At 35.5% G+C, this 72,089-nt stretch overlaps 2 protein-coding genes across 4 annotated transcripts; both read left to right on the forward strand.

Annotated features, from left to right (window-relative positions):
- Positions 1-2,352: 2,352 nt before the first annotated feature.
- CD69 (CD69 molecule) lies at positions 2,353-10,663 on the forward strand. Its single transcript, XM_036019360.1, has 5 exons — positions 2,353-2,498; positions 6,394-6,516; positions 7,535-7,734; positions 8,088-8,191; positions 9,563-10,663. The coding sequence occupies exons 1-5, from the start codon at positions 2,441-2,443 to the stop codon at positions 9,669-9,671; spliced, it is 594 nt and encodes a 197-aa protein (XP_035875253.1). The 5' UTR covers positions 2,353-2,440; the 3' UTR covers positions 9,672-10,663.
- An 8,668-nt stretch (positions 10,664-19,331) lies between these two features.
- Positions 19,332-35,401, forward strand: LOC114512644 (killer cell lectin-like receptor subfamily F member 1). 3 transcript variants are annotated; one of them, XM_028531582.2, is made up of 6 exons: positions 19,337-19,845; positions 22,578-22,664; positions 26,997-27,095; positions 31,798-31,967; positions 34,078-34,193; positions 34,805-35,401. In XM_028531582.2, the coding sequence occupies exons 1-6, from the start codon at positions 19,764-19,766 to the stop codon at positions 34,920-34,922; spliced, it is 672 nt and encodes a 223-aa protein (XP_028387383.1). In that variant the 5' UTR covers positions 19,337-19,763; the 3' UTR covers positions 34,923-35,401. The 3 variants fall into 3 exon arrangements, with proteins under 3 accessions (XP_035875255.1, XP_028387383.1, XP_035875254.1); XM_036019362.1 differs by lacking the exon at positions 26,997-27,095 and having other exon boundaries at positions 19,332-19,845; XM_036019361.1 differs by lacking the exon at positions 22,578-22,664 and having other exon boundaries at positions 19,338-19,845.
- The last annotated feature ends 36,688 nt before the right edge of the window (positions 35,402-72,089 follow it).

The following is a 72,089-nucleotide window of genomic DNA, read 5'->3' on the forward strand; positions in this document are numbered from 1 at the left end:
AAGTAATTTATACAGGTGGTCAGGGAATGTCTGGTGAGGAGGTACATGTGAGGTAAATATTAATGAGAAGAGCTTTCCATGAAAAATCTGAGAACAGAAAGAGCAAATGCAAGAATTCATCCTATAAAGTAAAAATAAATTTAGCTTTTTCAAAGAATAGAGTGAAAGTCAACATAGCTGGCCTAGTGGGAGTTGAGGGAAAATTGTGGGAAATGATTTATCTACCTGGAGAGCACACACTATTTTCATTATGTTAATGTGTCTAACTGTTGGAATATTCAAAATTCAAAGACATAATGGTTTCCAGCTCAGAAAATTGTATTTTCATACTTATGCGGGACTTATCTAGAGGATAAGGTACGTTAGTAAATGGTATAACTGGACCAGATTTTTGTTAGCCTAATCAGCTGTTGAAAAGTCCTGCTTTTCATGAGGAAAAGACACATGGCAAGGATTATCAGTGTGTGTGAGGATATTTTCTTTCTCTTTATACTTCAGACTGAGAAGAGATCAAATAATGTTGTAGATTTCTAACAGTAATATTTTTACACATTTATCACAATATAGTGTGTATAGCTGGTGTCAGATATGGACATGAAACCAGATCTCCCAACTCTAGAAGGACAAATACACATTTAAAAGGTCTAAGCTGTTTGGCCCTGCCCAGGTAGCTCAGTTGATTAGAGCATTGTCCTGATATGCTTAGGTGGTGGGTTCAATCTCTAGTCAGGGCACATAATAGCATAATATCAGATGTCCACAAGTGATATAGAGAAAGAGAAGGTTTTACAGAATCTTAGAGTATGACATTTTATTTTACATGCAAAAGGCCAGTGAAGACCTCTCTGGGCTGATGAAAATTGAACAATGAGTGAACTGAATTAAAGAGAGAGCAAGGCATTCAAGCAGATAGAGGAAGAACATCCAGAGAAAAGCCAAAGACCAGAGAGTGGAAGTAGGCTTGACAGTTTTGTGGAAGAGTGAAGAGATTACTATTAGAGAGAACAGTGGCTAGTAGGAACAACAGGAGGACAGGTAGCCAGGTTCAGAACATGGACCTTCTAAACAATAAAAAGCTGATTCATTTTTACGTAAGCTTGATAAGAAGTCATTGAGGGTGGAAACAAGGAAAAACTTGATCACCTCACCAAAACGATATCATTTATTTACAAGACAAACTGTTCAACTGCTATCTGGAAAACATACTAGGATATTGGCGAAAAATTAGAATGGAAGCAAAGAGAGCCTTTAGGGCCAATGTGTACCTCTTCATGTCTTAGATAAACAGATAAATATCATGCCCTAACTCACCTAGAGTAGATGATAATTTCCAACCCACCTAAGCTTGACATTTTCACAAAGGCTTTATTGTAAAAACAGAATGTCTCTACTCTACAGAAGTGATATTAATGATCAGATTTTTGGCACCATTGTTAACCATGATGTATTTTGATCTCCTCCTTAAATCACCACACGTGGACATTCTGCATTCATTTTGTGCTGATCTTAATAAGTTATCTGTATGATATTCACACTATGGCCACATGTCTTTATAGTAATCATATTCCAAATGTCTTAATACTCAGGACATAAGAAAAATAATCCAGCAGATAGGGGAAAATATATTACTGAGGAAAAACAAGAGTGGTTTAAATGACAGTAAAATTTAACAAAAAAAAATTAAAAGAAGATAAATGAAACAGATAGCTCAAGATAAATAATTTTAGAACACAGAAAGGAAGTTCCAGACCACAGGTTTCTATTTCCTGCATTAAAGCAACTACTTACCAAATGATACAAAAACTCCTTCAGAAAGGAGTGAATGACAGACTTCTGACAGCCAATTTATAGCTCCCTAAGGAAATTTTTCCATGCTGACGCAAGATCCATGAGGATAGAGATCTTAAAATTCTTATTCAACAATAAGTTATCTAGCTTTAAATAGTGTCAAGTTCATAGTGAGTGTTCAATAAATATTAATGAAATAAATGAATGAATGGGATTCCAGAGAAATATTACTCTCCAAATTATTTCCATCTCAAAGTTGGAATCCCTAACTTTGAATTCTTTACTTAGGTATGCTGTCTCCTAAGTTATTGTTTATTTTCTACAAATTTAAGGGGATGTCACAAATTCTGGGAAAACCCCAACTGCCTCTTGATGCTACACCTACAGTTGTGAGAAAGCACATTTCAGACAGCAGGGAAAACCCATAACTCACAACAACACATTATACACTGTCTGGGCCACTGGAGCATAAATTAAAGTGAACTGGAGTAGTTAAGTGATTAGAAGGCAAGAGGAAGGGGGTGGAGCCGCATATGCGACTATAAATGCAACTATAAAAGCTCAGAGACTCAGACTGAACTAGAGCTCCAGCGAAGACTCACTGTAGACTGTCTTGAGCTGAGATTAACCAGAGAATCAGACCAGAGTAAAGATGATTGCTGAAGATTCTTCCCTAACAGAACACAACATCTTGGAGAGAGGACAACAAAGTAAGTCAGATCTTATTTTTATATACTGGTAATAACTATATATGTAGATGACATGTACTGGGTGTGGCAAAAGTAGATTTATAACTGTGAGTGCATGAAACACAAAGTATATTCATGTATCATTATTGATTCTTGTATTATTTTTCATACAAACAACTCTAATCCTACTTTTCCCCCATCCTGTAACAGTACTTAGGGAAGAAAATGAGACTTTGTTTTTTGAAGAACTTGGTTAGATACTATTTCAGTCAGGATAAAGGAGAAAATGGGAAGAAGTAAACATGTCTTTATCTATGAGAAGATAGGATTCCTGAGGCGAGAGGAAACACAAAGGTGAATGGCAGAAGATCTTCGAGGATCTGTTTCTCTATTTCAGTTTATATTATCTCAATTTTTAGATGCAACTAGAAAAACCTCTGTACTAGGCAGGAGCACTCTCCCCTTTTCCATATCCACCTGACCATATTCCAGGAAACTCTGACTTTCTATACAAAACTTCTGTTTTCCACATAAACCATTACATTCTTGATTGCCTTCACTTTGCATCTTTCTGTGCTCCCTGTGTGCCTCATTTTGTGTTCTTATGATAGCATTTCCCAGGTGTTGAAAGTGACGGTTTCTAATCTCTGAAAGGGCAACCATGTAAGCATCTGTACTTCAAGCTGTCCAACAGTAACTTATGAAGAGAATGTCATAAAAGAATTCTTGAAAATGCCATCTTCTGCTTCTATATTCTTTTTTAAGATTTTATTTATTTATTTTTAGACAGAGGAGAAGAGAGGGAGAGAAACATCAATGTGTGATTGCCTCTCACACGTCCCTGACTGGGGACCTCGCCTGGAACCCAGGCATGTGCCTTGTCTGGAAATCGAACCGGCCACCCTGTGGTTCACAGGGTGGTGTTCAATCCACTGAGCCACACTAGCCAGAGCTGCTTCCATATTCTTTATGGGACTCTTTTCATAGATTTCATCCTTCAATTTTACCATCTAATTATTGACTTCAAATTCTGCATGAATCAGGCATTTTTTTCTTTTTTCTTTTCATCAAAATATGATAATCATAACTATATACTATTTCCCCTCTTCCATTGGTTTATTCTGTCCGTGGATCCATTCTATTTATTATTACTAAAATTTTACATTGTTTCCCTACAATTTGTTTCTATGAGACTTTCTTGATTTTTTTTCATTTCTCTCTCTTCCTTCTTTAATCATTGAGGTACCCCAAAACCTAGCGTGTAGGAAGTAGAGTTTATTCGTAAGCAGCAATAGAGGGATGTGTTATGAACAGCAGAACTCAAACAATCTAGAGGAAGGGATTGTTTTCTGAGAATGTGTCTACTCAACTGTTTTGTGTTAGAAAAAGTTTTATCTACCACAAACCCATCTTTCACTTAAGAACACAAAATGCAGCGTGGATAACAAGTGCAAGCTATCCCAAATTCTTGGTAACCACATAACCATAAGGCTATGGCCCAGTTGAGGTGCCAAAAAGTAAAACTAGTACAATAATAAAACTACTCAATAAACAGAGGTCATAGTTCAAAAAGGTCCTAATTGAGAAACTCTTAACTTTTCCTGAGATCATCCCAATTTTCCATTGAACATTTAGTTTCTGCTCACCTTAAAGTTGCTTTATTAGTATGAACAACCAAACCATCAAGCATCAGCTCTCTGTGGGTCACTATGTAATGGTGGATTTGTTTTCAATTTCTCCTTTAATAAGAAGAGCCTATCATCAGAGTGGAAGTATTGGGGGAGTGTTTGGTCATCTAGGTGATAAATCAAACTGAGTAACAATAGTCCTCACTAATGAACAGAAAGTGCAATCTGAAAAGCATCTGTACAGTTTACCCGCTGGATAAGCCAACAGACTGAGGTGGCCTTTGCGGTCCCTGAGCTATTTGGATGTGTTAGTACTGCCCCAGGAACAAGGGCTGTTGCTGCACTGAGTCCAGGCAGCATGATGAGAAGTGAAACTAGTCAGAGAGCTCTGAACTTGCTACCCTGCCTGCCCTGGGCTTCTGGTAACAACTGGATGCCGGTAAAAAGAGAAAGAGTTACTTTGAGAAGCTGAAGGCAACAGAATTAGGCAGGGGAGAAGCAAAGGCATCCCTTGAAAAATCCAAATCCAGATCTATGGTGGAAAAAACAACCCCAGAAGCAGAAGCTGATGTTGACATTCATGTGGTACATGACTGTTAGAGAAAGCAGCATCTCTTTGCCCAGTTTAACCTTAGATAAATGTTTGAAGACAAAAATACATGCATTTCAAGATATGTGCTTTTAATTGTAAAAGTCTTCTTATTGAAAAACAAGACATTTTCATATTTTGAGACTTTTTATCATAGATTTTAATATTAATCAAGTAGCAATTTTATGTTTTACTTTCTCAGGATGTAGAAGGGAACTATGTGTTACTTGTGAAGCCAAATTTTAAAAAAAGAAACTGATAGCTTTTTCTAGCAAAAATCCAATTCAAACTTTGAGTCGCAAAATCCCCTTTTCTCTTTTCTCAGTTATTTTTTTATATCTTAGAACAGATGTTCCTCTGGGTTTGTGTGTGCATGTTTGTGTAACTAAGAATCATCATTCACATTATATTTACATTCTAAATCTTTCAACAAGTAATTTTATTGATGAAATCAAATTTTTACTTTGTTCCATCATTATACAAAGGGTAAATGAAAAAACTTCTGCCAAATATTCTGTCTTTAACACTGTTTTGTTTCCTCTATTACTGTTTATTCACATATCATTTTAGTCGAGGTATTATTAGCATACACTGGATGCACAGATTATAAGCATACAATTTAATCAATTATAACTCCAACTCCAACAAACATTTGAAATTTTCATCAACCCAGAAAATTGCCCTGTATTTCTTTTCATTCAAATTACCTTTCCTACATAGATAGAAGCAATCACTTTTCTGAATTCTGTCACTGTAGTTTAATTCAGCTATTCTTGAATGATATATTAATTGAAATAAACAGAATATAACTATATATGGATTTTTCACTCCAATTATTTTTAAATTCATCCATTTTGTTACATATATCAGTTTTTCTTTTTCAATTGCTGGGCAGAATTTCTTTGTATGGATAATAGCATAATTTGTTTATCCATTTTCCTGTTGATGTGTGTTTGGGTTATTGTTAGGATTTGGATCTTAAGAATAAAATTTCTATGAACATTCTTGCACAAAGCATTTTAAAAACATATTTTCATTTCTTTTGAGAAAATACATAGGAATAGAATGTCTGGATTATAGTGCAGGTATACAATTAATTATGTAAGAAAGTTTTCCAAAGTATTTTTCATTTTACTCTCTTATCAGTAACATGTGAAAATTTTAATTGCTTCACATCTGCACAAACTTCACCAAAAACTACTATCATTCTTTTTCATTTTCAGTCATGCTAGTTGTATATATTTATATATGTATATCAATTCCAGAGTTTTATTATACTATCTCCCTTTTACCCTCACTTACATCATCTCTCTTAAGCAGTAAAGGCAGAGAGGTTAGAGATTATGCTTAGGACTTTCTGATATGTCATCTAGACTAATCAGATATTTAGTAAATGTTTTTATAGTGACTAAAGTAATAAAACTATGCTAGACAGAATTTTCATAGCTATTAAGTATATATATATATTCGAGAGATATTGTATGATCTCATTATTATGCCTAGATTGTTTCATTTTTATCCAAAGTGAAACTAGCCAAATTCACTCAAAAATTGGGGAAAGTCAAGTTATAAATTTTATACGCTTACAGGATAGGGAGACACATACCTCCTTTTTAAATTAAACGTATCAAGAAAATATCTAATGTTGCTCTTGTACTTCTGCAGTCTGCCTGAATTCATCAACTCTCTCTCTCTTCAGGAAGTACCTCCAGCCCTGTCTTTGTATCAAATAATGAAGGGTCCCTTTCAGTTCCTGTTCCATGCGCTGTACTGAATGTGGTCTTCATCACCGTTCTGGTCATAACTCTCATTGCTCTATCAGGTGGGTCTGGACTGTATGAATTCATAGAATTCCTTTTCTGTGAGCATTTGTTGTCATCCCAGCTGAAATCAACAGGGATTACTTAGTCCAATTAATCAGAAATTTTGAGTAATTTAAGATTATCCCATACATCATACATGGTGGATTTCCTAAAAAATACTAGATATCATCCCATGTTTCTTCAATGATTAATATAATACCATTCTGAGTTTTCTGTATGAAAATTGCCTATGATTTATACATTATTATGGAAAAAATTACTTTAATATAGGTTTAAATATGGAATGAAAGGAGCAGATTCACATTCTAAATAAATCAACATTTACTTAGAAAAAATGTGGGCTGCACACTTATTGTTGACAGAAAAAATAAGCCATAGATGAATCAGGACTTGGTTAGGCATTTGCCTTTCACCTCGAACACCACTGCCCAGTGGTTATGAATAATTAAGAATAGATAGATCTAGACACTCTCAGAGTCAATGTCACACAGTATTCAAAACACACTGTTATACCAGGATACATTTGTGTCTTTCACATGCATGAGTTGTTATAATTTTGTAAAACAACTCATGTCATAGACCCTTTTGTATCCTGAATGACTGACTCCCCTGCGAGTTTTCTTCCATCTCCCTACACAGTGTTCTACTGTCTACTGCAAGTTTGCTCCTCCACCCCTGCATTCAGACCCAGAATCTTACTTGAAATGTTTCATGCACTTTGCCCTTTCTAGTCCAAGGCTATTTACAAGATTTTTCTGTTTTTTCTACCGCTTTTGGACATTATAGCCAAAGAGCCACCCTCTTTTTTTTTTTTCTTATACCCTCTACGATGATCATTAGGCACAATGGGAGATATGGTAAAGTGGGAACCTGCTTTCTTAAGCTTTTTAAAATTTGCCTCTCTTGCCTTTCATTCTTTATTTTATCACCTAGTACAGCACCGCATTCCCTGAACTAGGTTTGTGTGCTGTGGGTATTCAGTTCCTTTTGTAACTAAAACAATTTTCCTGTCTACAGTGGGCAAGTACAATTGTCCAGCCCAGTATGTGCCTTCAGAACCCTCGAGCGGCCCTATTTCTTCATGCTCAGATGACTGGATTGGATATCAGGGGAAATGCTACTTCATTTCCAACACAACAAGGAATTGGACCTTGGCCCAAAACTCTTGCTTGAAGCATGGTGCTACTCTTGCTCTCATTGATTCTGAAAAGGACATGGTAAGATAGTATTCGAAAACAATTTCATAAAATATTGCAATTTCCTTTTATATGGCTCATCTGTGATTTCATTCTGTTTCCTGATTTATGAAGAAGACATTATACCTGTCTCCCATGTAGGAAAATTTTGTCTGAGGTCAAAATCAGGGCTCCATTTAACCCTGTAAATTTGATTTGAATGCTTAGCTTCAAAGACCAGAAATCCAAATAAGTCAATTCTATACAGAGCTAACAAATGACCAGCTTAAGTACTGTACCTCAGAATCAGCTTTTGAGAAATTGCTTTCAAGAATTATAGACCTACCTACCCAGGGGGGTTGCTTAATATGCACCCTCTTTGTGCTTTCTTCCAGATCTTTTTAAAGCGATATGTGGGTCGAGCTGAACACTGGATCGGGCTGAAAAATGAAGCTGGTCAGACTTGGAAATGGTCAAATGGCAAAGAATTTAACAACTGGTAAGTTTCAAGATGTTTCTTTATCCTTTTCAGGCTTGTAGCTCAGGAAAACCATTTTCCTTTTTTCCACTGTTCTATATGAAGGTTGTGCTCTTTCTAAACAGAGCTTTAACTATCTCTTTTGTATGCTTATACTGTTTGGAATTCTTTAAAGGAAGGCTTTGATGTTATCATTTTGTTCTTTTCATCTACCTGGAATTCATACAACAAATGCTTCTAGTAATTTGATCTCAGAAAAAAATGTGGAGTGAATAAGAGTACGTTAGAAATATGCCACGAATAGTTACGATGATGCAAACATGATCTAACATTTTCAATCTCATATTAATATTTTAGTGATAAACCAGTCTTTGGACAATAACTCCCTTTTACTACTTCCCAGTTCTCATCTCCACAGGGGTAAAGAACAATATTTTTGTACCTAATTAGAAGCTTCTGTGGACCTGAAATAAAACTTACTCCAGAATTAAAGAAGCTGACTTTATTTTCTTTACATGTAATTAAACTACATTTTAAAGTTTGAAGGACACTTTATAAGTTTAGTGTTAATATTTCTTATCTGAAAACTCAGAGTTGAATGAATTTCTAGTTATCTATATAGTTTTATTATACCCTTATTTTGCAACGTATGATGTGCATCCACATTTTTGGCCCAAATTTTCAGGGAAAAGACCTTTCATTTTAATTTTCTAATTCAATTATTTATTTATTTATATTTAGATACTTGGGGTTTTTTGTATTATAAGGGGATTTTAGCATTTGTTTTCAACATATTATGGTACAAGAAATTTTATGTAAGAAATAATTACAAAACACAAGAGCAGATACGAGATATTTCAGGTATTACCCATGTATAATGCACATCCTTATTTTTCCATCAAAAATTTGGGCAAAAAAGTGCACATTGTATGTGGCAAAATACAGTAATTACTGGTACAGAGAATAAATTCAAATCTCTAGAAAAAGAATTCCTAATAGGAGTCTAATGGTACCATATCCACAGATGAGCTTCAAGGGCCATAACCCCCTACAATTGTATGCACTGACATGTAGCCTTGTTGAATGTATATACTTTCAGGGAATTGTTTCTTGAAGGGTTTGTGAATTCAGAAATGGTCAAGAGTCACTCCTCTGGTGGCACGCCAGCCAAATAAAGGGAACTCTTAACTCTTCTCAGCTTTGTACCTTCTTTCCACATGCTCTTCCTTTGAATAACTGTCTGCCATCTCTCTAGATTAGTCTATGATCATTTGACTGGCAGACTTGCCTCATGCATTCCTACTCAGCAAAAACAAAAAAGTTTTTATTTTCATGTAACTGAACAGAAATGACGATCTGAAAATAACTCTTAGTTTCTTTATTGTTCAACAGGTTCAATCTTACAGGATCAGGGAACTGTGCCTTTCTGAGTAGCACAGAGGTCAGCAGCACAGAATGTGGACAGAATTTGCACTGGATATGTAGCAAAGCCTTCAAATAATGAGAAAGCATATTCGTTGATAGACTCTTATTTCATGGAACCCAGGAAATTTGTGTCAATGGATGCTGCTCTCTGGTCAGACTTTTTCCATAAAAACTTTGTGAAAAACATTGTATTATTTTGGAATCCTCCTTCCAAACAAGACTGCATAGAAAAGGAAGAGAAATTCCAAGAATATCTGTGTTATCTGCACTGTGGAATAAATACCCTGGTCATAAGCTGAAAACATCACAGATTGACGGATATTTACATCCAAAGAATGAAAAGAATGACTTTAAACCTTTTGACTGCACTTTACACTTTATCAACTCAGGAATAATGAAATAGCTAGGTTTAGAGCCATTATTTATTGTTGGATGACTACCAACGATGAGCATCCTTCATGCCTTTGCACTATTTGAAGGAGTTAGATGGCAGTATTAAAAACCGAATGTAAACAAAGGAAATTTCAACTGGTAGCACAGACATTGTCTAAACGCATTTGTTAAACTCAGAGAGCATTTGTAAGTGGACAAATGCTTATGAAACTAAGCTTTGTAATATTTCTCTCTTTTTGGAGAAGTTTGCCAGGTTACTTTGTCACTTTTCCCCCCAAAAGAATGAGATGACCTTATACTTAAGTCATTGTTCTTTACCTTACTTCTTCAACGTCTTTTTCAATGGTATGTAGTTCTTTGCCTTTAAAACCGTCTACACCCTGTTTTACAAAGATAAAAACAAAACCAAAGAACATTGGAATATTTGTAAACAGATAAGTGCTGGAAAGTGTGCAATATACAGTGTCGCAGATTCCTATCAGAAAAAAATCTGTACTGTTCAAACCCACAATATCTGATTATAGACTTATGCCTCTCCTAATCAATTCTATCATGTGCAGTACTTCATGTGAAGTATTTTTAGTGCAATAAAGTGTTTGTTTGTTTGTCTTTTGTATTCGGTGCAGTTATAAGCTGATTTTGTGTATGTGAAAATAAAAACAATCAACAAAATGATTTATAAGAAGTGTTTGTTCCTTTAAAATGTACTGAAAATTGTCATACTATATATATAGGTAAAGAAAAAATGCTACAACATTAAAAAACACTTTTCTATTGTAAAACTTTAGCTTTACAACATGGTTTCTACTTTTTTGTTTTCATATGTGTGTTTCTGAAAGGACTGTATTCATTTTTTTACAATAGCAGACAGTAAATATTTTAATTGACTTGAAGAGAATTTATGTCATTTAAAATCTTTTTCCTCTCTTATTTTCTTCTGCTTTATTGTTTATCACACTTATACTAAAGAAGCACAGAGAAAGTAAGAGACACAAAAATTCATTTTGTGAGCACCTGCTTATAAGCTTATTCTGTCTCCAATAAGACAGTAATTGGTCTTCATAAGCAATGTACTGAAAGCATCTTATTCCAAAATGCTATAGATATTTTAGTTATTTACATAAAATAATTCATTAGATAGAAATGAGGTACTACATAATCTTGGTATATTTCAGTCAGGAGAAAATCTATTACTTTCAAAATTGTTTTATGAATATATTTTGTAATATACTTCTCTGAAAGTTGGAATGTGTGCTATATGTGGTATCTTTATTTTTTAAGATTTTATTTATTTATTTTTATTTTTTATTATTGCTCAAGTACAATTGTCTCCACTGCCCCCCACCATTCCCCCAGACCTCGGGCTCCACCGCCTCCCACCCCTGACCCCACCCCACCTTGGTTTCACCCATGTGTCCTTTATAGATGTTCCTGAAAACCCTCCACCTTTCCCCCCATTATCCCCTCCCACTCCCTCATCTTTATATGTGGCATCTTTAAACTGTTGTCATTAGTATGGCGTATTGAAAAGAAAGGTGGATTCCTGGAGCTGCTCAGTGATAAATAATATAGAAATTTTTTAATCTCAGTGTCCTTTAGTTCTCACAGCAGTAAAATAAAACAAATGGCCTCCAAGCTCTAATATACTATCATTAATAATATCAATGTACTCCCCCTGAGTAATGTTAGAAAAAAAACTGTTATGATTCGTGTACTATTAAAATATCTAAGTAAAAAGCATTGCTGTTTGGAGCCAAAGCACAGAAGAAATATTGCCAGAGTTTCATCTCTACCACTCACTAATTGACTAGCTGTTTAAATTAGAATTAGTTAAAACTTTAGTTAAAAGTAGCTGGAAACTTAATTAGTTAATATATGAAAAAGGACTTAGAACAGTACCTGGATGATGATAACTATTGTTACCTGTGTTTTATTTTGCTTTTTCAACGTAATTTCAACTTCTTCCTCTGGGAAGGGAAATAATTGCTCACCTGCTTATTTCACATAATTTTAAGAACTGAATACATTTAAAAGTGTTTTTAAAACAATAAGATGCCATTAAAATGTTATACACCATAGTCAGTCTTCAATAGACTCAAAATTTTTATAATATGAATACAGAAATTACTTTTCTAAGTTTGTTCTCAATTTTTATAAATTTGACTAAGTTTTTACACATGGAAATGTAGCATAACTAAAATTAAATTGCTAAGCATATTTTGGACAAAATGTTAAAAAGTATATGACCATAGTGATTGTTGGTGATAATATAAATTGATTTAGTTTAACCTTTGAAAAACAGTTTGAAAATATTTATCAAAAACCTTAAAAAGATTTATCCTCTTTTTTATGTGATAGTTTTTTAGGGGAGTATTTTTTTAAAGGAATAATTTTAGATGTGCAAGACATAATTATAAATATGTTTTTCCAAAGGACTCCTAATAATAGTAAGTCAGAAGCTACTTAATTGCTCCAAACTAAAGATTTAGTTAAATACGATTCTACTACATGATGAAATAATATGCCAACGTTAAAAATAACATTCAAGATGAATGTTTGTGTAAATGGGAGAGTATCCAAACCTATTATTGCTAAGTCAAAGTAATATATACATTAAGATTTTATGCCATTAAGAAGCATTATGTTGAGCTAAAAGATCCAGGCACAATATAGTATCTGCTATATGATGGCAATTATATTCCATTTATATGAAATTCAAGAACAGGCAACACCAAACAATAGTGACAGAAATCAGTGGACGCCCCTGTAAGTGGGCTACAAGGAAGAAGTGTGAGGGGCGTGAGGAGCCTTCTGGTGTATATCTTATCAGAAGGGGTGCTTATAAGCATAAACATCTGTCAAAACTTACTGAAAAGAATACTTTAACTCTAAATTTTATTTGATGTAAATATACCTAAATAAAAAGTGGCAATATATCAAAAAATATTAATTATGTATTTTGTGTTTCTATATGCTAAAAGAGAGAAAGACTACAAAGGCAAACAAAATGGGTTTCCCAGAGTAGCAGGAGTATAGATAATATTTATTTACTTCTCTATGTTTCTGTATAGTTTCACAGTATTCTATAATAAATAGTTGTACTACTCTTCATAAGAAAATCATTTATTTTAAACCCCAATATAGGATTGTTAAAGGAAATAATTTCATGATTTAGAATACAGCTTTACATTCTATTAACTAATTATGAATAATTACTTTCTGGTACCTAATTACAAATAATTGTTTTCTAGCAATTAACTACAATTTTGCTTCAAGAATCTCCCCTGTAAGTTATTTTTTGGCTGCATCCCCAACCCATGTGGTCACTGACAAGCTACAGTGTCACCTAGTGGCTATATAAATTATTGCACCTTTTGTTTCGCCCTTTCTTGGAACAATTGTGATTTTTTTTTCTTGTAAACAGTGTTATAGATAATGTAATGTTGGTTCTCTTTTTGCCCCACGGTAGAGATAAAATAAAAACAACCTGAATTTCAAATAGTAACAAATGTATTTTGGTTTCTTTTGTTTTCCAGCTTTATTACGATATAATTGTTACCAAAAAAACTACATATAATTGGTGTATACAATTTGGTGAGTTTGAACATATGTGTTACCATCACCACAATCTCGGCAATAGACATACCCAACACTTCCAAAAGTTCACTTTGTTCCTGTGTGTGCTTGTATATGTGTTGTGGTTAGAACACAACACGAAAACTAAACTTCAATTAATTCAGTAAAGTTGCAGTAGACAAAATCAATATACGAAAATCAGGTGCATTTCTATACACCAACAATGAACTATCCAAAAAAAATTAAGGAAACAGCCCTGGCTGTTGTAGCTCAGCAAATTGAGCTTGGGCCTGTGAACCAAAAGGTCACTGGTTCTATCCCCAGTCAGGGGACATGCCTGGTTGTGGGTCAGGTCTCCAGTAGGTAGTGAATGAGAGGCCACCACACATTGATGTTTCTCTCCTTCTCTTTCTCTCTCCCTTCCCTTCTCTTTAAAAATAAATAAATAAAATATTAAAGAAAAAAGAAATTAAGAAAACAATCTCATTGACAATAGGACAGGAAAAGAATAATACATTTAGAAATAAACCTATTAAATGTGTGAATACCTACTAGTACATTGAAAACTTTAAAACACTGATGAGAAAAATTAAAGCAGACATAAATCAATGGAAACGTATTTTGTGTTTGTGGGTTGAAAAAATTAATATTTTTAAAATGTTCATATTGCCCAAAGTCATCTTCAAAGTTAGTGCAATACTTAACAAAATTCCTAAGAGATTTTTAAAGATACTAAAATTCATATGGGTGACAAAGACCCCAAATAGGCAAAGTTATCTTCAGAAGAGCAAAGATGGAAGGTTCACACTTCCTTATTTCAAAATATATTATAGGGGTACAATAATCAAAACAATATGGTACTGAAATAAAAATAAAAATAGTTCCATGTAGACTAATGGAACTGAATAAAGAGTCAAGTAATAAACCTACACATATATGGTCAACTGATTTTTGATAAGGGTGTCAAGAATACACGATGCAAAAAGGATGATAGTCTTTTAAATGTTGGGAAAACTGGATATAAACATCCAAAACAATGAAACTGGATCCTTATCAATTTCTGCTTTTTCTTAAACAGATACTTAGTTACCAACATCATTTGGCAAATTACCCTTTCTCCACTATGCTACAGTCACTATAGTCATAAATCTCATGGTTTTTTGTTTATATAGTCACTTTCTAGACTCTTCATTGTGCTTTACTGATATATTTGTCTATTATTCTGCCTAACTACATTATCTTAATTAGCATTCCTTTATAGTAAGTTTTTATTTTTAGTAGAGCAAGTTTCTCTACTTTATTGTTCTTTATGTGTATCTTGATTATTCTTGACTGTTTGTATTTCCATTTAAACTTTAGAATTGTCTTCATAATTTTGACAAGAAACCTGCTCAAATTGAGATTCAATAAATTGATAAACCAAGCTGGCAAAAGTGACATCTTTATTAAGCCTTTTAATCCCTGCTTATGATTTAATCTCAGTTTATTTCAGTCTTCTTTACTTGCTCTCTTTAATTTCTTTTAGACTTTTATAAATTTTTATGTGAAAGTCTTGTATATCTCTTTAAATTTATTCCTAGACATATTACAGCTGTGATGTCATTATAAATGAAATTTGTGCTAGGTCAAATGACCTTCTGCAAGATATCCACAGCATTGAAAATGTAAATATGTGATATTACCTGGCAAAAAAAAAAGTTTGCAGATGTAATTAATATTATAGACATTCAGATAGATTATCCTGGATTGAATGTGTAGTCCTGAACTAATTACATGAGGCCTTAAAACAATAAAATTTTTCTGACTACAGTTTGAGAGATATAATTGACATATTTTTCAAGTGTACAACATGATTTGTGATATATATATGAGAATATATGTATACACATATATATGAAAATGAACACTACAATGGCTAGTGACATCCATCACTATAATAGTGTTTATTCACATGATGAGAACTTTTAAGAAACTTTCAAATGTACAATAGAGTATTACTAACTATAGTCACCATGATGTATATTACATTCCAGTGACTTAGTTATTTGATAACTGGAAGTTTGTACATTTTGGTTATCTTCACCCACTCTGTCCACTCCCACACCACTTTGGGCAACCATCAATTTGTTTTATTGTATCCATGAATTTGTTTTTATTTGGGGGGGGTGGAGGGGGGTGGTAGAGGGGGGTGGTAAAAAAGATTCCACCTGTAAGTGAAGTCATACAGTATTTGACTTTCTCTGTCTGACTCATTTCACTTAGAATAATAGTTTTTTCTTGGAGAAAACTAGCCCGTATAAAAGACCTACAAATATTGAGAATAAGAAAATATGAGCAGTCTTTGCCTGAATGTCCATAGGAATATCCACTGGTTCCTGACATAGAGCTTCCCACTGCTTAGTTAGTACCTTACTCTCATGCATCAGTAGACATTCAAGGATCACTAGATAGTTAGGTAGGTCTCTTAACATGTGGAGACCAAAACAAGCACAAATAACATGAAGTTCAGACTGAAATTGATGGTAAAGGACAGAAAACAATTTAAATATTTTTAAAATTAATAACCATGGGAGTGAGAAATATAGAAAAACTGAATCACTTAAACAAAAAGAGTAAAATAAAAAACATTAAAGAACAAGAACAAACCCTGGGAAATTAAAGTTTTAATGAAATAAATTAAGGTAAACTAATTTTATACAATGAGTGGAGGAAAAACTTGAGGCAGTCTCCTAGCTAGTAGAATCTATACATTTAAAAATAGGAAAAGATGTAATGATAGTAGAATATAAATTAAAGAGCACCAATATCTCACAACAGAAAGGCTAGAAAAAGACATTAGAATAAAAATAGGGAGAAAATTATAAAATAAATATGAAAGTTTTTTCAGATGTTAATATGTTTTCTGTTTAAAATGTCCCACTGAATGCCAACAGAAAGGGTAAGAATAGATCCAAAAGACACCTCACTATGGAATTTCAGAATTCAAGAAATAAATAAAAGATTCTTAAAGTTTCCAGATAGAAAAGTTAGGCCCCAGACATAGGATCAGAAATTGGAATATTGTATGTTGAAATAAGTATTATATCATCTGACAGAAAGTGTCACTAAAATTAAGAGAAAATGTGATTACCAATTTTAACTTTTACATTCAGTCAAACTATACTTTAATTTCACAAGTATAATAAAAGCCCATTTCAGACAAAATAATCAAAACTATAGACCCTTTCTCTCTCCTTCCCTCTCCCTCTCTCATATCATGTCATGTAGACAAAAATATCTTAAGCTTAATATGAATAAATGTCTATGCTTATAATTAAGTAAATGTCTCTCATCACTAGTTAGAGAATATTGGTCCTTCCAGTTCTGCTTAAACCTCAGTTTTTATGTGAATTTGAAGTTAATGATCCCATGGTTTCTTGTAAACTAAAATATTACTCCCTATTTTAGACCATATTTCCTCTTTTTGTAACCGTATGGCACTAGTGAATTGCAGAACTTCCCTTTTCTCAGACTTCCCTCTCCATGTGGTTCATTACTTAACACACTCTATTGTCTGTTTTGTGTTTTTAACATTTTAACACCATTGACTTGAATATGTTATTGTGCTGTTGTTGTCTTATTTTCCTGTTTTGTGCTTTCACGATGTTGGTGAAAAAGGGGACCTTTCCAAATTCTTTTTTTATTTTAATTTTTATTTTTTATTGTTGTTCAAGTACAGTTGCCTCCATTTTGCCCCCACCAATCCCCCACCCCAGCCATCCCCACCTCTCATCCCTGATCCTACCCCCCTTTTGTTTTGTGCATGTGTCCTTTAGAGATGTTTCCGAAAACCCTCTTTTCCCCCCATTATCCCCTACCACCTCCCCTCTGATTACTATCAGTTTGTTCTTAAGAACATATGCAATTTATTATTAAATAACCATTCATCCTTAAGCATTACTATTTGTAGCCCCGTTTCCTAACACAAAATGCCTCTTTGTAAGAGAAGGTAATCAAGAGGATATGAGCACAGGTTAACAACCCTCGAGCTGGACCTGAGCATTTCAAGGCTCCTTACCCAGCTCCCTGGGAATGTACACTCTGCCTACTGTCCCACAGTTGGAGCTGTCCCAAGGACATAGTCTTGAAAGAGTAAGCTGTTCTTGAGATCTGGACTGAATATGTGACTGAACACAGTTAACATCTCTACATAAATTTGTAAGGCTTTGGTAAGCATCTACTTGTGAAAATCTACTCATCTTGCAGTCTCCTGAGAAAAGCCTCATTAAGTATGCTCTTTTGCTTATTAAAATTGCCACCTAGCAATCTGGAGTGGAAGACCTCTTCTTTCAATCTCTCCTTGCCCTCTGTGTACAGGGACCAGTTTGCCCACTGACAGTTGAGGAGCCAGCTAGGAGACCAAAGAAACGAGCCTTGGGAAAGAGGCATCCTCAGGGGAAGACCTCAGTTGGCCACCTAACTCTATGAGAGAAGGCATAGCCCATATGTTAGATGCTTGTGGACTGCCACTCATGTACAGGGACACCCCCAAACACCAGGTGCTTTAATGCACTTATTTGAGGAACTGTGCAGAACATGCTGTGGCTAAGAAAGAAAAAGAATGACTGCGCAGTGGGCTGGCCTGCACTGTGGGCACCAAAGCTCAGCCACAAGCTGAAGCTCTAATTAGAAAGTTGGAAGAACAGCTGAGGTTAGAAAAGGATGTGCAGTTGTCCACTGCTCTGTTACCTTCAAGGCTGGCAAACAAGTGGTAGAGCAGGGTAAGTTGGAGACCTTAGTGTGCCGCTGTGCACAGCCAGGAAGGTGCAGACTGCCATGGTTGAAGGTCCAAGAGCTTGTGACCAAGACTGGCTGAGATGCTAAGAGGTGAAATCCCTGGAAAGTGAGGAAAGAGAAGAGGAAGGTGTGGTGATTGATGGATGAAACACCCAATGCTCTTCAACCCCTAATACAATGGAAAGCAAAAGGATAACAACAGCAACAACACTACCAGACACTGGGGCAGCCCCCAATTTAGGAAATATTTGTGATAAGAAAATATACTTCCTCTTGGCTCATTGTTATAGTGGCTAAGTTCCAGCAAAAGGCCAGGGAAAGTATATGGGGGTTGGATGTGTAATAGCATTTCTCTGCCCTGTCAGGAAGGAGAGAAAATGGGCTACATCACCACACATCCTGCATGGTGCTGTGAGGTGAGAGATTTAAGGCACTCACCCCCTTATGGATTAAATTATTCTAGCCTGCATAAAGGTCCGGTCCACTGAGAGGATTCCCCATGGGCACATGGAACCCTGGCACTCTATAGAGGAGGTACAACAAATCTTTAGGCAGCCGGGGATGAGAAAAGCCATTTATGCCCCTGTCTCTTAAGGCCCTCATGGGGCCACATTTACTGTAAGAAGGAAAGCCAAAATACTCCAGTCCACCCCCAGCACCTGGTATAGGACAAGGATGTCCTTGTTGAGCCCAGTTATGGGAAAAGACATTTATGTTGTTGGGCAATCCATTGCTGAACTGAGAGAAATGGAAAAATCCTGGGAAAGGGTATGGGCTGTGGGAAAGGCCCAAGATAGAGAGGGAGCTCAGAAAGCCAAAAGACTATTCCTGTGAAAGTAAACCAGAAGTAAGTGTGGTTCTTGCTGAGGAGACGCCACCTGAGCAGATAGATTGACAACCCAACTCTGTGTTGGTCTGTGGAAAGTCCTAAAATCTGAACAACAGTGCAGACCTGCTGCGCCTGCCCTACCACCCCCGTTGTCTTGTCTGCTCCTGCAGAAGCCTCAGGGATACAGTCTCTAATAAAATCCCTCTTTCTCCTTGTCCCTCCCAAATTGCTATTCCCCTGGAAGGTCACAGAGTTTCTTCCAGGGCGTATATCTAAACTAAAAGAGGAAGCATTTATAGAAGAAAGTTATGTAATATCATCAAAGTATTCCAAATTTAGGCAGAAAAGTAACAGAAGAGCAAGGAACTACTGCAGGGATAATATTTTTCTTTGATATCATGCAAGTGTTCAAAAATCTATTACCTTGATTGATAAGACTGAACACATTGCTTATGTCTTTTATTCATAGAGGAAACCCACCACGCCTGGGGGAGTAGGAAGAACTCCTCCATCCTGATCTACTTAACAGAAGTTGGTTTGCAGGAATATGAGGCTGCCTTCAGCAGAGCAGTCTCCCCCTTTTTAACATAAGCCATGTCTGGAGACATAGTCTATGCTGATCTCCAGACTGTTAGGACTTCACCTTTAAAACGTTCATCTCCAGTTCCAAGACCTGGTAAGTTGAATTTAGGACTATTTTTAAAATTAATATTTTACTTATAATCTCCTTTATTCCTGTCCTGTGTCTATGTTTGTCTTCCTGGAAATAGGAGATTGGGTTAAAAGTAAAACCTACTGAGTGTAAGATTTAATGAAACAAAATGTTCGTAATATAAATTGTAATTTTAATACATAGAACTTTGCTTTTGGTTTTCATGGTCTCTCTCTTTATGTTTCTCGCGGTGAACATTTATGCTCAGACAGTGACAGCTGTGCTCATAACCCCTTTTCTCTACAATTTCACTCACCCCTGCTCAAATCTGACTTTTGAACGCACTAATTCATTTACCCTGAGGAAAATGTCTCCTGCAATTGTTCAGATTTTTATTTACCTTTTTAGAATTTGCATCTTGATAGGATAAAATAGGAAATTAAAGACACATAAAGTGTTAGTATTTTATTTCATAGAGTTTAGAATTAATGAGTATTTGAGTATTGGAATATTTTTGAAATATGTAAAGATAAGCTTATAGCTAAAAATAGTGATTTTCAACATTTTTCATCTCACGGCACACATAAACTAATTACTCACCTTCTGCAGCACACCAAAAATATATATTTTTGCCAACATGACAAAAAAACAGGTATAATTTTGATTAATTGACACCAGGTGGCTGTTGCTGGGTCAGCTGCTGTCATTTATTTTGATTTGACAATTTAAGGGAAAAGAGGTCAGTGCCCCTGACTAAACAGTCAGTTGATGTATGTTTTAAAAATTCTTACAGCACACTGGTTGGAAATTTCTGGCTAAAGATCATATTATAGCTTAATCACAAACTACCTCAAAAATGATAGATTTTCAAATTCAGTGTATATTTATTCTCTGAAGCATTAGGGAAATTTCCATGTTGGATTTATATTCTCTCCTAGAGTAAGAATTTTTTATATTATAAGGTTTACATAAAATGTTTAAATATTTTAAGTTCTTGTCATTGTGCTTCCCCTTGTGAAATGAATTTGTTTTGCTTTTTTTAATATTTCCAAAGAGTGCATCTTTTATTTTACATTCTTAAGCCTGCAGTTGCCAAGTGAGTTTGATGCACGTGTTTCTTTGGTACCAGAAGCACGTTGTTTCCTATCATTAAACATTACCTCTCTAACCTGCCCAATAGAAGCTTATTTGCTTTCCTTTCTCCCTAGACTAGGTATTTTCATTTTCTGTGAGATGATGGAATTTAATTTGAAAAATGACATGAGCTAGAATTGCATTCTTATTCTTGCAACCCTAAAATAATCTCATATAGTTAGTCCACCTTTCTAGAGGTTATTTCACTCAATTCAATCAACAAAACCAGCATTTTTGATTCTGCATTCTAAGGTGTGAAGTCCTTTCTGTTTAGGGGTAGGACTTTACTTCATTTCTCATTTAGAAACTTGGGGACAATGTCTTTAGTGTTATTTAGTCCAATCGTCTAACATTAAACATGAGAAAATATGAAAATTAAACTACTTACCAATGATCATGCTTATGACCAGAAGGCAAATACCTTTCACTGTGTATCTCTGTTGGATACGTGCCACTTTTGCTCTCATTGTCATATCATTAGAAAGGGAAAGAATTATTTGAAATATCATATTTTCATGGCCTACAAAGCCCTGTATAATTGTCCATGGTGTTCCTCTTCTAACTTCTTACATTTCACTTATTTGCTCTCGTTGTTTTGCCCCTTAAAATGATCATATTTGATTAGGGAAATGTTCAAACTGTCTCCCTAATCTCTTAACCTTCATATTCCCAACACCTCACACAGCACTAGATACATAGAAAGCAATCAAAGGATGCTTGAAGTGAATGAATGTATAAATGGATACATAAATCAATGAAACTTGTTGGATACTCAATCAGTATTATAGGTTCATTGGTTCTCCAAGATAGAAAACCAAAAGGGATGTCACCATGAAAATTAGCAGAATATCAGTGAGAAAGAAAGAAAATATCAGGGGAACATCAGGGAATATTGTAATGAGAGTTTTCTAGGATAAGATTCAGACATCCATGTTTTTCTTAAATTTTACCTCAGAGGCCTAAAAATGACCTAATATCTCTCATGTCAGTCTTTTCATAAGATCCAAAGTTTTATTTTGTAAGTGTTTAGGTCTATAACCTCAGTTCTGCATATGAGAAATATGTGTAGAAATAACACCTCGCTTTTCTTGTGTTCTCTGTGACTGGCACAATTTGCATTGTTTTGCCTGGTAAGTGAACATACATGGGCTTTTTTATGTTCTAAGAATTAATGTATTCTTACTGAAGATGTTTTACTCAACAATAATGGTATATTGAACACAGAACTGAGCACTCTATAATAATATTCCACCATATAAGCATTCAGGTTAGTCAGCCTTGAGACTTGATTTTGTAATTGGCTATATTTTAAAATCATTTATTTCAGTACTATCTCAGAGTATTGTATGTATATGTGTATTAATATCACATATCTAGTGGGATTGATATATTGTAATTATTATGGATTAGAGATTTGGATGTATTGGCCCCTCTTTTCACAAACTAAAAAAGCAGTTATGGGGTGTGTGTGTGTGTGTGTGTGTAGGAGGAAGCTGGGCCTTTCTATTTCAAAGTAACTCAGGAGAAAGATAACTGACAAAGTTTATTCAGCCCTTTCCTACCCATTAGTACCTAAGGAATTATCTACAGAGCTTACTAGTGAAGTCTGTCCAATTTTATAGATTCTCGCCATCATGGAATTCTTCTGAAAATTGGATGTACAATGATCATTGTCCTCCTTGCAATAATAATTATACTCAGCATTTTTGGTAAGTCATTGATAATACTATTCATTTATCCCCAAGGTATTATTCTCTAGTGACCTGTTGCAGTTGTGTTTGTTGTTCAAGAGATTCATAAACAGTAAAGTAAACTTCACAAAATGTGTCAATTTGAAACACAATTACATTTAGGACTTCAGCATGTGGTATAATATATATATTTATTTCATTGATAAAGAAACAAGATGTCAAGATTACATTTATATGTATTTAATAAACATGATCACACAATTAATTTCCCAATGCACTTTGATAGTGGGCTATACACAACCTTTTTTTAAACCACATGCAGATAAAAGGAAATTAAATTAGAAAGTATATTTATGTGTAGGTTTATTCATATTAACTACTCTTGATCATTATCAATCTTATATCTATAAGTGAGAAACTGGTTTCTAATTAATTAATTCAAAAAGCTTTTAAAAATATTGAATTTGTTGGGGTGGCATTGGGTAATACAATTATGGAGATTTCAATTGTGCAATTCTATAACGCAACTTCTGTTTATTGTGTTGTGCGTTCACCACCCAAAGTCAAGTCTCCTTTCATCACCATTTATGCCCCCTTACCCTCTCTTACTTCCCCTCATCCCCTTGTATCCTGGTAATCACCACATTGTTGTCTGTGTTTTTGAGGTTTTTTCTTAATCCCCTCACTTTTTCCCTTAGCTCCCCAAACCCCTCTTTTCTAACAGCTGTCACTCTGTTTTCTATGAGTCTGTTTCTACGTTGTAAGTTTATTTTGTTCATTAGATCCCACATATAAGTGAAACCACATAGTATTTATTTTTTTTCTGACTGGGTTATTTCACTTAGTATAATATTCTCCAGGTCCACCCATGCTGTCATGAAGGTAAGATTTCCTTCTTCTTTATGGCTGAGTAGTCTTCTATTGCGTAAATGCACAGCTTTTCTATCCACTCCTCTAATGATAGGTACTTGGGGTGCTTCCAAATCTTGGTTGTTATAAGTAATACTGCAATGAATATAGGTATACATATATTCTTTCGAATTAGTGATTCAAGTTTCTTCAGATATATTCCCAGAAGCAGAGCCTCTGGGTCATAAGGCAGTTTCATTATTAAATTTTTTAGTAAATTCCATACTTCTTTCCACAGTGGCCACACCAATCTGCATTCCTACAAATAGTGCACAAGGGTTCCCTTTTCTCCACACCATCACTAACACTTGTCTGTTGATTTCTTGATGATAGCCATTCTGACAAGTGTGAGATGATAAGTTATTGTGGTTTTAATTTGTATTTCTCTGATAATCAGTGACGTTTAGCATCTTTTTATGTCTTTGACTATCTGTATGAACTCTATGGAGAAGTGTCTATTCATATCTTTTGCTCCCTTTTTAACTGGATTGCTTGTGTTTTGTGTGTGTGTCAAGTTGTATTAAGTTCTTTATAAATTTTGGATTTTAACCCCTTATCAGATGTATCATTAGAGAATATGTTCTCCCATTCAGTAAGTTGTCTTTTCATTTTGTTGATGGCTTCTTTTGCTGTGCAAAGAACTTGCAGTTTGATGTAGTATTATTTATTTCTTCTTTTGTTTCCCTTACCCAAGGAGGCATATAAGAAAAAAATATTGTTACAAGAAATATCTGAAATTTTATTGCCTATGTTTTATTCTAGATTTGGGGGGGAGTTTGTTTTCTCTTCTTTTTTTTTGCTTTTGTTTGGTTTGGTTTGGAGTCTAACTTTTAAGTCTTTAGTTCATTTTAAGTTTGTTCTTATGGATGGTGTAAGAAGGTGATCTAGTGCCATTTTTTTTTTTTGCATGCATGCATAGGTTCGATTTTCCCTTTCAGAGTAGGACTTTCATTTGTTGGGAGGTTTAGGGTTTTTTTGTTACTAATTCAATTATTTATACTGTGTGTATTCAGATTTTCTGATTTTTCCTGATTTAGTTTTAGAGGATTGCATGTTTCTAGGAATTTACCCATTGATCAGATTGTCCAGTTTGTTGGCATATAGTTATTTGTAATATTCTCTTACAATTTTTTGTTTTTCTTTGGTGTCAGTTGTTACTTCTCTTTCATCTCTGATTTTTTTTTTAATTTGAGTCCTCTCTCTTTTTCTTCTTGCTGAGTTTGTCTAAAGGTTTATCAATCTTGTTTATCTTTTCAAAGAACTACCTCTTGGTTTCATTAATCTTTTGTGTTTTTAAACTCTATTTTCATTACTTTTGCTTTGGCTTTTTTTTATTATTTCCTTTCTTCTGCTCACATGGGGCTTTGTTTGTTGTTCTTTTTCTACTTTCTTTAAGTATAATATTAGATATTTATTTGAAATTGTTCTCATTTTTTGAGATAGGCCTGTGATGCTATGAATTGCCCTTTCAAAACAGTTTTTGCAGTGTTGCATAGATTTTGGGTTGTTTTGTTCTCATTTTCATTTGTTCCAAGGTATCTTTTTATTTCTTTCTTGATTTTATTGTTAACCCATTCATTGTTCAGTAACAGGTGATTTAGACTACATATCTTTGTGTGTTTTTTAGCTTTTTTTCTTTTTATTTCTTGTAGTTTCATAATATTATTGTGAGAGAAGATGTCTGATATGATTCCAGTTATACATGGCTGCCCTTGCTGGGTTTAGGTGTGTGTAGGAAGTACCAAGCTGGTAAAAAGGCCAGTTTTTACCATCCTTAGGGCTGGGAGGCAGGTCAGCAAAAGTCCCAAAGCACCCCAAGATCTGCTTCTGCCTGCCTCCACCTGCTGGCTCCCTTTTAGACCCAGTCACTGAAAGGGCCTCTGGCAGTACTCAAATTGCATAAGGTATGTTCTCAGTGAGTCACCACATAGAGGCAATTGGCGTTCATCAGACTGACTTCAAGCTCAGTGCTGGTGCTGGGCCTAAGGGCACTCAGCAAATGCCACAGAATATAACAAATCTAACAAATCTAGCTACCATGCACTGGGTGCCCGCAGACCTTGGCACCCAGTGCATGGGGCAGGGGTTCAGGGATTCTCCAGGGTGAGGCCAGCAGAGTTTATCAGGCCCCAAAAGACCAAGATTTGGCCGCATGAAGTGATAGCTCTGCACCAGTTTGGTGTGCAAGGGAAAAGCAGTCCCTGTCCTAGAGCCACACAACTCAGTCTGTCCAAGATTCTGCTGTGAGGCCTAGCTCACCAGGTGTTGTCACTGGGACTTGGAAGGGTTGTGCTAGTAGATCTCCTGAGAGGAGGCAGTGCTGGTCAAGCTGCTGGAAGGTGGGTAAATTTTTCCCCGACCCAGAGCCACAAAACTCAGATCATCCTGGATTCTGCCCAGACTTAGGTGGGGGTGGGACCAGGAGTTGTGAGGGCAAAGCCACCAGGAGCCAGGAAGGCGAGGCTAGTGGATTCTTTGTGAGGGAAGAGGCACCAGTTAGGTTAATGTGAAAGTGGGGGGTAATGGCCCCTGCCCCAAAGCCACACCAACCAATCACTGACACCTCTTATGTTTGCCCAGACCTCTATACCCCAGCCCAAGCAGCTAACTCCCCAGCAGAGTGTAAGCTCTGCAAGGTGAGGCAACAGGGAGTCCAAAATTGTGGTTATTGCATCCCTTCTGGCTGATGCCGTAAAGAGGGGAATGCTCCACCCAAGAAAGTTGGCTTCTGTGGAATGGGAGAGGCAATCAGCACAGCATTCCTGGTGGGTGTTCCTTCAGCAATCTCCCCAGAACCACGAACCCCAGTCTCTCTTCACACAACTCTAGTCCACTCCACACCCCCTCCACCAGAGCCCAGGGTGAGTGGTTGTGAATGAGATTTTGTGCATAGGCCCCTTAAGAGTGTAACTGTGCCTCTAGCAGACTCCTATCTTTTCCTGGCAAACAAAATTCCCACTGATTTTTACAACCAGATGTTATGTGGGTGCCTCTTCTTGGCTGTAGTGCTCTGAGCTGTGTAGCTTTGAATGGGGTTGAGACCTCAACTTCTCAGAGGAGACTTTGCAGCTGAGATATCATATCCCTCCTGAACCTCAGCCGGTGCTTACAAAACGGAGCCATCCTTTTCATGTCTCCACCATTCCTACCAGCGTAGATGTGGCTTCTTCTGTAAATCTTTGGTTATAAGACTTCTGACCAGCAAGTTTTCAGTTGGTTATTCAGCTTGATTGTTATACATTTTAGTTGTAATTCCAGTCTGGCCCTGAGAGGGAGTGTAACATCCACATACTCCACTGCAAGCTTGGATCCTCTCCCGCTTCACTTCTAATCATTTAGCTTACTATGGGATTCCCCCATGAATGAAAATTTCATTGCCACTACAACTCCGTGGTTTTGTGCTTTGTATTTAATTAGGAAAATTTGTTTTTCTTTCATTAGTTATCCAGTACAAATGTGCAAGACATACTGAAGTGGATAATGAATCAAAAGAGGCATACTGTGATGGGAAAAATAAATCTGGAACAATCACCTCCATAGGTAACATTAATTTATATGGCTTAATTCCTGAGTAACCAAGCATGAACACTAGTATCAGTTTTACTCAAGTATATGTGCAGGGAAATTCTACCCCTACAAAGGGATGGTTTAGATCATTGTTTTTCATAGGCCCATTGTAGTCCGTGACAAAAACATTCCAAGATCCAAGGCAAATGAAGAAATGAGTTTAAATAATGAGTTTTAAATGAATGCAAAGGTATTTCATTGAAATAATTACATTTTATTCTTTCTTAATATCTGTTGGAACATACATAGGTATAAATGTGTTCAAAATATTTTCATTCTTAAAATTTATGATCATACCAGGCAGTTTTTTGTCAACTTCCTAATGTTACTACATGAAAAACAAATTGTAAATGATGATCTTATATTGGTCTTTCTCTTGCTCTCTTATATGAATGTATTTTCATACTTTTTATGAAAATAATTGTTTGGCCTTTCCATTTCCTTTTTCCAGTCATTTCCTTTATACTTTTTTAAAGTCCTTCAATTTAAGTTTTAATTATTTATTAAAACACATGTATCTTTCTTCTTTTGAGCATCCATAGATAGTTTTATTAGAAAGACTTACCAGTCTTTGTAATAGAGTCCATCCAGATTCTGGGAATTCATTAAAATTTCCAAATGGATTCTGAGATTTCCAGGCCCCCTCAAACAAATCCTAAACACTATCTGATACAACAGCCATACTAGTTAAGAGTGTTTTAACTAGTATAACTATGAAGACAAATATTTGGGACATTATCTCCAAAGCAAGGCACTTAATTGAACTCTTAGTGCCTATAATACAAACGGTATTAGTGGCCATCAAAAGACTCTAGCTTTAAATTCTGTGAAACCCATTTTCTAATCCTCATTCTGTTGTTATAGATGTATGTCACCTCTCCTAGATTTCTGGTTTCAATTCAGCAGGAAAGGATACCAACTTTAAATTTGTTTGATTGTAATTAAATAATAAAATCAACTTAAAGTAAAACAATGGATCTGTTCAGCCATGACTCCTAATTCTTTGTCTACCTTCTCTCTGTGTTTCTCCTAGGACATACACTAGATTTGCAATAATAGACCTTTGTTTTCTACCTTCCATCTCTCTTTACCCTGTATTTTGTCCTCATCATTGTGAATTCTTGGCGATGTTTTCAGATACATTGGTAGTTCACAAATTCTCTCTTCCTGTTTCTAAGCTGCTGACTCTTTCATTAAGTCTAGTTTCAATGACTAGTTTTTTAAACCTAAAGATTTACTTTCAAATGTTTGTTAACTTCCCCCCCTCTCCTACCAACTATTCTATGGTTTTTAATCAAAGGTTCTTAAAGGCAGAGATTGAGGATTAGGATTTAGGGATCAAGGATAAAGCTGACTGGTTAGTTCTTGTGCAAGCTTCCATTGCTTTCCTTAATATGATTAATTTAGTTCCTGATGTCATCTTGTCTGATGGCTTCCTCACTGTGGTCAGATGATCTAACTGGCTTGGAAGAACCAAGTACTACAAGATATCTCACGATTGTGTTGCCAGTTCATAGTCCATGTGCCTGACACTTTGAAAGGTCAAAACAAATGTAACCATTATTACTTATGAAACATATGATTATTAAATATCTAAAGTCCTTAGTGACCAAATGTGCTGTTTGTACTTCCTGCTAATATGTTCCCTGTTTCTAAAGTATTCGATTTTTTGAAAACTTTTACTAATCCCAGTTGTTGGATTTCTAAGAGAAAAATTAAAGATACATTTTTGCAAAGATTATTTGCAATTTCCTCTGCAAGAAGACAATGGGGAGCTAATGATTTGGATGACTTGTGACCCATCTGAAGACCCTAGGCTAATGAAACCTAGGAGTGAGTCTCCTAAACTCACTTCATCACCTTCCAGTAAGTTCAAGGCTCGTCTTACAATCCTAGCACTGATATAAGGCATGGACGTTGAGGGAACCTTGCCTTTTGAATTCATTTATACAGTCATTGTTCCCCATTTCACTTCTAGATAAATGGTTCTTTTTAGCAATTTTTCTTATTTCTCCCAAGCTAAGCAACATTTTTTAGCTAATTTGTTTAGGTTCTAATTATCTTGCAGTAAAAGTATCTTCAAAGAAGAGTTTTTCTGATACTGTGCCCTAACACATTTGTATGCCTTAAGGTTCTTTAGCTACTAAGATCCCAGTAGTTAATTGGTAGACTATAAACAGATTATTATTTATTAATCTGGTTATACTTTAGAAATATATTTTTATATTCCATTAAACAAAAATGGTTGAAAAGCACAGCTTCAAATTACCTAGTCAAAGTATCTAATATCAGAAATATAGAAGCCATTATCTTTTTTGCCTTATTTTCACTCTCTTCTGGTTCTAAGACTTTAGTTTTATCTATGTTAGATATTTTTATATTGTCCTGTGAATCTTTGAGATTCTGTATGTTTTTACAACTATTTTTGTCTGTTCCTTATATTAGACAGCTTTAAGTTTACTAACCAGATTTTCTTGGTTGATTCTTTGCTTTTAACCCTACTCAATGAAGCTTTTATTCCAAAATAGTCAATTGCAACTTTAATTGATTTCAAGCAAAATATGTTTACCTTTATTTATGTGGTATATTACACAGTTGAAAGTTATATTTGCATCAAACATTAGGGCTTACTAGGGAAATGCAGGCTTCTGTACAAATGTTGCTTCCCCGGCTCTTCTTGTTGCTACTGCTAGTTCATTCATACTCCTCAAAGTGTACCCAAAACAATTTTCCAAAAATGTAATTATGTCCACACATCCCAGCCAACAGAAATATCTGTCCTTGAAACTAATCAATGGGCCACCGTCTCCTATGGGAAAAAGACTAGGGTCCCCAGACCTGGCCCCCACTCTCCTCCTTTAGCTTCTTTTGCCATTCCTCTCATCCCAAGTGCCCATTCGTGCCTTGCCTGAACATGTCAGGTTGCTTCTAGACCTTCCTCTTTGCTGGTGCTCTTCATTTGTCCTTTCTTCTCTTGGCTCAGTTTTTATATCACATATTATATTTCTCTTTCTTATTGCTGTTCAATTCTGATTGTCCCCATTTCCACCCCCATTACTCTCTCCCCTGTCCTACCCACTCCCACCTGTCACATGTAATCCTCTCTCCCATTGTCTTTGTCCATGGGCCCCTCAATTCTAAATTTTATTTATTTTTTTATACTCTATATTTCTTAGCTGAAGTATCCTATCTTTTGATTCATTGAAAACACATTTTTTTCACATCCTTAGGCATTGAGCATGGTTATCACAGCTGCTTTAAAATACTTGTCTGATAATTGTAACTTCTGCATCATTGTCCCACTAGACTGCATTAATTCCCTTTCTTTTTAGAATTGGCCATATTTTCCTGTTTTTTCCTTATGGCAAATATTTTGAGAGAGTACTATCACATTGTAAAATTTGTGCTAAAAATCTATGGATTCTGAAATATTTCTCCAAGAAAGAGTTGACTTTTCTTTGTTAGCAGGTACTCTGTATAATTGGACTCAAAATTAAATTTCTATCTTTTAGGCAGCAGCTCAAATCTCAATTTAGTTCTTTTATCCTTAGCGGTAACCTAGTTTTCACATGCAGGGACTTAGAAAAAGTTTACATACAGAAGTTGGTGCACGCCTGCTGTTTTCTCTTTTATGAGATCCATTTATCATTTTCAGTATCTGTGGTTGCCCCAGACTCTGTTCTTTGATTATTCAGGTTAGAAACAATGCAGATTAACTGTTGAAATTTTACTCATTCTGCATGGTATCAGTGTTAGTATCTCTAGGCTAAAAGTTGTAAAAATGAGAAACTTTTGCCATTCCATACCTTTCTCTTTTTTTATTGTTGTCCAGTTAGAGTTGTCCTCATTTTTCCCCATTACTCTCCCCTGCCCTCCCCCGACATTCAATCCTCCATCCCATTGTCTTCACCCATGGGTCCTTGCCATACCTTTGAAGTGTCAGCTCCCCTCCAAAACCTGCCTACTTTTCTCACTCTTCAGTGGCTACAGATCATTGTGTGTTTGTATGTGTGAGTTTTCAAAGAATGCTTATTTGACAGGACAACAAATTATTGGTATATTTAGGTTGCTTGTGTATTGTCATCTAAACTTACTGGCAAATGTTATAAATTCAAAATATCTGTTAACTATCAGCCTGTTTTTGGATGTCAAGACCCTTTTGTGTACAAAAGGATCAATCTAAGTTTTAGGGATGACCTATTTTTCTCAAGAAAAGTTATTTCAGTGTGATACATAGCACCCAAAATATCTGGTCCATGGGTGGACCACTAATTAAAATCCTTAATTTCTAATTTTTCTGTAAAATTTTATTACCTTGTGACTTGGAGGTGATGTTTATTGTCCTATCTTAGTGTCTGGTATATTGTGTAGCTGGTAGAAAACACAATATATTTCTAAGAGAATAAATTAAATGAGTAAATAAATAACAAATGAATGAACATACACATGGTTGCAAGCCTATTAATCTTTATTTTTTCCAAATCCACCCTGAGAAAAGCACATGTTTTGTCAAATAAAAAAGCTTCAACCATTATTTAACAAATTGTATAGGCTTTAATCATGTAATATTGTAATCAATATTAAATTACCGATAAAATTGTAAGTTAGTATGATCATACAATGTTAGGGATATAGTCCCAAGTTTCTTCTAATCACTCACCCTTTTTTCTCCCAGTTTCTTCCAACTCTTCTACTGCTCATAAACCATGCCCCAACAAAGACTGGAAGCTACATGGGGGAAAATGTTACTGGTTTGCTACCAGTAAGAAATCTTGGGTTGAAAGTGGAAAGGACTGTGCCATGAAGAATTCACAGCTCATGGTGATTCGAGACTTCACTGATATGGTGAGATACAGAACTTAGAGATTATGGCATCCCTCAAAATCACAATGTATTCCTTGTACTACAAATTTGAAAGTTTCTATAATTTCTTTACTCCTCATTACTAGTCACTACAAAATATTGGTTGAATGAATTGTTGACCTCTATGATTATTTTAGGCCTCTTTTTGGAAAGAACAGAAAGAATTCATTTAGTATTATGCAACTAAACCACCCCATGCTTGTCAGATCCCACCTTAAAATGTAAGATAAAATATCCCACCTCCCATGTTTGTTGCAGTGCTCACAAATGTTGTTAGAATTAAGGACAATATCGGGAGTAAGGAAATACAGCACAGTCCTTCACATTAAGACTTTGGTCTTCCTTGAGGAGAACTAATATTTTGCTAACCCTGGCTTAATTTAAATTGAAATTTTGCTACATGAGATTGGACACTAAATCTTCTACTTAAAACCAATATAGGTGTTCATTGGCAAACATCAAATAAGGATTCTCAGCATGAGTATTAGTATGCTGGAATCGCAACTACAACAAAGACTGTTTCTGAACACCCAATGCACACTTTACAATCCTGGTAGAGCAACAGCCCTCTGTGTGATTTACAAGAGGGCAGCTGTGGAAACGTCTGATAGTGGAAATCTACAATGAGAACAACAAAAATAGAAATAAGCTCTCTTCGTGGTAACCAGTATAACCCCAGATACCAACTTGTAAGACTCTTTGTCAGATGCGGCTCCAGCTGGTTCACGTATGAACCAAATAAGGATGGATAAAGAACTGAAAGAAACTTTTTTCTTCTCCCAGAGGTCAACTTTAAGACAAGAAAGGAGAAGCAGGCTCTGTAATGAACTAACAGTAAATCATTGCATGGAGAAACTGTGCGATTTATTAAGACTTCACTAAGAACCTCATCTGTTCACTGCTCACAATCAAAAGAAAGAATGTTGAAATGCAGAAAAGACATGTCTCCTGGTCAATCAGTGAACCAGATTTTGGAGAACAGTAGGCTGAAACAGCATGTTTTAATGGAAACTTTTTTTTCCAGTGCAGATTACATCTCTTCACAATATTCATTAGCAAATGAATGAGTTAGATGTAATTGTTCCCTTTTGAGGATAAGTGGAAGTCTAATAGGAATCAGCGTAGGGCTTATGCATAGATATTTCCATCCCAAATCTCTCCAAAAACAGACAAGTAAAAGTCAAATAAAATATATATTACAGAAGAACAATTACTCCAAGAAACAAAATAATTTTCAGGCAAATACTTCTCCAGCTTTCAAATAAGTTGAAGATACAATGACCCCCCAAAATAATTATTAGTCCATCTAGAATGCCCATGTGTCATTAAGGAAAGAAGGAAATGATGAATGAAAGAATACGGCCGTGCCCTTTAATGTCTTAGTTAGAATTTCAATGATATTTCTTTCCATTAGTCAGAAATAAGGTTAGTCATGTTGTCACACTGAGCAGAAAAGGAAGCTAGGAAATACAGCCTTTGTTATGTATGGTCATGCACTTTGGCTCTGGGTTTATATTACTCTAGAAATAAGAGCTATTTAAAAAACTATAAACAATATGTACCACATTAGGTCAGATGCTGCTTTCTTTAATTTTTTCTGTGTATTCTCTTGCTTCTACACATATTTCATCCCTGTTTTTAATCATGAATACTAGCATTTATTTAATGAGTATTTATTATATGCCAGGCAGTGTTTAATAATATTATTCAATAAAACATAATAGTTCTTTGAGATAGTAGCTATTATACTCTGAGTTTTTGAGACTGGGAAAAAGAGAAGTAAAAAGATTTAATAACTGTGCTAAGATGCACCACAGTAGATAGGAGAGCTAGGCCGCAAACTAAGCAGTCTGACTCCACAGCCTTGGGATCTGCTACTACTGTGTGTAATTTTGCTTTCACAGTCATCTCATTGCCTTGCAGTAGTTTGTCTTCCTATGATGATCCTAAGAAAATGCAAAGCGTCTTACTCATCTGCTCATTCCCAGCTTCTAGTACAACTCCAAGCACGTATAAAGTACACTTGAGATGTCTTTCTTATATCAATAAGAATTAGTCAGTTGTTTCATAAAACATTTCCCGTTCCCTTTAGAGTTTCCTATGGCTATACCTAAATCGTTCAGGCTATTATTGGATTGGCTTGAGTATTATTCCAACCACAGATAAACCATGGACCTGGGTAGACAACAGCTCGTTTGACCCCCATCTGTAAGTTTATTGTATTTTTAGCTTTTCTGTGATTGTCTATGTGATAAGAAAGGATTGCCTGAGATTGTTGGACTTGAACTGAGTGAACAAGTGTAAATTTCCCAGCTTTTATAACTTGATAAATATTCACATAAAATGCTCCACATAGAAAATTGAGTAACAAAACGAATTTCACTTCATTCGCTTTAAAGGTTTATGTGTGAAATTGGATTTGCGAACTTTTATTTTATCTTACTCATCTAAGAAAGAAATTGGCTATTGTAAAATCTCATATGAGGGTACAAATTTAGTTCACAAAATATAAATTTCTGTTTATTTCTTACAGTATTCAATAATTTTTAATAAAAAATCAAAGGTAATATTTTAACATTATCCATATGCATTTTAAACTAATATTCATTAACCATTAACTTCTCTGGAGAGAGGTTTTGAGAAATAAAACTGAAGGTGGAAGAATTACTTTACCTTTCATATTGTTGTGTCTTGTTTAAATTGTTTTAGTGATCATAGTTTTATTCAATAATTAGAAAATATTTTCTGAGATCCTCTTAGTCTCTGGACATATGCATGTTTTCCAGGCTGATGTACAGGTAACTGCTTTCTTTATACAGGTTCTCAATAAAAGAAAGCACACCACAGACTCGGAGTATGAAATGTGCCCAGGTATCTCGTACTAACGTAATCGGAAAAAGATGTGAAGACCGTGAGCAATGGATTTGTCAGTTGTAATCCATCCACTCAGCAGTAAGTCAGTCTCCATTTCTCCGGCTGAGAAACACATGAAGTTTGAACTCACACTAGAGGGTAGTCCAGAGTATTACTTGTGTCCTGGAGGGCTCTGTATGTGCAAGTATGTGTTCATGTATGACTCTTGTCCCTATAGTGTTATTTCTCACAGGTGTGGGAAGGGTGCTGAAGAAAAATGTTATATAAAATGAGTACATATGCCAAATACATGTTTTTCATCTGAATTATCAATGCGGTTTATTCAATCATTAGTCTCATTTAGCCTGTATTTTGGAACTTTAGCCTTTATGTTCTCTCTACCTTCCCTCTACCATATCCCCAGCTAATCTCTTACGCTCTCAGTTTCAATGACCATGTGTGAAGTAATGTGTATCAAATTTACATATCAGCCCAGGGTACCATGCCCATATACCATACCACCTATTTGACACATCAAAAGTAAAATCTCAAAGGCAATTCAACCTCAACATATAAATAATAATTCATTAACTTTCTTCACAAAAGGAATCATCTTCCAGTTGACCATATTTTAACAGGTGGCACGCCATGCAAGAAAATGATGCCATCCGTAAACCCACTGTCATCTTGTCACCACCCTCTCTCTCACACAGTGCTCCAGGCTGCCCTCCACTCTCCCTCTCACATCACCAAGTGTTATCTTTGTTCTAAATTGCCCTCAATCTGTCCTCTTCTCTCCATCACCACTTTTATGATCTCAGTACAAGGGTACTGAAATATTAAATAATGGCAATAACAAATTCTTCTTGTTTAGTCTTACCCTATTTCCACCATCCTCTGCCATAAAACCTAAGTAGCATTTTTTAAATAAAATTATATATATAATTTTGTGTATATTATTAGTAGTAGTAGTAATATTATTAATATGTGTATATATATGTTTATATACACACAATAAAACCTTCCTTTTTAAGAAATACTTCAATATCTTTCTTAGGATAACACCAAACTCTATAATGTGGCTTAGAAATCCCTGCCAGGTCTAGTCCTGCCTACTTACTTCTTTTCCTATTCCAAACTTACCCCAACTCTCAGCACCACTGTCACCTGAGACTAGTTTTAGGAACTTATACCTTATTTCACCACATTGCTTGAGCACAAGTTCCCTAGACTGCCCTTCTTTTTCCTCTCTTCTCCATCAAGTTAAATTCCAAACTTTATACCCTGGCTCACATTTTAAGAATGCTTCCTTGAGCTCCATGGCAAGGTCATATATCCCAGCAATATATTCCCTTGCCCAGCACTTGCTACATTGTTGGTCTTATATCAGTCTCTGAGCAAATATTTGATTAATGTTCTCCACCCTCACTTGCCTGTAACATAGGGCTTCATTATATAAGGCCTCACTACCTTTTCTATTTTAGGTTTTTTTTTATATTTTCAGTACCTTTAAAGTACCTGCCACATAATAAATCATTAAATTATTTGTTGTATTACGTTTTATGTAAGAGATCACGGGGGTAAAATGCTGATAGGTGGCTTGGGAGATAGGGCTCAAAAGAAGCAGAGACTCAGACAAAGGAGAACTAATTGGTAGGACATTTAGTGACAAAGGAAAAGCAAAGTATTTATCTGCTTCTGTGACTTATATCAAGTGAGAATCTTACAAATACCAAAGGAGTTAATCTGAATAAATAAGTGATTCAGAAACAAACATTTTTGTGACATGTATGCTAATCTTTTTATGGTGATTATGTTCCTACAAGTTTTCTTGAATTTCATAGCATAGCATGACATACCACCTTTTACATGTTGACTTGGACATTATACATACACTGATGGGTAAAGCATTTATTTTATGGTATATTGGCACTGCATCTCAGCAAAAAAATATTTTTTCATTTTGGGGGACACAGGCATGTTTACAAATCTGTATGAATATTTATTAGACTAGTTTCCAAACTAAACTACTTGAAAACACAGAAATACTTTCAGAGACAATAATCACCAAGGACTTGCACTGCAGAGCAGGTAGGTATAAGAATACCTTTCATGCTGCAAGTGGTCTGCAAAGGTCTTGGGGTTCAGACACAGCTGATGGCTGCACAGGTGCTCTGGTGTGCATTTAGTTCACAAAAGTGTATGGGGGTACTGTTTCCCGATCATGTGATTCTAGGGTGGTTTTGAAAGAATATGCTTCATAGTCTTGCCAGAGATATTTTGAAAGTGATCTTTCTTTTTTTTATTTCTCCTCTCAAATTCAGAAATCCATTTTTGACATGTACATTCAGAAGGGCTTGGATTATAGTCCTGAGGAGATAGAAGTTACTAGCATCCACACGCTTACTTGTAGAGACCTCTTCCTGGGGGGAGGTCTCTGAAGTATGAAGAGAACAGTTTGAGCAGGAGAAATAGGAAAAGTCTTTGCCAGACACCAGACACCAGAAAATGGTTGAAATAGGCAATCACAAAATTATTGGGAAGTTAGAGAGCAATCAATAGGAGATATCTGGAGAGAAACTCTCTGGAACACTGTCCATCAAGTTGTGATGCCCTCTTAGAGCCAGAATCAGAGATAAGTGAAGTCTGAGAATGGTGGAATGGAAGGATTGGTGCTATTAGATAAAAGGCAAATGAATCAGTGAGATCAACAGAGAGGGCTAAGGTTGATGAGAAGATAATATCCTGAGAACAGGTGTGGAAGGTAGGGAGGTAAGAGTCCAGAGACAAAGTGAGGTCTCTTTCAGGAATAGTAGCTTATGTCTATATGTGTGCTTAGGAAGGAGAGGAAATGGAAAAAATGGTGACAAAAGCCATTTTGACAAATGGCAAATACAGACAAATGTCCTATAAGAACACGAAATCTTGTCACAGAAAGGACTCTGGTGACAGAGAGAAACAATGATGAGGGTAAGCCAGAGGGAAGGTGAGGGAAGCTAAGATGAGTGGCAGAGAAGAACCTGGTTGCAAAGATGAGAAAGTAAATCACAAATATGAACAAAGAATACATGAGGAATTAGTAGAACCCAGTGGTCAAGAAGACTCTGAAGGCAGAGGATATAAGACCATTGGTGGGACATGACAAAACTGATCCATGAGAATGTTGCTGGCTAATAACTAGTTGGCCAGTACCTGGGGGCAGAGAGAAAGCCAATGATGAGAATAAAGGAAGCTTTGAGGAAGCAGAACTCAATGTGAAGTTATGACAGAGAGAGAAGGAGGAAGTTAGTGAAGGAGAAGACAGGAGAGCTGAGACAAAGACCGTTGAGGACAAAAGGGCCTCTATAGGGCGTTCAGGGCATGAAGGTGACAAAAAAGACCAGAACTAGAGAGGGCTAAGTGTGGTTAGTAATTGGACCCACTGAGTGTTTGCTGACAGAGGGAATGCCAGTTGTGGGGCCAAAGAGGACAAAAAAGAAGAAAGCCCCTGTTCTGACACTAGCTTAGCTTCCACCTTTGCTATAGCAGTGATTTGCTGCAAGGGTTACTTGCCTTTAAGGGTTACTTGCCTTAAAGAGAAAGCTTGCTCAGGCGGCTGTGGGAGACAAAGGATGCACACTCCAGCCAAGAGCAGAACAGGGGCAGGAGGGCCTGGCAGGCCTGGCAGGCCTGGCAGGATTCATCTTTTCCCATATCCTTGGCTTTACCAAATCCCTTTTATCCTCTGTACCGGGGCTCTGGAAATTCTTAAGTCATGCTAGGTAGAAAGACACAGGAAAGAAAGGGAATAAATTCATCAATTTTTTCAAAAGAGGAAGCCAGTCTTGGACCATCTTTTTTTTAATGACGAGCTCTCCAAACTTGGAAAGCAAGAGACTCTATTACAAGTACTCAAGATCAGAGGCTTTTTGTATGAGGCTAAGAGGAACTGCTGTTGAGGGAACACTGTTGGGAGGTTAGACTTTGATAGCCCCAACCATGAATATACAAGGTCAAATGGTCAATGGCAATAATAGTAAGGGGTGTGTGTGTGTGTTGCTTTATCATTTACACAGTGATTTTACATACATTATGTGAAATTCACAACAATTCTGTAGTGAGAAATTTAATTTTTGTTTGTTTTTCTCAATAAAGCATCAAAGACATGAGAAAATTAAACCACTTCTTCAAAATCTGAGTCAAGTTTTGCTTCTAATAATAATTGAGATGGAAGCATGAGGGATTAACCTTGGTAAGGGACTTTTATTACGCAGATATCCTAAGCTGTTGTAATTAATCCTGGCCATTAAATCACTGTGTTTCGAATTTTACTCTGGAGCCATCCACCATATTTGGAGGGTCTAGGAACTTCCATTCATACTAGCCCCTGCCTTGCCTAATCTGTCTCCCAAGAGGGATAATATTCTGTTATTCTCTCAGAGTTTCCATTTTGACTGTCTCTCTGCATTTACATAATTAATGTAGGAAAGTGGGAAGAGTACAGAAACAAAAGAATCCATTTCTGATAGTGTCTGGACCTAGAATTCTTTCACCAAATTGATATATTTCACAAATATTAGCAAAACCTGATAATGTTTGCAGGTGACATATTGGGAAAGAAATGCACATTACACTCCAGTGCAAACAAATTAAAAATCAACTCTTACTAATTTTTCCCAGATCTCTTTTGGACTGTCTGCTCTTGAGGGCCTGAACTCCCCACTCTTCATCCATGCAGTTCCCCTCAACTCTGATCCCTCTCTTTCTCAGGTCCCCACATCTTCCCCTAATACATTACACTCTTCTCATTTATCTCATAGAAAAATTCACCTCTCCTTAGTCCTTATCCCAACATGAGCTCACAAATTCATCATGTGCTGGGAGTAAGTGGGAACCTTCGCTAACGTAATCAAATATCTTAAAAGAGCAGCTGATGTTACAGAGAACAATGTGCTTTGGTTACTTCCACTAAGAAGGTTCTCTTATTTTTCCCATGTACTTTCCATCTTTTCATAAAAATCCCCTTTTGCCTCTTAACAGCTATTTTTTTTTAGAAAGCAGCTACTAAGAGATTTCAACCCCAATACAGCAGTACTTAGTTGAATGTAACTAGACAAATGCTGAAAATAAAACAAGATTAGCAGGATATGTTTAAAAACACGATTATAATAGCACAATCAACAAAATATAATTTAAAAAAAGGAAAAATGATCTCTCTCAACAATGAACTGAACAAACAGAAAAAAATTAGTAAGCGTGTAAAAGCTTTGAAGAACAAAGCTAACAAAACTGACCTGAGACAGATGTCCAGTGATCTGTCAGAAGCAGTACAAGAAACAACTGCATTTTTTTAGCTATACAAGGAACATTTATAAATCTCCACAAATTAAAATGAACTGAAACTATACAATATAGCTCTTAGAATTTAGTGATATCAAGAAAGGGAAAAAGGTAAAAAATAGAAGAAAAATTCATTTGTTTGACAATAGTTTGACTACATAAAAAGATCACAATGATAATTGCAAAATATAAGATCTGGCACAAATAATGCCCCTTTTTATTACAAAATCTTTTATTACAAAATCATAAGCATGCAATTCTGTAACATCAGAATATCACACTCAAGCACACCATATTACATTTTGAGTGAAATGTTCAAATTAAAACTATAAATTATTACACACATATTATTACCCTAACAACCATACTCAAGCAGGTGTTACTTCGGCTGGGCCCTGTATTTTGAACTGAGTGATAATACAACTAGATATCAAAATGGGGAGTATACAAAGTTTTGCTTAATGGAAATGTATGTTATTTAATATAAATGTATATGTTGAAAATACTGAAAATCAATGATCTGGAAGGACTCCATAACTCCACAAAAGTCTAATTATTTCCCTTTCCTCAGTGCAAAGACACCAAAGCAAATGGTTATAGATTTCTTTGAAGGAAAAGTGGGAAAAAGTTAACTACATAAACTTTTTTACTTTAACAGAGTCCTTCCATAAGGTATTTGGCCCCTCTGCCCCGACTATTCATTATAGAGATTCCAGATCTATAAAGTGATTCAAGTCTGGAAACTGACTGAAGGAACGTGACCTTCTGCTTTTAGGATTCAATTTAGTCTCCTGTTAACTTGACCTAGAACTCCCTTAAGGTAGAACATTAAAGGTTCTCAAAAAAAAAACCACACAAAACAAACAAACAAAAATGAACAAGTTTAGCCTCCTTAGGCAGGAGTGAGTGGAAGGGCTACTTCTGCTAGCAAGAAAAGGCTCTACTGAATTTAGCATTCTATGTCGTGGCTTCATTGGAATCCTCCCATTTTCTCTGTTGTAGTTTTTAAGATCTTCCTTCCCAGTCAGTGCCCTCACTTTAACAAAAGACAACCTGCAGTATTGGGAATCCAGAACATTCCTTTCTTAACTTCCTCACAATGCAACTAACAGTGGTTTTAGATGTAAATCAAATTCTCTGGAAATTCTCTAGATATTTCTAGGGCCTTGTCTAGCTTGTCCCTAAGTGTCTGATAACAAAAACAAGTAGTGCAAACTCTGTCCAGCAGATGGAGCCATTAAACAAAGGTAGTCTAAGGAACACACCACTAGAAAACTTTTTATTTTCTCTAGGGCCTTCTGATACTGAGAGCCAACTGTTAACATCAATAACTGACTTTAGTCACTGTAACTTATAGATGAGGAAGAAAAATTAAAAAGCACAATGAGTGTATACCATATAAGAAGCTTGGGAAATGAGAGAAAAGAATTAAACTGGTGACTCTGGGTTTCCAAATTATGGGCATATTGACAAAGCTCATCTGTGCCTTGTTACACCTCCATTTGCTTTGTTCATCTCCACAGTTCTTTTGATTTCTTACACAGTTAAATTAGCCTTAAATTGTAAAAAAAAAAAAAGATGAGCTTTGAAAATGGGTTAGGAAACTAGTCCTAACACATCTCATTTATTACTGTTTTCATTAACTACAGAATCGCACCTCCCCACTGAAATATAAAAGTGAGCTATCAAACTCACACACAGGGTAATGAGGCTGCACAACAGGCACAGCGGGGACAGAACCCGGACTGAGACTCCGAGCTGCTCTGGGAGAGGGCGAGGGCGGGGGCCGGGGGGGGGGGGGGGGGGGGGGGGGGGGGGGGGGGGGGGGGGGGGGGGGGGGGAGTGACCGAGGCCCTGCAAGATTAACCTGGACACTAAACACTGGATACTTTTGTGAGAAACAATTGGTTATAGAAATATAAATTAGAAGTTTATTTCATCAGGATGGTTGGAAGAGTTGAAGTAAATAGTATCTTAGATGTAAATTGAACAAATAGAAAATAGTGCAAAGAATCATGTTTGCTTTAAACAATTCATTCTGTGGGGTTTCAAACTCAAATACTGAAAAAAAAGTCAGCACTTAAATAAGCACTTTCTATATGTTGAGTATAGTTCTAATTGCTTTAAAAATAAATGTATTTGAACCTCATCAAAAAAACAGACACTGTTGTTATTCTCACTTCATTTTACTGTATTTTATTTTTGCTTATTTATTTTTATTGACTTTATTGAGGCAGCATTTATTAGTAAAATTATATAAGTTTCAGTTATAAAAATCTACAACATAATGTGTGTATATTTTACTGTGAGTTTGCCACCACAAGTCAAGTCTTCCCTCACCATTTATTGCTCCCTTTAGTATCTCCTACTTCCCTTAACACCCCGCCCCGCTTCCCTCTGGCAATCACCACACTGTGGTCTGTGTCCACGAGTCTTTATGTTATCTTTGCCTAATCCCTTCTTCATTTTCACCCAGGTCCCAAGCCCCTCCCTTTCAACAGCTGTCAGTCTGTTCTTTGTATACATGAGTGTGGAATCTAACAAATAAAATATTTTATTCTTATTTACCTATTTTATAGAGAGTGAAAGAGAAACATCAATATGTTGTTCCACTTATTTGTGGACTTGTTGGTTGATTCTTGTATGTGCCCTGGCCAGGGATCAAACCTGCAATCTTGGGGTATTGGAATGATGCTCTAACCAACTGAGCTACCCAGCCAGGGCTATTATTCCCATTTTGAAGATAAAGACACTTTTTCTTCTGGAGAATTTGAGTAAATTTTATAAGGTCTCACATCTAGTAAGTGACAGACCTGAAATTTGAACTCAGGCAATGGGGTTTCAGAATTCATAATAATGCTCAATTATATTATACCTAACGGGCAGATAGTGAAGTTAGCTGAGTGAAGATAAGAGTTTTAGACACTGGTGAACTTGGACAGACATTCAAAATGAGCATTTTTGTTTTCTCTTTAAAATCACTGTGTGACAAAAACTCATTATCATAAACCAAACACTGGCTGTACCTGGTGTAAGTCCACCTTGGACTGACATTGTATAAACTTTATCATGTGCCTTACACATGTGTCTTAGCCCACAACTATTAACTACAGCAACTGTTCACAATTATTCTAGTTCCGGAGGACCCATCTGTGTTTCTGATACTATATGTCAGTCAAATAAAAAGTTGTCCATAGACTAACATATAGCAACACAGGAAACTCCATGTAGGAAATATACTTTTGGATATTAGAAAAATAAATTTTACAACCCCCAATAAAGTGATGTTTCATGACTTTAATAGTGGAAGCTATACAAGTAATCATGTTTTCTTTTTAGTTCTGTCTACCAGAAATCTCAAAGTTAAATTTGATGTTTAGTAAACCCAAATTTGCTTAGTTTTATGGCAATATATTAAGCTGCCTCCCCTTCTGTGTTCCTGACAATAAATATTTCTCGAAGTGTATATTTTTTGCAAGTCAACTCAAACACTTGTAAAATAAGTTCTAGTAGAAACAAATGTGGTATTTGTTTTTAAGTCACCTCCTGAACATTTCTTCTATTAGCAGCTGTCTGGATTTGGATTCATACCAATGTATCTTCTAGAATATTTTAGATTAGTTTACTGAATGCTAAGAGCTTTGTTTTACACTGATTTCTCTCCCCTGAGGAACTGTATTTTTTGCATCTCCTGTAGCACTAAGCACAATGCCATGAACAGAGTAGGCATTCAAATGCATAAATTGATAAGTGAGTGAGTGAAGTTAATATCCTCAGTATCAAGGTGCTTGGAAACACCAAGAATCTAACTATCCTTTTTTTAGTGTCTGCATGACAGTTCTATGAGTTAAGTGGATTTCGTTTCATCTCAAGTTTTCTATCCGAAAAATTCTAGGAGTTCATATAAACAATTAGTCTAGCAATTGGGCCAATCATCAATTTATTGCTTCTTAGGTCCAAACCTACCCTTCATTGCCTGCTCTGCTGTAATGTTGATAGACTGCAAACATTTCCCCTTTGCCCGCTGGCAGTGTGAGGTTCTGTCAGTTGAGGGGACTGGAGACGCTTGGAAGAAGAAGCAGTTTCTCTTCCTGGCTCCAGCGAACTGTGTTCATCAGGCTGCTTCCCGGCTCTAGTTCTTCTTCAGTACACAGTGGTCAGCTGAATGCCTTCCCCTGGACAACTTCACATAGTGCCCTCTCAAGCCCTTCATAATTGAGTGGTCCCAGCAGGGCCGCTCTGACAATGGGCTTCCCTTCAACTACCCTCTGGTAATTCCAGAGCGAGTTCCCAATCTTAGCACCCTCTGCAGACCCTTTCCCCAGCCCTCCAGAGGGAAGGAAGATTTACTGACGTGGCACTTCAGTTGACATCTCCATATCTGCTGAGCCATGCCTGTTTCCTATCTGCTAAGGTCAGGATTTCAGTCCACAGTATCAAGGCCACTCCCTCGAGGGTTTTGTCTCACCCCAAAGGGTAGTGTTTACTCCCTCTGTACAATATTTCTGTATTTTTTAGTTTACTTCTTTTTAACAAATGCCCTCATTACTCCAACCCTCTATTAATTATTTTATATTCTTTTCCCTGTTCAAATTATTGGGGGTTTTAGTCTCCTGATTAGACACTAATTGATAGTTAAGTCAACTGGAATGGTATTGAGTCTATTTTTCTCACCTCTAATACCATTAGATTTCCTTGTAATTCAGTGTGGTATCCAAACTTTTTAAGTAATAGAATCCTGTTTGGATACAAAATCTTATGTAGAAGACCAAGAGTTATAATATATTTTAAGAAGAATGTGTCGCAGGTTCGATTCCCAGTCGGGGTACATGCCTGGGTTGCAGGCCATGACCCCCAGCAACCTCAAATTGATGTTTCTCTCCCTCTCTCTCTCTCTCTCTCTCTCTCTCTCCCCCCTTCCCTCTCTAAAAATAAATAAATAAAATCTTTAAAATAAAAAAGAAGAAGAATGATATACTTTGGATGAAGAGGGGTAGAGCGCAAGGTGCCCCATGTACAGCTCCTTTTCATTCATTGCCCCCTCTCTCTGCCCATGGAGGTCTTGACACACCTGTCTAGGGCACAAAAGATTCTGGGGACACTGTCTCAGTTGGTTGGGGCTGCTGTGACAAAATACCACAAGCTGAGTGACTTATAAACAGAACTTTATCTCACACAGTTCCGGAGGCTGGAAGTCTGACATCAGGCTGCCAACACAGTCGGCAGAGGGCCCTCTTCCAGGTCACAGGCTTCTAGTTGTGTCCTCACATGGTGGAAGGGGCTGGGGAGCTCTGTGAAGCCTCTTTCATAAGACACTAATCCCATTCATGAAGCCTCCACCCTCATGACCTAATCACCTCCCTAAAACCTCCACCTCCTCATATTATTATATAGGGTATTAAGATTTTAACATATAAATTTGGGGGGAGTCATACATTTTGACCATAGCACACAGCTTGAGAAAAAGAACTCTGTATACATCTTATATATGAGTAAGTGAAGCGTCTTGCTCCAAATTTTGCAAATTATATCGTCGCAGTCATTGGCATAGCCAGTGTGTGCTGAATGGAGATCCAGTTCCTGTTTGAGTCAAGAAAGAAAATGGTGCCATTTTAGACTGATCCACTCATCTAATCCTGGAGCAACAGGGCATAATAGAATGAATATGGGGCTCTCAGAAGGAAATGGTTTATTTTTATTAAACCAGAAAGTTGACTCATAATGAATAAATGGAGACAGTGGGATGGAATGGGATGGGATGTTTAAAGGGGTTGGGGTGGGGGGGCTTGGCTTTTAGTATTGAAACAAATTCTGCATGTCATTTGTGTCACTTTGCACTGAAGACAAAGAAACTGCCATAGCCTGTTGGGAAATCCCTGCCTGTTCTGACTGCAGCAGAATGGGAACCATGAAGAGAGGCTGCTTCTCCTTTCATGCAGGACTCTTTGTTCAATGGTGTAGAATACCTTCCCAGAGGAATCCTCTTTGGGACAAGTCTTCACCTCACATCTGCACTTCAGCGTGATGTTATCCAGCCTTTAATGCAGAGAATGATTGAATATAAGCTACACTGCTGAGGTCTCATTCTACAAATTAGCGTAAGAGAACTGCACCCTGCCAAGCCAATCTATATTCTGAAGTAAAGTGGAATAAATCTAGCAATTTATCTTCATAATTACTGGCTTTTCTGACATCAACATGAAATAAACCTGGTTTTTAAAAACATATTTATTGATTTTAGAGAGAGAGGAAGGCAGCAGGCTTATAAGCCCGCTAGCAGGCTTATTTTCTATGCAAAATTAAAGCATCCAAAAAACAAACAAAAAATAGAAAACACTTCTCAGCTCCTATAATAAAGAGAACCATGATTTAAAAAAAAATTATATAATTTCCAGACAGTATTCATTGATTATTTTCAATTTTTAAAGGTTGATCCCATATTTTAAAGGCTGGCAGTTTTCTGAGTACAGGTAAAATTAAAACAAATGAGCTTTAGACTGTTGAACACAGAAATCAAATTGTCATTTGAGTTTGTGAGTTGAGAATGTGATTAAACAGAGGTGACAAACTTCTACAAAGATCAGGAGGTCGTGTGAGTGAAGAGGGTGCAGTGAGGACTGTGACAAACTGAAGAACACATATCCCATATCAGTGGTTACATGTAGAATTTACTGCGATTGAATCTCCATTTAGAGATTATAATGAATTGGAAACAAACGGAACACAAGCATAGGTGTGTTTTAAAGTCAAAGTATTTCCAATGTAATCAGATTTGAGGACCCCTGTCCTCTTCCATTCTAGCCCTTGGCTCCCATTTTTAAAAAATGTTGCTAGGAAGGATTACAGACCTGGTGATGACAGTCCAGCATTTTAGGAAACTCATACTTTTGTGTAACAGCTTCTGATTTTCAAATGCTATCAAATGTTGTAAAAATGTTTCTTTAAACATTGTTTTTGCAAACAAAGGAAGCATAAAAGCTGAATCCAGCCCCTCAGTCACCAGGTTGTTTGTGTTGAACTGGCAATTTTTTTCCCCAGGGATATATAAAATATTCAAAAGAGAATTTGGCTTTTAAGAGAATTGCATTAGGGAAAAAAAGAAAACAACAACCTTGAATATGGAAAAAAAAAAAAAAACATGAGAATGAGTTTTAGAATCAGACCACCTATCTCAGCTCTATGGACCTGAGTTGTTTAATTTTTTGATTCCTGACCTAGGAAGTGCATATTATAAAACATGGTCTACCTATCAAAGCCTAGGTTTTCATGAGGATTGATTACACAATACCTAGGAAAGTATACTGTTTAATCACCTCTGGTTTTAGGCTCAATGTGGGGACTCACGGTTGTTTTTTTTTTTTTTATCAAGTTCAACATTTCTCTCCATCTTTTCATTTTCTTATCCTGTGATTCTGGGCTTCATGTGTAGGTCATTTCCTCCATGAAACGAGAAATAGGCTAGTAGAGATGCTTTGTACATCCTAATCCCAGAGGAAGAGATATAGCTTCCCTCCCTTACCTGATATTACATGTTAAATATCAAGTTAGACATGTAAGAAAGGCTCAGTTATAAGATATCATCTATTTCTAAAATATGTCATTGTGTTATGAAAAGTGGAAAAATCTAATTGCTCAAATGTGGCAGGAAGGGACCACCACACATAACAGTCACAATGGGACCAGAGTAGGTTTGGGAGAGCTTTTTCTCAAAGGAAAATTTAAATTCTGGAAGATAATATGTGACTCTGGAAAACAAGAAAGAAAAATAGATATTGAGTCCAAAAGTTACTAAAGAAATGGTTTTAGATACTATTAACAAAAGACTACTATGTAGTAAAGACTAACAATTAGTCTTTCTTTCTATGTTCACTGAGAAATAATAAATAATTAAAAGCATGTAATGTGGGATTTGTAGAAAAAATAATTTGCAAACATAAGACATTCATGCTAAATGTATTTCAAAACTTTCACATCTTTTTTAGCTTCGGTGTTAAATACCACACTCTTGACCTCAAACTTATTTCTTTCTTCTGGAAAAGAGGAATAGGAAATGAAAAGCTCTGTGTATAAAATTTCTCTCTTACTCAAGGGCTGTCATCATCTGGACAATCTGAACTCTTTAATGTTGTTTATCACTCTCCTCTGTATAAGTTACACCCCAGCTAAGACATTCACTTTTCTGTTAATTAAAAAAATATAGGCATAACTATCCTAAAGAAAAGGGGATGTGGTCTTTGCCTAGGTCTGGATTAGAAGAGCAGTTTTTCAAAGTGAGAAGTGGTGATCCGTGAACACATGGCAGAAGCAACTGCTCTCTTCAGGAAAAATAGAAATGAGGTAGCAAAGGACTTGCAACACTAAATGAGTGCCTCATTTCAGTGAAACAGCCCTCCTTGTCCTCCGAGATGTATATTAGGGCCTGAATTGGGGTGGGGGGCACTAAGATATTGATGCAAGCATCTTCTGGGAATGAAAATGACCTTCATTTGTAATAGCATTAGCCTAAAGTCAAGGTGTGAAGAAGCACAGGGTGATGAAAATAGCATTGATGGCAAAAATGCTGACTGCTCTCTCATGAAGGATCCACAGATCTAGACCTTCCTTGTCACTGGTGTAAATTGCCTGGTAGAATGACACCAGCTGATACAAAATGCCTTGTATGGGCAGCATTCCTTCTTCTTTCAATGGTTCAGAATTTATATGGGATCCAGCACAAATAACGGCCCTTATTTATTATGTAAAAATCTTTTATTACAAAATCACAAACATGTAATTCTGTAACATAACAATATCACACTCAAGCACACCATATGACATTTTAGGTGATGTGTTTAAATTGCTGTCCATCTCATGAGAGACATTCACGTACTCTACCAACCACACTCAATGGTGTTACTTCTGCCGGACTCTGTGTGTTCCATTCCTTTATCTCTAATCACAAAAAGAAAAGATTGGATCTTTGATTACTCAAAAGTCAGTGCTGTGAAATAAGGAAAGTACAGCACCTGTATTGAACAGGTAAAATCTATTCCCATTACACTTTTATAATGAGAAAATAAGCATATTAAAATAAAAATTTAACTAGGTTTTATCTGCTTTCAAATACCAATCAAGCCATCTAATGCCATTTAGTGAATAAGTAGTCCTCCGCACATCAAATGTCTTTACAGATGCTGAGTTAAAGAAAAGTAAAAAGTTAGTATTCATAACAATAAATTCGGAGCTAAAAGAAAAACAGTTTTATATTTTACATATAAGGTTTAAAGTGCAGTGCAATAGAGATTGCATTTAAAAAACTGTATGTGAGGCATATATTTATACACATGTTGAATTTTATATGTAAAAGTTAAAGTTAATTAGGATAATTCTTATGTATAAAATGTTTAATTCCAATCTTAACTTTTAAGATGGTCCATCTTAAGTAAATAAATACCTTTGTTATAGAAACAAAATTGCAAGTTATTCCATCAAAATGAAAATATTGCATTTATTATATTGCAAAGTAATTACTAAGTTAGGTCAAAGAGAATTAAATTTTCACTAGATGCAGTCACTTTGAAAGAATCCAAAGTACCAACAAATGTGATGTAATGATAAAGTATTTGCTCTTTTTGACAGTTTGTTCAATTCATTTACAGATTAAAACTGAATTTGTGTGAAACAGGTTTAAGTGAATTGTTGTTGAGTAGGGTTAGCTTTGGCCCAGATTTTGCATGGAAGAAGGAAACCACATGGCCTAATACAAGAAAATGAGGAGAAAGAGAACAAATAATAAGGCTTGGCAACATACTAAGAGAAGGGTAACAAAATTTTTATTTAAAAATTGAAAGATTTTTAATGAAAAAAGAATAAAAATTGAAAGATTTTAAAATGAAATTTTTAATAATAAAAATTATTTTATAATTTTAAATTATAAAATAACATGAATCATATGATACTACTATTTAAATGTTTTATTCTGACTTGGTGTATATTCTTGTCATATTCTATGTAAGGTAGTTTCTTCTATATACAAAGCTTTTATTGGCTCATACATGCTGACAATCTCAAGCCTTTAGCTTTAATTTATCTCTCTTCCCTACAAGTTGTAATCTTGTACTGAAATGGCTACTAGACAACTCCACCTAGATGTTTAGAGGAACTTCACTAGGAAAGTGTATAGGTAGCTCCCTACTGGTGATTTGAGTTGGGTACGGCCAAATGGCCCAGACGTGCCCCTCAGTATCATCAGTTCCAAGGGAGGCTGGGAAGGTGAAAAGCTTTCTTTACCCTTCCATCTGGACTCCTGTGGTGAAGAACTGCCTAGGCAAAGGAAAGTGGTCCAGTTGCTGCACATCTGAAACGAGGAGAAATAAATACCCACTATACCGTATTTCTCCAGTCATCCAAGTCAAAATCCTAGAAGTTACCCCACATTTATCTGTCTCCAGGTGTAACTATTTGAAGGGATGTATTTCAGTGGGAACAAACAAAAATGGAGTAAAGGAGTTTAGTAAGACACTGAAGAGGGTAAACAGAGATACACATTTTAAAAGAAAGGTATGAAGGGATCACTGATGAGGATAAGTCTAGGGCCTCAGGGTAGCAACTGATAAAGGTCTCTTACATAAATGTATTCTCCAAAGGTCTGGTGAAAGGGATGACTCAGAAAATTAAACACATACACACACACTACAAACTGTTGTATATTGTTCATGAATCCCTTGAAGTTCAAGAATTTATTTGGAATGTGTACTTCAGTTTAGTACCTTTTCCCTCTTAAAAAAAAAATCACAGTACCTAGAACAGTATTAAATTGAATGGTCTCAAAAAACTTCTGGTGTTGACTAGAATTTCTATATTCAGTAATTATGAATTTAAATCCCATGTATAATTAAAAAACTAATCTCATAAATTAAAAGTATGAAAATTAATTGCATTGGTTGTTTTCCCATAAACAAAAAAGAAATCACAAGTAGCAATGGTTGGTTGGGCAAGGGGAGCAAAATCATTGCTTATTCTAAAGATATAAAAAAATAAAGTCATGGAAATGAAGAAAATAGCCCCTTCAATGTTTTATAACACACTTCTCATCTTCTATAGCTAGTACACCCTGTGGTTAACTTTAAGAGGAAGCCTGACAAGAAACTCCCCCTCGGAAGATAACCACTCACCCTCACCTGGTGACTCACTGATCTTAGCTCATGCAACTCCAGTACCACCAAAGGCTCTTTCAGTGACTGGGCCTAACAGACAGCTGGCAAGCAGAGGCAGGAGGAGTCAGACCTTGAGGGCGCCTTGGGACTTTTGTTGACTTGCCCCTGAGCCTGATGCCAGTAAAAACCAGCATTATCACACAGCTTGGTATTTCCTTGACAGCACCCAGGCCCAGTAAATGTTACAAACACAGTTTGTGGTTACAAACTGTGGATTTCTTCTACCTCCAAACAGGTTGTCCCGGATTAGTTACAAGCAGTGACTGACACTGGTCTGGACCAGAGTGTTTCCCAAGAGACCCAGAACAAATGCACTCAGTAGCCAGCTTCAGACATCAGCGCAGGGTCCAATAAGCCTCAAAAGCAGCATATCAAAAGAGAAGTTTCAAAAGGTACCAAACACTGCTGAGACAAATTCTGCTCCAAGTGGTCAGCACCTGCACAGCAGTGTTCTCACCATGGTTGGGGTTGAGCCTCACAGTCAGCCAGCCTGAAGTCTAATCACAGCCATGAACAGACCAATAGCAGTCAAGAATTAATTATGCCCTGGCTAAGTAGCTCAGTTGTTTAGAGCATCCTCCTGATACATTGAGTTCGTGGGTTTGATTCCCAATCAGGGTACATATACGAATCCACTAAGTGATGCAGAAATAAATGGAACAACAAATCTATACTTCTTCTCTCTCTCTCCTTCTCTATCTCTCTCTTCCTCCCTCTTTCAAAAACAAAAATAAAAAAAGACTCAATTTCAACAGAAGAGACCACATAACCCACACAAGAGAGATTTGTGGTGCATTCACATCAGGTGATTAAGGACACAGCACAACTGGACCCCACCAGACACCTACTACATAAGACCACACCACAAAGACTGGGAGCCATAAAAGATACATCTAATTCACAGAAACAAATACAAAGAGGCAGCCAAAATGGGGAAGTAAAGAAACAGACCCCCAAATGAAAGAACAGGAGCGATTTCCTGGAAAAGAGCTAAATTATATGGAAGCAAGAAATTTATCAGTTACAGAGTTCAAATAATGGTTATACAGATACTCAACAGCATGAAAAAGGATGTAGAAACCATCAAAAAGGATCTTTAAAAATGAAAAATACAATATCTGAAATGAAGAACACATTGGAAAGAGTAGAGTAGGTTGGATGAAGCAAATAATTAAATCAGTAACTTAAAGACTAGTTAGAAAAAAAAACACCCAACCAGATGAGCAAAAAGAGAAAAGAATTTTTGAAAAACGAGGATAGTTTAAGGGACCTTAGGGAAAACATGAAGCATAACAACATCCCCATCATATGGGATGAGAAGAGGAGACATCAGAGGACTGAGAACCTGTTTGAACTAATAGTGACTGAAAATTTTCCTAATCTGATGAAGGAAAAAAACACACAAGTCCAGGAAGCATAGACAGTCCCAAACAAAAGGAACACAAAGAGGACCACAAAGAAAGAATCATAAAAGCTGCAAAAAAAGACAGTTGCTTTCAAGGGAGTTTCCATAAAACTGTTAGCTGATTTCTCAACTGAAACATTTCAGCCAGAAAGGACTGATGTGACAAGGACCTACAAACAAGACTACTTTATCCAGCAAGTCTATCATTTAAAACTAAAGGAGAAATAGAGCTCCCAGACAAGAAAAAGCTAAAGCAGTGTGTTACCACCAAACAGGCATTACAAGAAATGTAACTTCTTCTTGTAATGTAAGTCTCTTGAAGAAGAGACTTCTTGAAGAAGAAAAGAAGAAGAGAAGGAGAAGGTATTAGAGAAGAAGCAGGAGAAGGAGAAGGGGAATAAGGAGAAAAGGAAGATAGTTAAAAAATAAGAATTGGCCCTGGCTTGTGTGGCCCAGTGCATTGAGTGCCAACCTGTGAACCGAAAGGTCACCTGCTCAATTCCCAGTGAGGGCACAAGCCTGGGTCCCCAGTAAGGGGGCCCCAAGAGACAACCACACATTGATGTTTCTCTCCCTCTTTCTCTCTCCCTTCCCCTCTCTAAAAATAAAGAAATAAATAAATTTTAAAAAATAAATAAAATTATCAATAATCACTTTACATGTAAAAGGCTTAACTGCTCCAATCAAAGACATTGGATAGCTGAGTGGATAAAAAATAAAGCTCATATATATGCTGCCTACAAAAGACCCACCTCAAAATGAAAGATACACAAAGATTAAAAGGGGTAGACAAAAGACATTTTATGCAAGTAAAATATTTAAAAGCTGGGGTAACAATACTTATAACTAGCAAAATAAACTTTAAAACAAAGGCTATAATAAGAGACAAAGAAAGAATACTACCTAATGATAAAGGGAGCAATCAAAGAAGAATACATAACCCTTGCCAGCATTTATGCACCCAACACAGAGTATCTAAATGTGTAAAGCAAACTTTGATGGACATGAACAGAGAGATTGAAAGTAACACAGTCTTAGTAGGGGATTTTAACACTCCATTGACATCAATGGATAGATCTCCCAGACAGAAAATCAACAAGGTAACAGTGGCCTTCAGTGACACACTAGATCAGATGGATTTATTAATATCTTCAGAGCATTTTATCCCGAAGCAGCAGAATATACATTCTTTTCAACTGCACATGGAACATTTTCTAGGATAGATCAAATATTATTACACAAAAGAAATCTCAATACATGTAAGAAGACTGAAATCATACTAAACATCTTTTCTGACCATAATTGTATGAAAGTAGAAATCAATCACAAGGGAAAAAAAAGAAAACCACACAAAGAGATGGAAGCTAAATAACATATTACTAAGCAATGAATGATTTAACAATAAGAATCAAGGAGGAAATCAAAAGATTCCTTGAAATAAATGAAAAGGACACAACAACCCTAAATTTACAAGACACAGCAAAGCAATCCTATGAGGGAAATTCATGGCATTATAAGCTTATCTAAAAGAAAAAGAAAATGCTCAAATAAACAATCTAACTTTACACTTAAAGGAACCTGAAAAGGAACATAAAACAAAGACCAGTTAGCAGAAAGAAGGAAATAATAAAGATCAGAGTATAAATAAACAAAATAGAGTCTAAAAGAAATGATACAAAAGATCAAGGAATCCAAGAGCTGATTCTTTGGAAACATAAACAAGATTGACAAATCTTTAACCAGACTCATCAATAAAAAAGAGAGAGGACCCAAATAAATAAAATCAGAAATGAAAGAGAAGAAATAACTGACACCAAAGGAATACAAAGGATTGTAAAAAATATATATTATGAACAACTATTTGCCAATGAATTGGACAACCTGGACAAAATGGATAAATTCCTAGAAACATACAATCTTTCAGAACTAAATCAGGAAGAATCAGATAATCTGAATAGATAGATTACACCTAGTGAAGTTGAAGCAGTAATCAAAAAATTCCCAACATACAAAAGTCCTGGACCTGATCTCTACACAGGTGAATTTCACCAAACATTTCAACAAGAACTAACACCTGTCTTTCTCAAACTATTTCAAGAGGAGGGAAGACTCCTGAGCTCATTTTATGATACCAGCATTATCCTAATTTCAAAACCAGACAAAGACACTACAGAAAAAAAAAAAGAAAATTATAGGCCAATATCCCTGATGAACATAGATGCTAAAATACTCAACAAAATACTAGCTAACCAGATCCAGCAACACATTAAAAAGATCAAACACCATGACCAAGTGGAATTTTTTTCTGAATGCAAGGTTGATACAATCTTTGCAAATTAATAAATGTGATGTATCACATAAACAAAATGAAGGATAAAACACACATAATTATATCAATAAATGCAGAAAATGCATTTGATAAAATTCATCATTCATTTATGATCAAACTCTAAGCAAAGTAACAATAAAAGGAACATACCTCAACATAAGAAAGGCCATGTATGACAAACTCATAGCCAGCATCATACTCATTGAGCAAAAACTACAAGTATTCCCTTTAAGACTGAGAACAAGACAGAAGTGTCCTCATTTATGAATGTTATTCATGATAGTACTAGAATCAATAATCATACAAAAAGAAGAAATAAAAGGCATCCAAACTGAAAAGGAAGAAGTAAAATTGACATTATCTGCAGGTGAAAAAAATGCTGTATATTGAGAACCCTAAAGATTCCATTAAAAAAAACTATTAGAACTAATAAGTGAATTCAATAAAGTAGTAAAATACAAAATAAATATCCAGACATCAGTTTCATTTATATACACCAATCATGAACTATCAGAAAGAGAAATTACATAAACAATTCCATTTACAATTGCATCAAAAAATAAAATACCAGGGAATAAATTTAGCCAAGCACATAAAAGATCTGTACTGTGAAAATTATAAGACAATGAAGAATAAAATTATAGAAGATACAAGTCAGTGAAGGCATTTACTGTGTTCATGAATAGAAGGATTAATGTTATTAAAATGTCCATACTATCCAAAGCAATATATAGACGTGATGCGATTTTTTTCAAAATACTAATGGCTTATTTCATAAAACTAGAACAAATATTACAAAAATTTATGTGGAATCACAAAAGACCCAAAATAGCCTCAGCAATCTTGAGAAAGAAGAAAAAAGCTGCAGGATCATGGTACCTGATATGAAACTATACTACAAGACCAGAGTGATCAAAACAGCATAGCAGAGGATTGAATCAATGAGCTGGAGGACAAGGTAGAAAAAAATATAGCATCATACTGGCATAAAAACAGACATATAGATCAATGGAACAATATAGAGCCCAGACGTAAACCTACACATTTATGTTCAATGAATATTTGGCAAAAAAGCAAGAACATAGGGTGGGGTAAAGACAGCTTATTCAATGAATGGTGTTGTGAAAACTGGACAGATACATGCAAAAAAAAATGAAACTAGACCACCTATTTACACTGTACACAAGAATAAACCAAAATGGTTAAAAACTTAAATTTTAGACAGAAAACCATAAAAATCCTAGAAGAAAACAGGCGGTAAAATCTCAGACATTTCCTATAGTAACATTTTCTGATATATTTCCTTGGGCAAGGAAAATAAAAGAAAAATAAATGACACTACATAAAACTAAAAAGCTTTTGCACAGCAAAGAACCCATCAACAAAATGAAAACACAACACATTAAATGGAAAAACATATTCTACAATGATACATCTGATTAGGAACAAATTCACATTTTGTCATTAAAAGAGATTTGGTTTTAGAGAATATGGATGGGTCCAACTAGGCTGAACCAGAAACTGTGTAAAAAGGACTGAGGACATTAATTTACTGATTCATCGAACACTAGGTTTGGCATTCTATGTTGGGTCAATCACTATGTGGCAATACAAAAGTGAATACATAGATTTCTTCCCATCTTGAAGCTTCTAGTACCTTAAAGGAGACAGATATGAACAATTACAATTTAAAATGGTAAATTCTGTAACACAGAGCCTAAATTGGTAGTATGATGGGAAAGGTGAAGACTTAAGAGAGATGGTTGTTTGTTTGTTTGTTTGTTTGTTTGTTTGTTTTCACTGGAGGCAACTCTTGAGCTGGGTAGGCAATGGGAGGAGGGTGCCTCAGGTAGAATTACCATTTGCTAAGGCATGGAAGAGTGAAAGAATGTGAATATTTGAAAAATTATGCAAAATCCAGTATGGAAAAAGAGGCAGAGAGATAAACAGGATAACGTAATTCAACATTTGAATTGCCAAGGGTCATTCTAAGGAGCTTAATTTTGATTTGGAGATAATAGAATTGAAAAAAAATAAGCAATGAAGCTTATGAATAGAGTTGCATTCTAGAAAGAAACAATTCTTCCAGTAATGTGAAAGTTGGGTTGAAAGAGAAGATAGAGATTGAACTAGAGGTGGAGTAATTACTTCAGAGGCTAACATAAAATGTCTGATTTAGAAGAAATATGGCATTAAAATAATGAGTAAAATTGTGATGAGATAAGAGGAGACAAATTGAAGAGATATTTATGTATAATTCTGATCAATGTTATTTGTGGATAAAAATTTAAACAAATCAAATGAGTCCCCAGTTTCTGATTTGAACATTTTATAAAAGTTGAGAACAAGCTTTCAAATTTCAATCACATTTATCTACAAAGTTAGACATACATGTAGAGAAAATAAACTGGCAAATGCACAATCAGAACCTGACACTAATCAGCTGAGTAAAATTGAATAATTAACTAATTTATACTTAATTTATTTTCCTCATTTATAAAGTACAGCGATTAAAACAGGACCTTTGCCTTTAATATTATGGCTCCAACTACCTATATGGATTCATTGTAGTGTTATATAAGTTTATTCCTCCAAAGTTAAGTTATTCTACTCTGTAGCATTTCCTTTTGAAAAACGACAGGACCGGCATAAGTGGGTGTATAAATGTACCAAAGGTGAAGAAAAAAGAAAAGCGATAATACACATGAGAAATAAAGTCTATATGGAACTCATTTTGAAAAGTGATTAACCTTATTTAAGTTGAAGATGCTATATTGCCCATAAGAGAAAATGGGAAAAGGCTGAAAACAGCACTCTTAAGTAAACTGCTTAATTTAAAATCAAAATAATGCAAACATATCTAAGAGATTAATTAAAAAACAAACAAACAGATCAATGGTGACATTTGACCAGAAGGGCTCAAGAAATGCTCCAGCCAGCAAGTTATGTATGGTTTGTAAGTTATTGACAATTCATTCCTCTTTTAAAAATATTTTTATTTAATTTGTTGAGGTAACATTGTTTAATAAAAGTTTATAGGTTTCTAGTGTATATCAAAGCCTTTGTCTTGTGACGTAACAGGTTCCTCTCACTGGAGATAAAGTGTACTTCCCCGACTTTGTCAGCCAGGAGATGAGCTTCAGCCAATGTCATTAACTTTCACCTGAGACATGCTGAGTAGTTGGGCTTACTGCCCCACACTTCTGATATCTCCATGAGAAGAGCTTCTGGAAAAGCTGCCTCTTCAACCTGGATCACAGAATAGCAAGCACAGACGAACTGCAGCTTGAAACAGCCATATGGTTGCCAACTTCCATCAGACAACTCTCAGCCAACACAGCACAAACTAGTAAGTGAACCTGGGTTTGGGGTATGGTTCGTAATTAGCATTAGTGTGGCCAAGGCTAACTGGTGGCAAAATTTATGGTTTTAAAATGGCACATTGAAGAAAGATCCATCCAGTTTCCCCAATATCTGTTTCTCCCTCTCCCTCTCCCTCTCCCTCTCCCTCTCCCTCTCCCTCTCCCTCTCCCTCTCCCTCTCCCTCTCCCTCTCCCTCTCCCTCTCCCTCTCTCTCTCTCTCTCTCTCTCTCACACACACACACACACAAACAATTTGCTTGGCTCCTGAAATTGTTTTGGAGATGTGAAAACATATACATTATAAACTTCAAAATACAGAACTAAAGAGAACTTGATAACCTATAGGCCAGCTTTCAAAAATTTACTTTCTGTTTGTTTCTCAGCCAGGTGGCTTTGAAAATATAGGCTTCCATGCCTATATTTATTTTATCCTCACCTCTGTCAAATGATATTACAAGATTATAATCATCTTAGAATAATGCAAATAGCACATTTTTGCTGTTGTTTAACTTGAGTTCTGCTTTCTATATCTGGAAGCAGAAGTTTAGCATAAGAATACTTATGGAAATGTTCTGGACAGAGAGAAGCTGTAAATGTAACAGAGTGGCTGAATAAACAGAGCCTGTTAGTATCTATGCTCTGCCACATATTGGCTGTGTTACTTTAAGAAAGTCTTTAACCTCTCTGTTACTTTAAAGTTGCCTCATTTGTTAATTAATAATAATAGTAAGCTCCTATTTGATAATGTTGTGAGTTTAAATTAAATCATAGCATTTAAGAGCTCAGAAACAGGCCTACCATATAGTAAAACACAATAAATATTGCATATTATTGAATTATTATTATTAAAGCAAATTCACATTATTTTACTAAAGTCTAAGTTTCCATTTCATGCTCATTTTTTTTTAAATTGAACTGGTGGCTGGGACCCATAGTGGTCAATGTTTTGGTAGGTCAGGGTGATGTTGTAAAAATTCAAACAGTTGCCTTCATAAACCACTGAATCTTACTTTCTTTGCACTGAATCCAGTCAGAATTATTTCAGAGTCTTAACTACCTCCAGGGACTCCTCAAACTGCAGTGATAGAGAATGATTTCTGAATGGCAATGAATGATCAGATTTCTGAGGAACTTTTTACATACTTTCATATTAATGTTGTATTTTCATTTTAGATATTCCTCTATACTATTAAAGCTAAATGCAAGTAGTGGGCAGGGATCAAGTGTGTTCTCAATGACCAATCTGTACTTTTTGGATCCAAAGGGAACATGGATAATGACACAAGGCTGATAAGTATAGGAGATTCCCAGTCTTCAGGTAAGGAGCATGTGTACGACTGGCTCAAGATGTGCTTTGTGATGTAAGCAAGTTTACCTTTGGTCATTCCCTGCTGCCCACTCTGAATCATTACCCTCCTGGAGAACTAGTGTCTCTGTGCTCTCCATCTTTTCCATCTGTGTCAAATTATTTTCAGCTATCTATCCAAGGTATCTTATAAACAGATCCACAGGGTGTGAATAAAAGGTAACAGATTTTTGTGCTTTTTAAACAGCTTTATGTAGATAAAATGGACATATATTAAAATGCATATATTTAAAGTATGCAGTTTGATAAATTTTGATACCACACACATCCATGAAACCACAAATACATTCAAGATGATGGACATAACCATCAACACCAAATGTTTCCCCATACACCATTGTAATCTTTTTTGTAATATATTTTATTGATTATGCTATTACAGTTGTCCCATTACCCCCCCTTCACTCCCCTTCACCCTGCACACCCTCTCCCACCCAGTTCCCCCCCTTTAGTTCATGTCCATGTGTCGTAAGTTCTTTAGATGCTACATTTCCCATACTATTCTTGCCCTCCCCCTATTTTCTACCTACCATCTATGCTACTTATTCTCCATACCTTGTCCCCTTCTCTCCTCCTCCCACTCCCCTGTTGCTAACCCTCCATGTGATCTCCATTTCTGTGGTTCTGTTCCTATGCTACTTGTTTGCTTTGTTTTTGTTTTAGTTGTGGTTGTTAATAATTGTGAGTTTGCTGTCCTTTTACTATACATGTTTTTTATCTTCTTTTTCTTATATAAGTGGCTCTAACATTTCATAAAATAAGGGCTTGGTGATGATGAACTCCTTTAACTTGACCTTATCTGAGAAGCACTTTATCTGCCCTTCCATGCTAAATGAAAGCTTTGCTAGATAGAGCAATCTTGGGTGTAGGTCCTTGCCTTTCATGAGTTGGAATACTTCTTGCCAGCCTCTTCTTGCCTGTAAGGTCTCTTTTGAGAAATCAGCTGACAGTCTGATGGGAACTCCTTTGTAGGTTACTGTCCCCTTATCTCTTGCTGCTTCTAGGGTTCTCTCCTTCATTTTTACCTTGGCTGATGTGCCTTGGTGTGTTCCTCCTTGGGTCCAACTTCTTTGGGACTCTCTGAGCTTCCTGGACTTCCTGAAAGTCTATTTCCTTTGCCAGATTGGGGGAGTTCTCCTTCATTATTTGCTCAAATAACTTTTCCACTTGTTGCTCTTCCTCTTCCCCTTCTGGTACCCCTATAATTCGGATGTTGGAATGTTTAAAGATGTCCTGGAGGTTCCTAAGCCTCTCCTCATTTTTTTGAATTCTTATTTCTTCATTCTTTTCTGATTGTGTGTTATTTTCTTCCTTCTGGTCCACTCCATTGATGTGAGACCCAGCTTTCTTTCCATCACTATTGGTTCCCTGTGCATTTTTCTTCATTTCACTTATTGTAGCCTTCATTTTTTCATCTAATTTGTGACCAAATTCAACCAATTCTGTGAGCATCCTGATCACCAGTGTTTTGAATTGTGCATCTGATAGGTTGGCTATCTCTCAGTTGCTTAAAAGGATCAGTCCTGGGGCTTTCATTTCTTATTCTGTTTGAGCCATCTCTCTTTTTTTGGGTCTGGTCATGCCTGTTACATATGAGGGTCGGAGCCTTAGGTATTCACCCCGGTGGGGCACCCCAGTCCCTGGGTTGTGATGCTGTATGTTGGGGTGGGGTCCAAGAGACAACAGTGGCACTTGCTCTGCTCTTTGTGGGACTTCAGTCCCTTCTGCCACTTCCCCCAAGCAAACTGGACCTTTCTGGTGCTGATTCCCATGTGGGTGGGTTTGTGCACCCTGTGGGACTTTCCAATGACTTCTCCTGTGAGACTGGAAGTTTCTCCCTGTGTCTCAACCCCCCACAGGTGTTTCCAACAGTGTCCCAAGGCTCTATTTCCCAGCACTGGGATCCTGGGTTGTGCACAGTGCCTTGCTTCACAATCATTGCCTTGCTGGGTCTGCAGGTTGCCACCCCTCAGACAGGGTTTGCCAGCCGCCGCTTGCATGCCCAAGATCCGCTAGCTGGGGTCTTACGTGCCTGATTCCAATACTCTTTGTGCCGAGTGACCCATCTCTGCCTGGCTGCCCAACTACACCCCTCCTACCGGTCTGGATGAACATGTCTATTTTAACTCCTTGGTTGTCCGACTTCCATATAGTTTAATTTTCTGTCAGTTCTGGTTGTTATTCTGTTTATAAATTATTGTTGTTCCTATCTTGATTGTGCAAGCAAGCACAGTGTGTCTACCTATGCCTCCATCTTGGCTGGAAGTCCGTAATCTTTTTTATTGACACTTTCAGCATGCCCTCTTTGAGACAACCACAAATCAACTTTGTGTCACTATAATAGGTTTGCATTTTCTGAAATTTTATATACATGGAATCATACAGCATGTACTCATTTTTGTTCAGCTTGTACTATTCAGCATAATTATTATTTTTTAATCCTCACCCAAGGGGATATGTATATTGATTTTGGAAAGCGAGTAAAGAGAGGGTGGGGAAGAGAAAAAGAAAGAGTAAGAAAGACAGAAAGAGAAAAACATCGATCAATTGTCTGTATACACACCTTGACAGGTATTGAACCCACAACCTAGGTATGTGCCCTGAACAGAGATCGAACCCACAACCTGTGGTGTATGTGATCAATAACTCTCCAACTAACTGAGCCACTCAGCCAGGGCCAGCACAATTATTTTAACAGTGATCCATGTTTCATAGGTATCAATAGTTCATTTCTTTTTTATTTTTCTGACTAATATTCCTTCATCTATCTATACCACAGCCTATTTATGCATTCACTCATTAATGAACACTTGGAAGTTTTCAGTTTGGGGTTATTACAAATAAAGTTATTATAAAAATGTATGTGCACATCTTTGTAGTAGGTGTATATTTAGTTTTTCAGAGAAACTTCTACACTGCTTTCCAAATGGTTGTACTGTTTAACATTTCTACCAACAACAGGATTTTCAGTCCTTTTATATCCTCCCCAACACTTGATGTTGTCAGACATTCTAATTTTAGTCACTCTAATAGTGATTTCTAAATTCAGTTTTAATTTTCCTTTTTTATGAATAGTGATGATGAGCATCTTTTTATGTTCAATTTCCATCTATGTCTCTTATTTCATGAAGTGTTTGTTCAACTCTTTTGCTCAGATATTTTATTGTATTGTTTGATTTCCTATCAAGTATTGAGTAGTATTTATCAAATATCAGATATATTCTGGACACAATCCCTCTATCAGACATTCAATCTACAAATATTTTCTGCCAGTCTCCGGTTTGTCTTTTTATTTTGTTAACACTATCTTTTTAATATCAGATGTTATTACTTTTTAGGAAGTTCAGTTTATTACTTTTTATTGGATCATGCTTTTCTGGATTAAATTGAGGACATCTTTGGTTTATAGTTTTAGATTTTATGTTCACTTATATGATCCTTTGGACTTAATGTTTGTATGTAGGATATATGTATCAAACATCTTTTTTGCTTATGGATATCCAATTACTCTAGAACCATTTATCAAAATGACTATCTTTTGTGTGTGTCTTTACCAAAAATCTGGTGTGAGTCTATTCTAGACCACTTGTCTGTTTTGACACAAATACAGTGCTCTATTGGCAACTGTCACTTTGTCTTCCAACTTAGTTCTCAGTACTTGCTATTCTAGTTCCTTTGCATTTTCATATAAATTTTATAAACATCTTGCCAATTTTTACAAAAGAAAAAGCATGCTCAAAATTTTGTTTGGGATTGTGATAAATCTATAGATTAATTTGAGTAGAATTGATACTTCAGCAATATTGTGTCTTAATATTTTATGATTTATGAAAACAGTATCTATTTTGTCAGTAATTTTTTCAGCAATGTTTTATAATCTTCAGTATAAAAGTTTTACATGTCTTTCATCAGATTTATCTATGAGTATTTAATATTTTATGCCATTGTAAATGGTATATTTTAATTTCCTATTGATAATAGATAGTATATATAAATATGATTAGTTTGTATACACTGAGGAACCTTACAACATTCTAAAGTCACTTATCAGTAATGAAAAGCTAATTATTTTTCTACAGGTTATGATACCTCCTCCAGACGTACTCTACAGTCACAAGAAAATCTAGAAAGGAATAAGAAAAGACTTTGTATCTCTACAATCTTTACCCTCCTTCTGGTGATTATGATAATTGCACTGGCCATAATTTTAACAGGTGAGTTTTCTATTTCCTAAATATGCTCATATTAACTCTCCTATAAAATATGTCATCATATGTGTACCTTTCATCCTTTAGCTCAGGATTAAGGGTCATCAGACACCTCTGTGTACACAGGATCAGCATATGTTCCCTCTTCTACAGCATGAGGATAATAGCTGTGCTAAATATTATGAGGACTAAAATAACAATGTCTATGAAATTTCCTTCTTAGCCAGTATTAGTTGGTCTTCACAAGGTAAGAAGCTTGTGGTAAAATGTAAATCACCACACCACTTCCTTCATCAAGAAAATATCATGCTGAAGAAATAGCAAAAGAACTAAACAGTGCATTTGGTAATTTAGTTAACAATATGTCACAAGGTCCTAATGCCACTGTGGACTGATAGCCAACAGTTTGTGGAAGGTTATCCAGTTGTGGACTACCTTGCCCTAAACCATTTGTTTTTATACAAATGGTAGTATTTTTCCCTAAGCTGTTCATAGTTGAGGTCTATGTTTATATGAATGAAAATTGAGTTCAAGGTTCTCTATGGTTACACAGCTTAAAATGATGGGCATAGATTTCCAACTCCTATTCATAATTCACAGCTAAACATATGGGTTATAAAAAATTAAGCAAGAAAAAAATGTTGCTATCCTAATAGCCATATTTTAACACAAAATATAGATTACTTTTAGACTTTAATTGCAGCAAAATACATCTTCCCTATCTGATAGTGAACTATGGACATATATTCTATAAAGAACTCAAAATTATTTTAGTAAGATGCTTGAAAATATATACATAAGTATATCTAATATAGATGTGTATATAATTTATACATTAATGTATATATTATAAATGTGAATAATATATACATGTATAAAGTAACAGGAATTAATGAGTGGGTATTTTATATATATGTACTCATGTATGTGCACATATGTATAAAATGGTTTATATGGGATATATTGATCAACCTTATTCTATGAACTAGGCATTAAAAATATATATAAATATATGTATATACGATTATATAGGTACATATGTATGTAAATATATGTGCAAACATATATTGTGTACATATATAGACACATGTACATATAAGCACACAGTACACATACATATACATTTCTGTGCATGTGTCTATGTATCTGTATATGTATGTAAAAATATATTTATTTAATGTTATGAGAATGTGATCACCTAGAAGTAGTGTGTCACTTGAGAAGGTCACAAAGCCCTAAGTGTGACAAAAACTACTGCCTTAGCATTCAAGAATTTCTTTCAACTTAGTAAGAAAATAAGTACAAAAAAAATGGAAGTTGTTCTCACTTAGGGAACAATGTAAAGTGTATTTAATGAAGTCTTTCTGATTAAAGAATCAACGCAATTCTGGTGGATTTCATCACATGGGTAATTGTTTTAATTGTTGTTCAAGGCTTTTCACCCCTCACAACTTAACATGGTATTAAATCATTTTTAGTAGAAAAACGTAAATCTTCCCCTGACCACAAATCATGCTTGGATGGCTGGATTGGTTACCTAGGAAAGTGCTTTTATTTTTCTGAGAATACAACCACCTGGGCAGCAAGCCAGAACTTCTGTGTCTCTCATGCAGCAACTCTCGTTGTGTTCAACACCACACAAGAACTGGTAAGGCAATACTCCTAGATTACAATTATCTTCCTGAGATTATAGTTGGTTTACGGAGTACATACTGGAAATGGGAATGGTCCAGAAAAGAGCTTCTTGCCTGGCTTAAAGGAGATCCTATTTTCCACAGCAACTCAGACCACAAGAAGCATCCAGTCAGGGTCACGTGCCTATTTTGTCCACCTTCCTATTTTACACCAAATGAAAGTTGCCTTTGTGGGACTATATTTTTTTTTAAATGTAAGCAAAGAGTCATAACAAGCCATTTGTCAGAAATGCCAGAAAGAATTACAAAATGAGTAGTGCAATTAAGAAGATCTGGGAGATCTGGGGCACACAAAGGGTAAATGAAGGAATGTAAAAGCATGCAACATGAACTGCCCTCAGACCAGAAGTAATATCCAGGTAGAATATCAGATGGTAAGAGACAGAAAAGGTCTTAAGGAGCATGGAGATATATTTAACATTTATTGAACACTTCCTCTCTGGAGAATAGACAGAAAAGGGATTGACCCAAGTTAAATTTAATTTTCTAGAACATTCTGATGATTTTAAAATGAGTATATTAGGGCAGCTGAAAAATATAAATGAAAGCATACATTTAATTCATTAGAATGTTAAATAATGAAAATAAAGTATGAAAAAATGGGAAAGTATTAGATCAATCTGAAAACGGAGCAAAGAAAATAAATAAAAAGCATAGTTATTAAAATAATTTTTGGAATCAACATAAGAAAAAATTGAAAAGAAAATGTAACAAAATAATCAATGAGGATATACAAAGGTAAAACTATTTCTCTGGATAGACAGGACCAACCACAGATAAAAAGAAAATATAGACCCACCCTGATACAAAGAGCAGAGATTTAAAAGTATAAAATATTATAAGTACCTTATATTATTTATACTATTTATACTAATAGTATACTATAGTATACTGTTTTATACTATTTATAAATATTTTATAATATTTATAAAATATTGGTATTTGGTATACCAATACCAATATTTGGCATGAAATGGTATTGGAATTTTTATTCCAATAACTTTTAAAACTTTGAAGAAAAAATTATGTCTAAACAATTATTTAAGCAATAACCTAGAAAACCTAAAATTGGAATATGTGTAGATTAATATATTTTTAAAAATAAAATGGTAAGCATGAAAAAGTAAAAAATGTTCAAATAAACTATTCAAATAAAGACATAGAAAAAGTATCAATCCAAAAGAATTCATAAAAAGTAAAAGAAGAAAAAATAGTCAGAAAACACAAAATTCAATATAACAGCAATTGTGATAAAATGTTAATCTTTTTCATTTATCCCTTAAAAGACAAATATATCACATTGGTTTTTAAAAACCAACAAAGTACAGTTAATGCCACTTACACAGACATAGCTAAGCATGTAGACATGCCTGCACACACACACACACACACACACACACACACACATGAAAGTCAGAGATAAAGCAAAAGGTAAAGATATGGAAAGCAACCATTGACCAAACCAAAGCCAAATAAACAAAAGTTAGATTAGCGGTAATCGTGTCAGAAAACATAATGTATCAGAATAAATTATGAACTTATACAAAACTTGAATAAACTAATAACTGTTCAAAATATTTTACTGCTAACTGAAATTCTCCCATCCTGAAAGGAACCAAGCCTAGAAAGTTTTACTGGCAAATTCAACCAAGCCTTCACAAAAGAGATCATTTTTCTCTTATATAAAATTCATTTAGAAAATTAGAAAGGAGAGATAGCTACCCAATGCCACTTACTACCAAAGTTGTTACAGAAGTAACACAACCCATAGATGAAGATTAGATGAAGATAATGTCACTTCTAAGATTATTCCCAAATCTAGAAGTCTGTGTCTATATAAAGATTATGTAATGAATTAGATGAAAGAAAACCCAAGAGAATGAGGCATTTTCCCTTTATCCTGTAAATAGGATTTCCTGAAGCGCTATTCTGACCATTCTCAATATTGGATTGGACTGAGCCAAAAACCAGGACGGGCCTGGAAGTGGATAGATGGAACTGTGTTCAATGGCTGGTAAGTCCTGGGTGTATAATTCACACATCTAAAGCTGGGACCTGGGCCTTTCCCACTGTGGAGAGATCTGAGCTATAATCCATACACACCATTCTGGAAGCTTTCTTCATGGTGGAGAATAAAATGAACCCAGAGAAAATGCAGTAATACAAGTTATTATATAAATTATTAATACCCATAATATTCCAAATACAATGCTTCATAATCATATTATTAGATCTTTACAACTGTGGGAAGTGAGTATCTTTATCACCATTTTAGATTTTTAAAATGATATTCAAAGCTGTTGAATAATAAGATATTGTGAATAAATCCTGCAATTCTTCATCATAGGTTACATTTTAGGCCAGGCAAGGCCTACGAATTCAGTTTGCTTTACATTCCAGTGACACAGAGTTGGGGTTAGAATAAAAGCACACTGCAGAAGACATTTTTTTACTCACTCTTCCAATAAGTACTCACTCATTCTGTAGCCTTTTTTATTCTTGTGTTTTGTTTCAGGTTTAAAGTTATGGGATTTGGAGAAGGTGCCTATCTACACAAGACTGGGATTAGCAGTTCCAGTACCCATTTGGTTCGAAAATGGATTTGCGGCAAACCAGAAACGTGCATCCCAGGAAGCTGAGATGTCACAGACCTAGGATATTTTACATAAAAAGCAGTTTGTATTCTTCTTGAAAGAAATATGCTATATTAATGTAAAGGTACATAAAAATTCATGTTTAGAATTTTTAATGATGTTTCACTTCAAATCTCTAAATTAATGTTTTAGAAATGTATTAGATTCTTGGCATTCAAAAACTATATGCCTCAACATATTTAAAAGTTTCCAAATTTTATAGAATTAAATTTCTGATATATGAATGAAAAAAATTAAATGACATTTTAAGATGTAATCATATGAATTCTGACTAATGTCATTTAAAATTACTTTTTTTCAAAAGAACTCTGATATTTTTGTGGTCTCCTTTCTTTTGTTATAAATAACCATTGGATGGTTTGCTTTTATGTATGCAATATTTGTGTTGCTGTGTGAGATTCATTCATGAATCTAGTGTAATTCAAATACAATAATAGTGTTTAAAGGTGCTGATTTACTAGATAAATGAATCTGTTTCCCACACCAATCTCACAGAAAAAAATAAAGCAATAATGATATTTCACATTCAGACCATCATGTAAGGGCCTTCAAGATTGTGAGTCTTAAACTAGCAATATTCTACCTGTGCATGCCAAGAACTTACTGCATAAGGGACGATGTAAATAGTAATCTCTTGGTGAGCAGATGGATGAAGGGCTGGTATGAATTTGGCTGCTCAAGTTTCTCTCCATTTGAGAAAACAAATTAGATTCTGTGTCAGAATGCATACTTCTACAGATGGTATTGTCTTTATGTTTATTCAACATTAACAATGTCCCTTTGTGAAATATAATCCTTTTTTAAAAGTTCTTGTGAAATCTGTGATCTACATCTATGGATACTGAATGTATACTCATTGATAGAAATGTGAACAGTTTTAACAAGAGAATATATATTAGAGAATGGCACTAGTAAGAATTTAGGGAAATAACTTAGTAAAGTCTCATTCTTACATCTTTTATTATAGACCATAATAAGTTTTCCACCTTTTCACCCTTTTTACTCATCCTCATTTTAACTCTTTTCTTCCCTGTACTTGCCCTTTTCCCTCATTCTTTACAAATGGTCATTTGATTCTTTTCATCTCAACCTAAATAGGAGAAATAACTGTCCACAGACAAATAAGTGCCAAGACAGCAAAAGACTTAATGAGGAAATTTCCTTCCTAATTAAAACCAACCACTGCATGGATCTTTAGAAAACTCAGTTTTTTCTTAAGGTCTTTATTTTGACTTTGTTCTTAAGGTCTTTCTTTTATCAAACTGTATTGTATTATTACTCCATTGTTCTCCTGTATCAGGAGTAAATAAAATGTATGTATTGAAAGCTAGAATATAAAAAAGGATGACAAGGAACTGAGCATTAAATCTATAATTAGTTTAGAAAATCAAAGACTGAATAGATGAATCTTCAACATGTAATTACCAAGCAGAGTAGAAGTACATAAACAAGTGTGTATATAATATGTGAAAAGGTTTTATGACAACACACGAAGAAAGTGTCCAAAACTTGAGAAAGAGGTGCCCAGCAAAATTCTTACAGGAAAAATATTTTTAAACTGAAGGTTTTCCAGAGAGAAAACTATCAGGAAGAACATTGCCAGTAGAGTGAAAAACATGTGTGAGGATACCAACTGTTACACACGTGAGAAATTGTAATAGTCAGGGAGCACTAGAAGGACAGGTATATGATGGGAAAGAGTAAGACCTGGGTTTGGGGGAGGGAAGGAGTCAGATTTAGCAGTAATTAGACTCCATGCTAAGGGAAGTTTAGCCTTGATGCTTTAGGTTATTGCTCTAAAGTTATTGAATACTTAAGCATAAGATAATGATGTCTTCAAATATATAATTCCGAATAACTCTCAGGACAATATAAAATCTATCCGATGGACAAAAAATGAACTTAGAAGTTTGTCCAGTTCACTAGAAGAAAAAATGATAAGAGCAGTGCCCAGAAATGGTAACAGGGAGAATGCAAAGGAGTGAATGGATTAAAAAACTGGTTCAAAGATAGTCTTAGAAAAATAGGGATGAAGGAAAAATAGATGTTAAGAGTAAATCCCAGGTTTCACTGTAAATCAATCAAGTGAATAGTGGTGCTATTAATGGATATGGAAACAAAAGGATATTTTTAAACTTTTGAGCTTCAGGAATTTGTAGAAGTCCAGGTGGAAAAGCTTAGTAGGAAGTAGATTACACGGTTTTGGATCTGAGGGGCAAGTCTGGGGGGATATATGAAATAGATGCATGCAAAGATGCAGAGATCTGTGGTATAAGCCTACCAAAGCAAAAGGAGAAAATTACACAGTAGCAAAAAGATAATTATTTGCTTAGTCAAAAATAACTTTCTTCTATATAAACTTTCTTCTTTACAGTTTGCATAAAACCTTTTTTTGCATTTTGATTGAACTTATTGGGATTACATTGGTTAATAAAAGTAGTAGGTTTTAGGTGTACAATTACATAATACATCATTTATATGTTGTATTGTTTTCACCCTCTCAAGTCAAGTCTCCTTCCATTACCATTTATCCTCACTTTACTCTCTTCTACCTCCCCTAATGCCCTTTCCCTCTGGTAATCACCATACTGTTGCCTGTCTATGACAGAACATTGACTGACAGCTGTCAGAGGGGAGAGGTTTGGGGAGCTAGGTGAAAAAGGTGAAGGGATTAAATACAAAAAAAATACTTCACAGACAAGTATACTTTTTTTCTTAATTAAAAAAAATAGGTGAGGTCTAAATTAAGGTAACTTTTAGGTTTGGTCATGGGGCTAAATCTGTGGGTATAAGCAGAAGAGTAGCATAACATCAGACAAATAAATCAGCTCACGGGTATTTGCAGAAGCATTAAATAAGAAGGGATTAGTCAAAGATCACATACGTATAACCCATAGACACAGAGAACGGTGTGGTGATGACCAGAAGGGAAACTGAGGCTGGATGGAGGTAAACAAAGGGGGAGGGGGAAAGGGGCACATGTCATAGTGTCAATAATAAAAACAAAGTTAAAAAAGAGTAATGTATATGTTTCAGAAAATAGAGATACTGCAATATTCTCAAATATTGGATCTGCAAAATTTCTAATACAGAATAGAGTCCAAGCTCAAGTAGAAAAATATACTAATGTATTTTTTGCTTTTTCAAGTTATAGTTTTAGAAATTATACCTTCATTGTATTAACCTTTAATAATAGAACAATGTCAAGAATCTTTTGTATGACTCTGCCTTTATTGTACCTAATGCTATTTCACACCTAATGACATAAATTTTAAAGTGTTCTCCTCAAGTTTCTTAACTGATACTAAAATAAAGTTGTTATTTTAAAAATGAACTGATATTTTGTTTTTGTTTTTAAATAAATTTACAAATATACTCATACCTCTTTTGTGGCATAATGGATAATTATGCCTAGAAGTGCATATCTCTAAAATTCTGGAAAGATAATTTTAAGAGTTAAGACATTTTTCTACTTGAATAAAATTTTTGTTGTACTCTCGAGTACAATATGTGTGCCCTTAAGTTTAAAAATAATTGTATATATATGGATATATACTATTAAGCATAAATGAAATATAAAAGTAACATGTCAATTTTTACAGTGATTAGTAGGAAAGCTAAAATGTTTAATACAATTGAGTATAAATGGGGAAAAAAGATATTCATGAATATAATCTTGTTATTTTGTGAGACTAAGTATATGATAGTTCATTCAACT

The sequence above is a fragment of the Phyllostomus discolor genome, chromosome 2 (genome assembly GCF_004126475.2).
Source record: "Phyllostomus discolor isolate MPI-MPIP mPhyDis1 chromosome 2, mPhyDis1.pri.v3, whole genome shotgun sequence".
Lineage (NCBI taxonomy): Eukaryota > Metazoa > Chordata > Mammalia > Chiroptera > Phyllostomidae > Phyllostomus > Phyllostomus discolor.

What these genes read in the sequence shown, in the direction of transcription:
- CD69 (XM_036019360.1), top strand. Translation starts at nt 2,441, where the DNA reads ATGATTGCTGAAGATTCTTCCCTAACAGAACACAACATCTTGGAGAGA. An exon ending in AACTCTCATTGCTCTATCAG is followed by an intron (nt 6,517 to 7,534) that starts GTGGGTCTGGAC and finishes TCCTGTCTACAG; the next exon opens with TGGGCAAGTACAATTGTCCA. An exon ending in GGCAAAGAATTTAACAACTG is followed by an intron (nt 8,192 to 9,562) that starts GTAAGTTTCAAG and finishes ATTGTTCAACAG; the next exon opens with GTTCAATCTTACAGGATCAG.
- LOC114512644 (XM_028531582.2), top strand. Translation starts at nt 19,764, where the DNA reads ATGTCTGGAGACATAGTCTATGCTGATCTCCAGACTGTTAGGACTTCA. An exon ending in ATCTCCAGTTCCAAGACCTG is followed by an intron (nt 19,846 to 22,577) that starts GTAAGTTGAATT and finishes CCAATTTTATAG; the next exon opens with ATTCTCGCCATCATGGAATT. An exon ending in AATTATACTCAGCATTTTTG is followed by an intron (nt 22,665 to 26,996) that starts GTAAGTCATTGA and finishes TTCTTTCATTAG; the next exon opens with TTATCCAGTACAAATGTGCA.